This window comes from Silurus meridionalis, chromosome 8 (assembly GCF_014805685.1).
Source record: "Silurus meridionalis isolate SWU-2019-XX chromosome 8, ASM1480568v1, whole genome shotgun sequence".
Taxonomy (NCBI): Eukaryota; Metazoa; Chordata; class Actinopteri; order Siluriformes; family Siluridae; genus Silurus; species Silurus meridionalis.
Genome location: NC_060891.1, coordinates 11,004,773 through 11,063,097, shown reverse-complemented (window position 1 = coordinate 11,063,097; position 58,325 = coordinate 11,004,773). Strand labels below are relative to the sequence as shown.

At 37.1% G+C, this 58,325-nt stretch overlaps 1 protein-coding gene across 1 annotated transcript; it reads left to right on the top strand.

Moving 5' to 3' along the window:
• Positions 1 to 9,920: 9,920 nt before the first annotated feature.
• ldah (lipid droplet associated hydrolase) lies at positions 9,921 to 57,488 on the top strand. Its single transcript, XM_046855415.1, has 7 exons — positions 9,921 to 10,074; positions 11,237 to 11,407; positions 20,217 to 20,351; positions 30,027 to 30,196; positions 36,074 to 36,314; positions 54,374 to 54,456; positions 56,829 to 57,488. Exons 1-7 carry the CDS (start codon positions 9,981 to 9,983, stop codon positions 57,018 to 57,020), a joined length of 1,086 nt encoding a protein of 361 aa, XP_046711371.1. The 5' UTR covers positions 9,921 to 9,980; the 3' UTR covers positions 57,021 to 57,488.
• The last annotated feature ends 837 nt before the right edge of the window (positions 57,489 to 58,325 follow it).

The window sequence follows — 58,325 nt, the reverse complement described above, 5'->3', positions numbered from 1 at the left end:
CTTGAAATTTCATAACATTTATTATGTAATATTTATTTAACAATAAAAATATATGTATTATTAGGGGTTCAGGCATGTGCAGAAACCTATTGTTATTGTAGGGATTAATATTATTATTATTATTATTATTATTATTATTATTATTACACGCTAAAACTGATCGTGCAGACCAAACATAAAGCCTAGAGACTTGAAACTAGGCCAGATTGTAAAACTCAAATTGTGGAGATTTTGTCAAAGTATCAACCCCATTGGCCAAAGGGAATGCTACAGTCCAAAAAAACATTATTTCAGACATTTTTGGCATTAGACTGAAGTTTTATATCCTTGCAATCCTTAGGCCAAAACAAAGGAAATGCTTATTGCCGGATTCGCTTTATGAAGTCTTTTTTCTGCAAAATGTAGTTATGTGCAAAATCTACTTTTGCAAACTAGTCACTGTGCAGATATTGTGTTTTTCAAGTGTATAAATTATTGTATATTGTACAATTTTGGAAAAAATACACTCAACCTTAATATCATTTGATAGATCTCCTCATGCTGAGCAACGTTACTTCAAGGACCATTGCTGTCAATCAAATTGTTTATGAATTATTCCTAATTATGTTATAAACCTACTTTTGTAGACTAGTCTTAGGGTTTTCATCCAATCGGAACCCAACCGGTGCAGAAACGCTCTCCAGACAGTGAACAAAGAAAAAAATAATTACACTTTAGACTTACTGTCACAAATGTTCGAAGTAGGCGGGGCCACTTTACTAAAATGGCTATAACTACTTAATGGGAATGAAATATCTTCAAACATGGTAAATGTGTATGAGCTCAATCCTTGATCATAGCATGTTACTAGGCAGCCTTTGAATGTGTTTTTGTTTGTTTGTTTTTTACTTATTCATGTGTTCAGACAATAATACAAAATATAAAGTATTGTAGGGAATACTGTTAAGGTGTGTTAGATATGTTTGTATTGCTAACAGCCTGCTGCTGGAAGTTGGAATGATCTGCCAGTCCTCTTGTCCTTGCAGAGGTGGACAAAGTAAACTCTCCAGACAGAGCTGAAATTCTCCAGGAGCACAGACCTGATCAGGGAAAAGACTACAACTATAAAATGACACAATTTGGAAACTAGTACTGTTCATTTCGCATACAAAGTAAAAATTCAACTTTCACTGACAAAAAAAAATATATATACCCGACTGGACTGAAGACTGAAAATTTACGAAATAAGTAGCCTTCATTCTTTGCAGAAGAGATCTTCAAGGTTTTTTCAGATGGTTAAAGCCCTACCATTTGAATCTGACAAATTTTGAAATGTAAATTAACAATTACCCCATATCTGAAGAAAGTAGTGTTTAAACAATATGATAATAAGCTTATTTTGTTCAATTGGTTAGAAGTTTTAAAACAGAATTGTTAGATATTTACCTCTGGAATGCTGATTGTTGAACATGTGATGAGTTTTTCCCCTTCCCTAATAATAATAATAATAATAATAATAATAATAATAATAATAATAATAATAATAATAAAGGCATGGCTTCCTTAGCCTGAAGATAAAGTGAAATAAGAAAAAAACTTGGAACCTAAATTATTATCAGATGTATTATAATTGAACAAAAGTCATATATTATTATTGGTCATAGTTAATATCAAATCTGGATCCTTAAATTTCAATAAATGTAAAAGATGAGTATAAATTACACAAGGTTATGTGATTTGGCCATTGCGCTTTGTTTGAAAAGGTCATTGTAATGAATGCCTGGGCACTTATTTGTGAACCTTCTATGATGTGAATCCAGCTACTTTATGAATTGTTGTAAGTTCTGCTGCCCAAGGCCATGTGCAACACACACATATTGGCCTTTTTTTTATTTGACTGCATGTGATAGAGGATTTGTACAAAATGTTTGTATGAAGATGTTCAGAGATGCTGAAAGACAGTATTTTGAGTTTGGGAAAATAGATAACAGATTGCTTAATCTGAAACACTCTTAAAACACTCCAGCAGAACTAAAAGATTCTCAACGCACTGTGGGCTGATTTATAACTATTATGGACCATAAAACAACAGCTGGCCTTATTATTGACCTGGCATAACTTCTGCTGCTGTGGCAACATGTTTCTCTGAACTTTAGGGACAAACATTTCAAGCACATTATTCATATTATTATTTTATGCTTGTAAAACTATGATAAGTCTGAGAAGTACTGTCTGTTGCTTTTTCAGGAAGTAGCTTTTGTCTACATGCCCTTGTGTCATCATACGATTATTACCATATTAAAGGTCATAACCAGCTATTTCTCATATTCTCCACCCATAACCCCAGAACACACACCGTAGCATATTATACAAATATCGCAAATATAGACATCAGTATAAGCATCATTTGTGTATTAAAGTACTAAGAAAAAGGACTAAAAGGTTGTTGAAAAGAGAGAGAAGTGTATACAAATTTTGTAAATTTGTATACAAAGCATACAAATACAGTGTTATTTGAAGTGTTGTATTGCAATCAACCACTAGAGGGCACCAGAGATTTTACTTTACTTTCAAACACTTGTTCACTATCTTTAATTGTACACTGTATAGACAAAACTAGTGGGACACTTGACTTTTTTAACCATATGTGGTTCCTCTCCATACTGATACCACAAAGCTGGAGGTACACAATTGTATTAGATGTGTTTGGTTGTGGTAGCATTAAATTATCCATACACTTGAACTAGGAGACCCAAACCTGCCCCAGCATGACAATGCCCCTGTACACATATCCAGCTCCATTAAGATATAGTTTACATGGGTTGGAATGGAAGAGTTTGCATGGCCTGTTGTAGAGTTCTGATCTTAACACTATTGAACATCTTTTTTATAAATTGGAATGCTAATTGCATCCCAGGCCTCCTTATCCTACATCAGTATTTGACTTTACTAACACCCTTGTGGCTGAATGAGCTCAAATCCACATACAGTCCACACACAAATCTAATCTATTCGCAGAAGAGTGGAGGTTTGTATATAAGCAAATTGGGAAAAATGTGAAATGCTTGAAAATATGTCAAATATGTAGATTCGAGTAACGATATAAAACCATTTTTACAGCTGCACATGTTCCCAGGACAATAGTGGGCTCCATCATTGGAGTGAACCATTTTAGAACTACTCTATTAATCAGACAACATAGCACACATTGAAAAGACTCTGATAGTGTGAGGAAGATGTTAGAAGATGTTAATTGATATAATAAGACAAAAAATAATAAAAAATGAAAGGTTTTGGATGAACTCAAGCAGTACATCTGTCTGATAGCATCCATGATGTAAAGCATAGTAGATGGTAGTATTAAGTTATGAACGTAGAGCTCTATTGCAGTAAGACAGGTCAGAAAAGAGGACGGGGTAAATGGAGCCAAATACATAGAGATGCACAGAGTGCACACAATCTTAGACTAAAAATAGATTTTACCTCTCAGCACAACAAAAACATAAAGCATACAGTATAACCAAAACAATGTTTCCATACAGAAAATTGATATATAGCAATATATGCAAAGCACATATATAACATACATGTTCATGTTTGGATTTCACAGAAATATATGACAGGTACTTGTACATATATGCAACATATATTTGAAACTATTATAAAAATGGAAATTTTAAATCAAGTGGCAATCAAGGAAAAACATTTTTTTCCGAAGCTCTCTTTAAATCTTTGATTTACTCCTTTTTCTTAAAAAGAAAGCATGCATGTAGGCTGACGAAGTAAGTGTATGTGTGTGTGTGTGTGTGTGTGTGTGTGTGTGTGTGTGTGTGTGTGTGTGTGTGTGTGTGTGTGTGTGTGTGTGTCACCCATGATGGACTGGTACCCCATTCAAAGTTTATTCCCACCTCTAACCCGATAAATAGACAGGATCTATGTACCTTAAAATGTATATATTTTAATTATATTGTATATATTTTACATTTTAATAATAAGGAATGTGCATTCAACGTTTTTCATGTTCAACTGAAATTTGACATTACATGCCCAAGTATTGAAGGTGTGCCAAATAATCATTCCTACTCTTTTTGTTTAATACAGCTGACCAAGCTTTCATCCATCCAAGTATCCGAAACTCCCACAGCCTTTCAAGCTTCAGTTACTGAGATGCAACAGTTCTTAAAACTGTGCAATACACAATAATGCAGAAACTGTACAGAAAATATAGTGATTTATAAAGGTGAAAAAGAGGATGGCAAGACAAGGTCATTTTAATACAATACCATATAAACATTTAATGTATGTATGTAAATTAAAGGAGCCTGTGCACGTGCATTAGAGTAATAAGTGGCATGTGCAGAGGAGCTGCAGTAGGAATAATTCTGAGTTCTCCCCATAGGGGAGGAAGTTCTTCTTAGTTCATCTTCATATAATTAAAGCTTCCAGACTGTAGACATGGGAAAATCTGCTGTTGTGGTGTAAGAGATCCTTTGAGATCTTAACTGCTCTGGTCCTGGAGGCTTGGATCTGTCTGTGGCTACACTGTTGTGTGTGTATGGTGTGTACAACCCAGCTCAAAACATAGTCTTAGGGAGCTCTATTGTTTAGTGAGAATGATCTAGTTAGGGTGATAAGACACCAACTTCCAATACCTATGTATCTTCCAAGTAAAACATGCAGGACACTCAAAAGACCACAGGCCCAGTTCCCTATATATATATACTACTAAAAAGCCTGTGGGGAACTTAGGTATTAAAGGATTATCTTTAATTAGTTAAAAGCAGTGTCGCATAGTTCCCCCTTCTGATGCTGATCGAAAAGGATGTAAAAATAACTCGGATGGTCGGGATGGTCAAGGTCACTGAAAAATAATTGTTGAGATCAGGTGGAGTGAAAGCATGTGGGGACAACAGACTGTGTCAAGGACAGATTGATAATAGAAATAATCACAGTGGGTCTAGATTGTCAGCAAAGGTTTTCAGAACCCTTTCCATTGCCTTCCTGCCATTCAATCACTTCAAAATCTTCATCATGTCATGGCAGTAATGAGTGGACAAACCTCTCAGAAGTTTGAGCTCATTTCCACTGCATTAGCAAAAATATTAATATTAGCTGGGATTCTAAAATTAGTAATGCTAGCATGGAAGTGTGCACAGAAATGTTTTAGTTTGATAAAAAGGGAGTGGTCGGCACTCGCCATGGCATGCAAGCTGCCTTTGTAGTCTATGATGGACTGATTACTGATCACTCACAGCTGGAATCAATCCATACACATAAATACTGTAGCTGGGCTAGCAAACATAAATAGCCACACACTACAAAGTATTACTCCGAGTTCACAGACATTTACACAAAGCATTTATTTACTGTGCAATCTATTTGTTTTGACTCTTGTTCTGGTTCCTTGGGTTTTTTATTCTGTTTTTCTTGAAAGTCTATTTGTAGATTGCCTGAACCAAGCCTGCTTTTTTTTATTTCCGTTTTAAATTTGTCTGTTTGTTGCCTCAAAGTCTGCCTGCACTCGCAGCTATCTCTCCCGCCTGGAACACTGATCACTTTTTAGGAAATTTAGATATTATTTCATATAAAGCCACCTGTCACATTGCAAAAAATTTTTGTTTTCATTTATTAAAACATCCATGCTAACTATTTGAAAGTATTTACATTCATAAATCTTAGCAAATCCACAGAAATGGTTTGAAAGCTTTTTGAAAGTGTGTTCTTTTCTGAAATCTTCATATTTCTGGATTCAGGTTGATCGGGCAGGTTTTTGCTTTTGGCTTTAATACCTGCTTAGTTGTAAGTGAACAAAGATTACACTGCAAATTCCTTAAAATAATTTAAACCAAATGGAAATGTGCATTTGTGATAGTGTGCTGTTTAACATGCAAAACCTTGACAGCTGTGTAAATTTATTTTATTTGAAGTGATATTACATTTTACATCTGTTTATCAACGACTAAGAAATATTCATAATGTCACCCATCAACATATATGCAGGAAATACTTAACTTTTTTCATGTTCGAATGTTCAAAAAAGGTGCTTTTGATATTTTAATATGGTATTTACACAGGTGCCCTAAATGTTCTCCAGTATTCTTGAACAGATGTGCCAAAAAGAGTTTGACTGACTGTGGTCGGACTTCATGCATGTTTCCCGTAAAACTTTAGCATTATTGAAGAGACAGGGGCTTCTGGATGTCAGGCTTGAGTGCATGGAATTTTCAAAATATTTAATCAAGCCCTACAAAGTAAAGAAAAAAAAACGTGCATTCTTTCTTTTCTGTATTTAAATTGTCTTTTAAGTCTAGTTGTATATTGTCCTCCCTGTGAGCACTGATCTGCCTGAGATAACATATTAGTCTAATGAGTAATGTCAATTATGTGATATTTTACACTTTTCTGTATGGTTGGACTCATTCACAGAGGAAACCCAAGACAGCAGCTTGCAAAAGTGCCACAAAATATGAACCATTGCTCATCCAGTTTCACCAGGACCATTATGGCAATTGTAGATGACTCAATAGCTTAGCATCTATTATGGACTTGTTGACAACATAATGATCTACCGATGAGACTGATAATGGAAATTCAATGTTCATTACATGTGATTTTTAATTTTTTCCTTGATTGCTACTTGAATTTAAATTTCCATTTTTATAATAGTTTGAAAAGCATCAGAAAAAAATTATGTCTCTCTTTATCTACACAAAGGCTGTCAACTGGTGAACCATGGTCCAGATGGAGACTCAGCAAGGATTTCAGCAAAACAAACCTAATACTGTAGCAAATCCAATAAACGTATCAAAGAAAGCATTTATGTAAATCAGTTACCTGAAGCAACACATCTGACCGGACACAGAGCTTTAGACATTACACAGATGTTGCACAGATTTTTTTATTTTATTTACCCTTCCTGGTTTGATTATTCAAATTACAACATGGCTGTTAAAGAAAACGTTTATATATATATATATATATATATATATATATATATATATATATATATATATATATATAATTTAAGTGATTGATAAGTAATTTAATATGTCTAAGATGATTGAATGGAGAAGTCTATTTCTTCTTTTTGTAATAAATAAAGTCTTTATATAAATAAATCGCCATAATTTTTTCATTCAGTGTCCAGTCAGGCTCTTCATCCCTTTCTAAAATAAAGAGTAACTGGGAATCGGACCTTAATTATAATTTCACGGATGAGGAATGGTCCAAGGCCCTTGGTCGTGTACATACCTCGTCTATATGCACCCGTCATTCGTTAATACAATTTAAATTATTGCATAGAGTGTATTGGACAAAGACCAAACTATCTAAAATTAACCCTGGTTTGGATTCAACTTGTGACCAGTGTCGGCAGGCTTCGGCTACTCTTTATCATACTTTTTGGCTTTGCCCAGCCTTGACCTCTTTCTGGACATCAATTTTTAAATTTGAATACTTCATTTTAGATATTAAACCATGTCCCCTATAGCATTATTCGGACTCAACCCCACAAATCCCTCCTTGTCATCCTTACAATCAAACATGCTCGCCTTTTGTTTTATAGTAGCAAAGAGACTTATATTACTGAACTGGAAGAATCCTCACCCACCCAGTTATTCTCATTGGATACATGACCTGTCGCAATTTATGCAAATAGAAAAGATCAGATTTACATTACTTGGTATTACGGAAAAGTTTTACACCAACTGGCAACCATTCTTATCATATTTAAAAGAAAAATAAAATCCTGTTCTCTTTGTTTAGCCTTTTTGAGCTTTTCCCTTTGCCCCTGACTTCTTGGTAGATGTAGAAAGGAAAAGGGAAAACATATATCTTTGAGAGTGTTAATGTACTTACGTGCAAATCTTTTATTTTGTTTTATTATTATTATTTTTTCTTTCTTTCTCCTGTTCTTGATGCTCACATTCATGATTGTGATTGTATATATAACTAAGAAAGAGAGAGACCAATTTATTGTTGTTGGACTAGATTAACCACTGTTTCAGTGTCTTTCTGTTTAAAGTGCATCCTTTAAAAAGAGTTGGATTAAATACATCACCATATACCTAATGTCATATGGTTCGCTCATCCATATAAGCAAAGTCTATTGCCGAATTTTTGTAAATCATTGAAATGAGAATTAAAGTCTCTGTTATATAATATATAAAATAATTAAATTATTAAAAAAATAGATATGAATGTTTCAGTTGGCACATTTCCAAAATGAAGAATTGCACAGTTTTGCTCATCCATCATGGAGCTGATGTTTTTCTGAGTATAAAAAACCAACTAACAGCAAGCTAAAACATTGATGAAACCAGAAGGAAAATCATTTGGTTTATCACGATACCGGTTTATATTTTTTTTTCTAAAACCAGCATTAAACAGTGCATGAAAGAGTTTATGAATAAAGCAAAAATGATGAGACTAAAAAATGTGTAGCACAGCATGTGAGGCACTGTTTCTGTTGTTGTTATTTAACTCTGCACTGTATTTGTTATTGCATTATAAAGAATTTGAACTTTTGCAGATGAGCCAATCAAAGCATGACAGTAGGGAAGCAAATAAATATTTTTAGACTTTTTAGCTTTTTAGTGTTTTTCAGTCCTTACACATTACCAAAAATTTTTATCGTTGCAATTCCTTGGAATGCCACAGTCAACATATTAATGCTATTATAATGATACACTAGATAGACAAAATTGGGACACCCAATTTTTCCAGCCATATGTGATTTCTTGCCCAAACTGTTACCACAAAGATGGAGGTAGATAATTGTGTAGAACGTCTTTGGATGTGGTAGAATGAAATTTTCTCTACACTTGAACTAGGAGATGCAAACCTAATCAAACATGACAGTGCATGCCCCTGTGGACAATGCTCCAGCTCCATTTTGAGAGTGGAAGATCTCAAGTGGCCTTTAATAGAGCTTTAAACTTAATATTGAACACCTTTGGGATGATTTTGAACACCGCTGCACAAGAAAAAGTTACCTGCATTTGTGCATAAATATGATGCATTTTTTCTAATACTTCTGATTATTATTATTATTATTATCATTATTATTATTAATATTATTATTATTATTATTATTATTATTATTATTATTATTATTATTATTATTATTAATGCTCAAGAGGAAGCATTGCATGAACAAGGATAAACTATTAAAAACTTGCCAGCACGCCTGCTATCAACAGGTGCGATAACTGAAATGACTCTGGTGGAGTTCCCTTTTCTTTGTGAAGGGCAGACTCTACTCACTGCAAACTTTTGTTGCCGTTGATCGTAGTGGTTTTAATCCTGTGTTTAAGTCCCATGTCAGTCAACATCACACACAATATAAAATGTCAGCGGATTGGCATGGAAAATATGTCAAATCCGATTACATACCAGTCTGGTGTTATGAGAACATTTATCAGTCCTGATACCAGTACTCAGGATCAGATCCTTACATGACTTTTATCAAGAGTAAATATTAACATGTGGTGCATGTTTCAGTAGCATAGGAATATTATATAAATGTGACATATAATGAATATTACTTTCAAGTAATCAGTGATCAACCTAGGTTATGTGTATACATATTTTCCTCAAAAATGTTTATATTTAAGGTGGGTCACTAATATTTTTTTAGACTATCGTGGTAACACAGATAGTAGCTAAACCAAGAGAAAATAAATCACAAAACAGCTTTTATTTGTAATATTATCACATTTTATATAGTAATATAATAAATATTGAAGATTTCCAAAAGTATGAGGTTACATAAAAGGCTACAAAGGTCACAATATCAGTCATCAACAAAATATCAGACTAATAGGTCATTAGTTCACCCGAAAACCGCTTAAAACTGCCCAATTGAAAAAACAATTTTACTTTTACATCCAAACTATAGGTGGCAGTAGTGGAGACAAAGCATTCAATAAGCAGCTATTCGAAGGATTAGAAGAAGTTAAAAATACGGAAGCTTGTGTTTGATCGATTCATCACTTCTTGCTATGATATGTGGGGTCAGGAGGAGACTGGAAACTCTTATAATAAACAGTCTTATAAACTTATTTGGCATCCAAAACGAAGCAAAATTCTCTGTCGGTAAGGAGAACTGTGATTTATAATAAACCAATAAACAAAAGCCCAGCCTGTGTGATTAGATTTCAATTTGTAATAATACCAATATGTATAAATATTTATTAATATACATGAATTTACACTATTCAGTGTGAAATGGGTTATTGTGTTTTAAAATGTTCATACAATGTTTATTTAATTAATAATAAAAAAAGATTCAAAGAATAGAAATGCATTAGATATTGCCTGTAGAATTTAAATGCATATAATGCATTTGAAAAATTATATAATAAACAAATGGATGGTAATCGACTCGAGAGCCATTCTTTTGCATTTACAGTATTTTAATTAAAGATCCCAAACTGCTTTATGTTTGTTATTTAATGCATTGCAAAGCAAACAGCAGAGGAAAAACAGTCCTCATACCAAATGTGCTCAAAAGTCTTGGTAATAGTGATTCTGCGTATAAAATGAGCATTTTAGATACATTGTCATATTACTGTATTTCATGAAGAACGGGCTACAAAAACACTAATTGCACAAAATCAGTTTAACGACTATGTACTGCATATGTCATGGAGATATGAGCTGCTTATAGTCCTTGCCCTCTATAAAATAATATAAAGTACAGATTCTAACATTTATAGTAATTAGTGACTGGTCACATATAAAACTTAAAGGAGTAAAAAAACACCATGTTCATTAATATGTGAGTGCGTTTACATCTTGCATTTTTTTTACCTCACACAATACACTTGCATCCATGTAGGTTTTCACAGGTGTGAAAAAATTAAACTCTCTTGAACCCAAAAAAATCAAAATTTTAAATGTCAGTGCACAGCAATTAAAATGTAGAAATATAGCCACATTTAGAACAATGAAGCCTTACCTTTTTTTTTTTTTTCAATTAAATAGTCACAGACTGACTTGTTACATCCATATGAACCTGGAGAAGTTTGAAATACAGGACTGAATCCCCAAAGTCTACATTTTCCCTAATTTCATACTCATAGCACACCCTGTTAAAAACAAAATGGGTTTCCCAGAAAAAGAATACCTTCTCTAGGTAGTGTTACAATAGTGTTTGTGGATGTGCTGTGGAAAAGGCATGTGTACAGTTTTATCTGCTCTAATAAAAATAAGTACACGAATAGATAATAAAATATTTTTGCATGTGTGTGTTTAGGACCACTGCCTGGCTGTTCTGGTCCAATGGGCAGCCAGAAAGAGGATGCAGTGGTGGAGCATGTCTACTGCAGAGGTGCTGTCACTGAGTTACTTAAATTTGGGCACAAAGACCTGCATACAGTTACCAAAAACCTGAACTCACCCCAAGTCCTTTTCCTTATTATCCCAGGTATGCGAAACATTATCCAAGTTTTTAAACTGTACATCTACTTGTTTAAATTTAGATTTTAATTTGCCACTACTTTGTGTTTTGTGCATCTGTCCCACACTGTTTTGTGTTGTCTGTTTGCACTTGGTTGCACACGATGCACTTTATGTGGCGAGGACACTTACTTTAGTTCTGGGCTTTGTGTTCTGTTATGTGGCTTTATGTTGTGTGTTGTAGCTTTATGATGTTTAATGTAGCACCTGGGTTATGGATGAACGTTGTCTTATTTCACTGTGTAAAACATCAGCAATATATTTATGGTCGAAATGACAATAAAAGCTTCTTGACTAATGTAAACCTTTTGCAGCCCAGAAATTTTAGCAAAAGGTAATTGGGACAATAAATTGTAATTGATTAAATTGAAAGAAATGTAAATGTGAACATGAAACTTTTGAGTACTCGCTTAACAAAGCAGACATCGTTTTGTGACATTGTTACATTCCAGTTAATTGTCCCTGTGTTGTGTGATGTAGCTCTGTATTCTGTACGTAGCTTTGTGTCCCATTCCCCATTTATAAAGTCCACTTGTGTTGCTGTCTGACTCATAACAAAAAAAATCATATTAGATCAGAACATAACTATGGTCCATTGAAACATACAAAGGTATTTTGACATTGCATATAAAAAATAGATGCTAAATTCATCTCCTCCAAATGCATGGGTCTGCCCACAAAGTGTGTAAGTCCAAGCCAATTTGAAAAAGTTACTGTTTTTCAGTTGCTACAACAAACATAGGTAGAAGAGATACATGGTCTTAGCTAGATGCTTTCTTAGGACATTTCCCAATCCAGAAAGGATGTGTTCCACTCCTGATCTCAGAAGACTACATTTCCACGAAATGCAATTACCAATCAATCCAATGTGCATAGCAGATATAATACAAGCGGTGAACAAGCATGATTGATTGTAACCATTGATCAGAATGATCAGTTTGCACCTTTTGATTTTAGTGGGACACAGGAGATCGTTTGCACCTACAACTTCCGCTGTTGGTACAAGTTGCCCTAGAGCCCTTGCAATGGCAGGGCCTGTGTACTGTATGCTCTGGACGGTCAGTAATGACAGTCCCAGGGGTATGTGCCAGACAAAAGGCCTGATAATGCATGTTGATGTGCTTTGAATACAAGGGAATGTTAAATAGATTCCAGTGACTTCAAAACAAACTTCTCAGGCTTAAACTATCAATATAATATATTAAATATTCATAGCAAGTGGACACAGATTTTTTTTTATTTGGAACTCTACTACTGGAATGGGGTACACTGCTCCTCTTTATACTGTATATATGTTTCTATATCAGATAAATGTGCAATTCATCCAAACAAAGGCTGGTGTCACTTGTAGTTTTATTACAAAAGGTTTTTCAGAAGCTTCGGTTAAAGTAATCCAGTGTCTCTCCTCCTCCACCTATCCGTGGTACCAGCGTGGTTCATGAACAGTGCAGAGACAAAAGCTTAAGTTTTGTATGTGTAATATTTCCAGCTATAAAAATTTTCACTGCTGCAATACATGACACTGCAGGACATCCTACAAACTCTTTAACCTGTGTGAAGTATGAGCATGACCTAGGCAGGGCTTTTATACGCTGCTAATATCGAGTCCCTGCCCTGTGGTGACATAATGACTATGTTAATATTTGTCATTTAAGTCAGCAAAATAGGAAAAGTCTAAAGGGTTCATTATTCATATATATATATATATATATATATATATATATATATATATATATATATATATATATATATAATGTAAAAAATAAAACTATAAATGAAATGTCAAAATGAAACTATAAACTGAAATAAACTGAAACGTTTCAGTAAAGCAAAAGAGCTTTTGGAAATAAACAGCTGAGTTTATACTAAGAAAATATCAGAGGAAAATGTCTTTGGCAGTTTAAAGTAACTGAAGTGTTTTCAGACCCATTTGTACTCCTAAGAACTTTCCACAGACAGATATGAATTGGTCATGTTGGATATCCCACCATTGCATCTCATATGATTAATGTTCAAACCGCGTGTCATATGTTTCGGAATGAAATGAAACAGTTTGTTTCACTAGAGGTAAGTCTGCTTTATCTTTCTCCTTTCAGTCTTTTTTTTTTTATATTATTGTTTGTGAAGGTTCACTTGATTAGTTGTCTATAATGAATGCTGAGCATCAATATTTTATAAGGAAATTTCTGTTTGTGAGTGTGATGATTTTAGGAAGTTTCAAGTTTACGTTATATACCTAAATAGCTACCTTGCTTTTATAAAATGTATATTATTATTCTTCTTTTAAATAATCAAATTACTGTGATGTGATTTGCTTCATGCTTTTGTGTCCGACATTTAATTTTTTTTTAAAAGGGTTTCATTGTTTTTCTCAGTAACTCAAAATAGAAAGAGCACTGATGTAATCTCTCCTGTTTTCCAATTCCTTCTTGTATAACATTTCATACATGTCCATTTCTTGAGGCTCACTTTTTCTGCAGTAAGCCTCCAGCTACAGGTGTCACTAAGTGAAAACCCGCTCAGGCCCGATGACCTTAACGATGGCTGCATTGAGCTGCTGCTTTTCTTCGGCTCTGAATGTCACTGAGCATTGTGCTGAATGGACTCTTTATGGCCTTCCGAGAGCTTGTGTGAAGGGCCGTTATTGTAGAGCCCGTGCCCTTTTCCCTAGAGATAACAACAATAACCACCGTCGTATCACCAGAACCAACCCTCCTTGTCTTCCAGTGTTTTTATATCCGTCATGGCAGGAGCGCAGGTGGTGAGGTTTTACGCTTTTTACATAAGTCTTGGAGAGCCGAGATGAACATCATAGTTTAAGCTTGATAAAAGGCTACAGAAGACTTGTCATGCTTTGTCATTTTATGGCAGGGACGTTCTTACTTAGCCAAGATTTCGTAAACCACCACACATACACTTTCTCACTGACGTTACTGTGTATCTGTGGTGGTTGACGAAATCTCGGTCGACGAAATTCGAGGAACTCTCGACCTCAGTATTAAAGGTTCTATTATGTTTTAGTTTACCACATTTACCTAATCACCAGGTGATAGTTCAGTCTTTTGTGGTGTGAACACAGCATTGAATCACCTACCTATTAACACTCAGTTATATAACACATTCAGAAAGAAAAGAACATGCTCAATATTTCGAGCCAGTGCAGAACGCAGAATTGCTCGATATGTTCCACATATTCTTATTTAGAGTAATAAGAATTGGCATACAGAACATACAGCACACTTGGAAATTAGAAAGTACAGCAGGAAGCTAGTATCATGGCTTGGATTAGCAATAATCATTGTTGATTGTTGAAATTACGCTGGATGCGTAATAACATAAATTAAAGTTAAACCAGAAACTGAAGGTTCCTAATAGACTAGTAGATATATCACCTTTGTTATTGCTTGTGTGGTTGTCACAAAAATATATATATTAGTTAAATTATGTATTATATTTTATAATATTATATTATAACATTATTATAATAAATGATTATATTAATAATTCAAATAAAAAAATTAACTTTCTTTCGGCTTCTCCCATTAGGGGTCGCCACAGCGGACCATCCGCATGTTTGATTTGGCACGTTTTTACACTGGATGCCCTTCCTAACGCAACCCTCCCCATTTATACGGGCTTGGGACCGGCACTAAGGCTTGTGCAACTCTAATGGCTGGAGTTGGTTCCCTGACTGGGAATCGAACCCGGGCCGCAGCGGTGAGAGCGCCGCATCCTAACCACTAGACCACCAGGGAACCAGGGAAATAAATTATTCAAATAAATATTATATTATAAATGTACTATATTAGTACTTTATTAGGGACTCCATATTGATATTGGTTAAGCCAATATATTGGCCTTTTGCTCTCTCACCTTGTTCCGAGGTGTTGAAAACATTCATTCATGCTGTGACTCTCCTTTTCGGGCGAATCCCTAATGGTGCTAAAATGAATTTAATTCTGCGGACTGGCGAGACCAATGAAATACATAACCCACTTTGAGAAGACGTTGTAGCATTCTCAACCCAAAATCCCAGATCACTAGTTTCTGAAATATTTAAACCAACTAATTTAATATCAACAACCCCTGTCACTGTTGTTACAGAGAACAAATTTTATTTTTTTTTTTTTAACCCCATTTTGATGTATTATGTGAACAATCACTGAATCTCTTGAAATGTATTTGTATGATTTTATGAATTGTGCTGCTGTTACATGATTGGCTGATTAGATAACCGCATGAGTGTTCCTGATGAAGTGGAGATAGAGTATATATATCATAATGTGGGCTTAATAGACTTAAAATATCCTCCTCCTCTGTGTGCATTAGAATTCATTATTTATTAAATGTGATTAAGATAAATCATTTCTTCTTGGCTGTTCATTTCGATCATGTAAGGTCAAAGTAACCAAAATGTAGGCCTTGTTGAGCAGTAAATGTCAATGACACTACAGAAGAATATTTCTAGCCGGAACGTCAAACCTTTGATCAAACCTCATATCATAACTACTCTTTAGTCAGAGAGAACCTTGTAATACTTAGGTCATGAAATTGTAATAATATGTAGAATGACACGTACTCTATTCTCGTTAAATCATAGTCGTATAATGGCTTCCTGTAAGTGTTATGCTGTTTTTTTTTTTTTTTTATATTAATGAGCTGTTTATAGACAGCATACAGAGATTTACCCCTGCCAGAGTGATAAGTTTAATGACTTGTTTCATGCAGAATTTGGTGTTTCGTGCAGAGTATCTCCGCTTATCTCACGCCTTATCAGACCAAACATTGGGTTATTTCAGCCTTTTTAGATGTCAGGTATTTCCCCGATGGGATCAAATTCCAGTTAATCAGGAGAGCCTGAAAGTAGCGATAGGATCTGTGCCCAGATGACTTGACATTCCTTTGGGTTGCAGTTAACTTTAGATGCTTAACACCCGTGCTGATCTGTTGGATCAGTGAATAGCCACAGCTTATCCTAATTGTCTTGAGATATGTTTAGCTCTGCATGAGCACTACTGCGAGATAACCACTGCAGATTCTTTTACCACTGAGACACAGCTGCTTTTTGTAAAGAAAATTTTATAACATAAAAATATATTGTATTATAGTAAATGTGTTTTTGAGAAGAATTGAACTTTTGCTTTTAAGATTGTGCTGCCAAAATATGCTGTACATAGATGATTAGTGATTATTATTTTCCTTTTTTTTTTTAAGCGAAATACTACCATTACTTGAGAATTAAGCGGTTTTAAATATTGAAGTTTTGTTGAGCTATTCATAATTTGTTGCGGGGGTATGCGGTTGGGGGGGAGGGAGGTGAGAGAAGAGTAACTTGTTATAGCTCATATTAAAGCCATAAAGATGTACAGAGGGTTTGGAACGGCCTTTACAGATGGTTTACATTTATAAGAACCTGATGTGCAAGGCACTCTCCAAGCAGCTGCTTCCAATAACCTTCAGTATCACATTGTTTGATAATTCATAACGATCTTACAAAGATTCCTTCTAGTCTTTCCTCAGCTCCTCATATACTATCTATAAGGGGGCTGCTATGAGGTCTCCTTTCCGCTTTTCCAATCACTGGAAGACCTACAGATTGAGGGCTTGTTCAATCAATTTAATCTATTTAACAGTGATGTCTTTTAATAATGATTGAAGCATTCCTTTTTTCATTTTTTCCCCCCAGAATATGAAATCTATATGGAGTTACCTTGTCACTCCTCACAGTCTGTCCTCCCCTAATTCAGTCTGTCCTCCCCTAATTTCTTTCTTTCTTTCTTTGCTTAAGCCTCACACTTTTTTTTTGTTTCTGGTCTTTTTTTTTTTTTTTTGAGCAAAACCCTTACCATCCATCTTTTCCTGCTAATGAGGTGATGCGGTAAACTTAGCAATGATGACCACCTTGGATGATGAACAATATGTTATGTGGTACATAGAGGGTCATAGAGTTTCATGGCTAGCTTCTTGTTAATGAAATATGTATAATAAGCCATTGTCTGGCCACTTGTTCACTCAGTTTGCGCAAACTGCGGACAATATCATTATTAGCAAAAAATGATCGTATTTGATTTTTATATGGTAACGGTTTATGTTTCGGGTCCACTTTTTTGGGACGGGAGCCATTTTGTAAAAGACACATCAGGCACCTCTGAATCCATGTGCAGCCTCGCTCTCATCTGGAAGCACACGCAACTGTGAATTTAAAGACGAGCCCTTAGGAGATAAAGTTGTCTATCAGAAGATTTGGCCATCCTGACCCTTGTCTCTTTGTTTGCCAGGGTCAATCAATCATTTTCACTTCTTCCTCTTTCATAAGATGGATAGACATTTTGGCATGTTAAGAGCCAATCCATTAAAAAGGTACTCCACATAGTGTCTGCGCTGAAGAATTCCATCGCCTTCAGGGGTGATCTCGTCTAATATACGGGTTGGTTTTTTTTTTTTCGCGACCAAACCTGCGACTGCAATTCAGTATTGAAGATATCAATCAAAGTGTACAGTTTATGTTCAGCTGGTGAATTTGGGATTGTGTCCCAGACCAGAATGCATCTTATCCCCAGTTTGTAGTGCAAAATTTTTCACTTGTGCCAAACTTGACAACATATTTCATCCTACACAAACCTCAAGGGGCGCACATCACTGTTTGGCTAGCCTAACGGAGATTTAGGGGCGTGTGTGTGTGTGTGTCTGTGTGCGTAAAGAACGAAAGGTTGTCAGAGAGAGTGGGCTTTGCACCTGCAAGGCTACGTCAGTGGTGTGGTAGTCCATGCAGCCTTGGGGTCAGACACGGCAGGCAAGGTATCTGTTTAATGTTCTAGCGAACAGTGCTGAATTTATGAACCTTGTGAAAAGAGGGAAATGATAACGTTACAGAGAGGAGAAGAAAGCTCATGCCCTTTTTTTTTTTTTTAAATATAGGAATGCCTCCTTTACATTCTTTCTCCATGCACAGAATGGAAAAGATTTCTCTATACTGTTACTGTTTTAACAGAAAATCTTCCCTTTGATTCACATCCAGTGACGTGTATGATTGGAAAGCAAAAAGAAGTCCAACTTCCACTTGCTTTGATCTCATAAACACGCAATCACGTTTTATGGATGTTAAGAGCTTCCTGGTTATATAACCTACCTCTTACATCATGTAATCAAGTTCTTCGGGTTCCTCACCAGCGCCCTCACACTTTGCTCTTACAGTGGAGGGTTTAATGGTCCAATATTTGTGTGGAAGACTTTTTACGCTACATATTCTATACTGACTGCTCTTTTTGTAGCGACATGAAGCATAAATGATGAATATGACACTTGCAGTTGCCTGAAAGCAGTCAATGCTTACTCAGTATAAAAATGTATAGTATTGTGTGTGTGTGTGTGTGTGTGTGTGTGTGTGTGTGTGTGTGTGTGTGTGTGTTGTTTAGGCTATAAAAATATGTCTAGGAAAATCACACACAAAAAAACCCACAAACTTACACAAAACCACAATATTGTTAGACTGTGGCTTTCATCCCTAGCATCCATTACATTGATTTGTTTAATATTTGAGAGTTAAGCAGACATTTCCACTCAGAAGTTAATCTCATAATATCTCAAAATTCATATTTCCCATTGGGTTAATGAGAAGTTCCTTTTCAGTTGCTTCCTCTGCACGACCGGCAGACTGTTATGCATAATATGACACATAAAGACTTGCTTGCGCACATTATCAAGGCACTGAGCCATATGCAGCTGTTTTTTTTCGTCTTTTTTTTCCCAGATTAATGACTGAAGAAAAATGAATACAAATATGAAAAGGAAAAGAGTAAGTGCTCTGAGTTTCCTCGCGGAAAAAGAAGCTCAAGCATGATAATTTTCGGTCCGTGTGTGGACCACCTCTTGTACACCGCAGCTGTTTTTAAGGTCTTACCACTTTTTTCTCAGCCCTCACATGCTCTTGTTTAAAGGTTTTGTATTCAGTCATTAACAGTGTTAAGTGGCTTGTAAAGTGTTTCAGTTCGCTGTAAGGCATCGATTTGATAAGGCCTGATTACCAAAGCCAGCTGCTACGCTACTTCATAGGAAAAGAACTGCGTAAGCGTCGCTACCTTATTTATCCTGTGACTACACTGTTTTGTTTGGTTTTTCAGACACTGATTCACATACAGTTTGTCTTGGATTAAATTACACTGTGGATTTTTTTTTCATTGGTAATTTTTTTAGACTAATAGACTACAATGTCTTATATCCAATTTGTTTTTGTTTCCTCCTGTTATCCATGTGTGTTTCCTCACTTGAAGAGGACGCTGCATCTGGGACAGTTTTGCTCATTGCGCAGCCTCACTGCATTCTTAGCAGGCCAAATGACTCACTGTACTGAGATTTATCTGCTGCTTTAGTGGATGGCGGCGATGGAATTTACACCTCGAACATCCCACTCAGCGCCTTTACTTACTTAGTGACAGTATTTCCAAGTTGCTTCTTTCTCAGAAGTTGGAATTGACAGCAAAGTTTTTTCCCCCTCAAAAAATGATTTAAGACAGTGGTTTTATGAAACTTTTCTAGCCATGATGCACTGGTTACTTTTTTCCTCTTTTTTAGCACGTATACACACATACACACACAAACATAAACACACTGTATTAGCAAAAGTTTTCGGACAAAAGTTTAGCATCTCACAGCATCCCATTGATTTAACATTTCGTACTTTTACTTTCCTTCATTTAGTTTTCTTTTTTTCTGCATCTTTGAAGTAACGCAGGTAAGTATTCAGTGTGATTACAATTTTTTTTCTCTTCCCTCTGCAGGCAATCCTGGCATAGTGGGATTTTACAAGACCTTCATGTGGACACTGTATCAGGCATTTAACCAACGATACCCAGTCTGGGCTGTGAGTCATGCTGGACACTGTGCACCTCCAGACACAATGGATATGGTTGAAGGTTAGACACCAACATGTGCATGGTTCAGAAAATTACATAATTTGATGCAATTTGTTGTGGATGTCCTTTCATGTTAAGGGTGTTTTGCTCACAACTTTTGACTTGTTTTGTCTGTAACTATTTACCATCTTTTGCTTGATCTTCTTCTTCTTCTTTTGGCTTCTCCCATTAGGAGTCGCCACAGCGGATCATCCATTTTCATACCTCTCTGTCCTCTACATCTGCCTCTTTCAACCCAACTACCTGCATGTCTTCCCTCACCACATCCATAAACCTCATCCTTGGTCTTCCTCTTTTCCTCCTTCCTGGTGGCTCCATCCTCAGCATTCTCCTACTGATATACCCCATGTCCCTCCTTTGCACATGTCCAAACCATCTCAATCTCACCTCCCTTACCTTGACTCCAAAACGTCCTACATGCACTGTCCCTCTAATAAACTCATTTCTAATCCTGTCCATCCTTATCACTCCCAACGAAAACCTCAACATCTTCAGCTCTGCTCCCTCCAGCTCCACCTTCTGTCTTTTACTCAATGCCACTGTGTCTAAACCATACATCATCGCAGATCTCACCACAGTCCTATAAACAACCATATTTTGCTTGCTAGTACTCTGATAGACGCTGATCTGTCTGTAATGGCACTAGTATATATTTTTGATGGCAACCACAAAGGATATCTGTAACCAAATGCAAATCCACTTTGTAAATGTAATGATTCCCAATCACCTTCATAAAATTTCCAAGTTGACAAGATCACTATTCTCATTAAGACAGTAGGTGGCAGCAGACAATTAAACAGACTGCAGTTGTCCCACAAAATATGTGAGACATCAAGTAAGGACTGTCAGAACATCCACAGGGCAATAAGAAAAGTGGTCACTATTGCGAAATGAAAAGCTTAATTTAATTTGCAATTGCTCTTGATTAAATACGACTGTAGAAGATTTTTGTCTAAAACTGAGAATATATGGACTTCTTGCTGAGCCGTAGTTGTGTCATGGTGTGCAGTTGCCAGACCAATCCAAGGGAAAAGGATTCTCCCCACCACACAGTAGGGAGGAATGTTGAACGTGTACAACGCTGGCGAGCTGAACCAGGCAGCTTCTCGCTCTTCTTCTTCATGCCAGTGTATGAATGCTGTTCAATCATAAACCAGTGTGGACATTTTTATTGACGTTGGTACGTGGGAAAAACATTAGCCAAGCCCACCTGTAATAAGCCAAACCACATACAGATGGCTTGGATCGCTTGAAAGAGCACTTCCACTGGCTAGCTGGACGGATTAGACAGCAGAGGTGTAAGTTGGCCATATCAAGCCTGCCGACAGGCGAAAATATAATGCTTCAGAGACCATACCTGTCTTATTCGAATCATGATTATACAAATCATCATATCTATTTCATACAAATCTGATTACGCAACAACATCAAAATGTTATATTAAACAAATGTAGCCTTTGTTGAAATTAAAGGAATGACAGGAATTAGAAATTGATAGTTGTTATCATGGTATGTGCAATCAGACCTACATGATGTAATCTTCAAACAGTCCTCAAGCCCAACCAGATGAACTACAGTTTTTTTTTTTTTTGTTTAAATTGTGAACAAATGGTGAGCATTCACCTAATCACAAACATAATAACACTGTTAATCACAGACACACACATGCAGCATGGGTCTATGGCCAAACAAAAGGCTCTGACACCCATTACTCCTTGTATCCCATCACAGAGTCACTGGCAGAATGCAGAAAAAAACGTGTGCTGCGCAAAGTAATCCAACGTGCCAAAGGATTATACTAAGGGGCAAACTGTTGCCAAGCCATCACAGATAAAAGTGAAGTGAGTGACACCCCTGATCATCATCAATAGGAAGCTTAAGCACAGGAGTATCAAGTAAATAGGACACTTTTCCCTCAGGACCATTGACTTGTCCAACTTCATGATCCATCTTTCATCATATTCTGCCATTTGGTTCACAGATGCCCTGATCCATTAAAATAGCTGCTTATTTTACAACCTATTGCTAAAGTTATAGAATATCAGACTGGAGCCAGCTAAGATGTTTCAGGAGACCATATGATTCTATGTTATCCTGATCAGATTTTCTTCCACTCCATATGGTCAGAAATGATGAAATCACTTAATGTTGGGCGAAAATGTGTACAGGAATCATTGATCCCTTTGAAAACATAGTGCTGGGTTTATTAAAGTCTAAGTTAGACGTATATTCTGTAGTGGAATGATTCATTTTAATAAGTTAAATATGTTAAAGCTTGTGCATTGTTAGACCTGCAGTATGACCTGATGCGAGGACAGGTCAAATTAACCTGCAACTAAATATTATTTTTGTAATGGATTAATCGGACTCCCACACCTCCCCCAATTAATCGGTTAAAAAACGATTTTAATTCTATGTTTTGTATATAAACCCCAATTCTGGGTATTTATGTATAAAAGTGTATTTAAAAAAATGCAAAAGCCACAAATTGAGTTTAGCAATCTTTCATTTTGGCAATTAAAGCTTATAGTTGCTGCTTATTGAGGAGTGCATAAGGGATTTCACCTTTGAACAAATTCACTCGTGCTGGGTTTTGTAAAAAAAAAAAAAAAAAAAATACCTTTGAGTATGAAAAGTGAGGCGGTTTGTGTAAATCAACATTTGTATTGTATTTTGCAGATGGCAAGTTGACAACCATGCTTTATAAAATAATGTTTTGTCAATTTTTGTTTAAAAAAATACACAATTGTTCATTTGTGAAAATATAAGCATCTAGCATATAATTAATTTAATCTTGTATAATAATTGAATGATATATGCATAAATTAATTATACAAACATTAAAAATAAGAATTTGAATGCAGTAAAGCTTCAGTAAATCAAGTTACTGTTGCAGTAGACAAATGCTAAAAAAACTTATATGGAGAAATGCAGCGAGCCAGCAGACTTGATTTATAAAAGGAAAAAATATGTATTGGTGTACAAATGCATAAGCATTTGCTGAAAACCACAACAGTGACAAAAAATGTATAGTTTACTGCTGCTGTTATTTGCTGCTTTCAGATTTAGTGTTTGTTTGCATCAGAGCTGCAACAACTAATCGATAATCGATAATGAAATTCGTTGTCAATGAATGCCGTTATCGTTTAGTTAGGCTGCTCAAGTTATGGGTTTGCGTGACGGTAAGATAACACTGCTGCTTGGGAAAATGTGGGAGAGAACAGAGTCAACCGGCAGCACGAAAATGTGTGCGTCCCAAGTCCTCCAAGGCAAAGAGGATTTTATATTAGACACAACAAAGAAAACTGTACCTGGAAGTTGTGCAAAGAGGAGCCTTCGTGGAATGGAAGTACAACAGTGATGCACGAGCACATAAAAAAAAAAAAAAACTGGTGTCACGGATAAAGGCGAAACATCAGCACGGTGAGCAAAAACTGTATAATCCGTATCATGTGAAAATGGTGTAGTTTAACGAAGTGGTTGTTTGTAATTTAGGGACATTCGCACTGGATCTGTTCTGTCTTGACTGCTGAGCATCAGGTTGCGCAATCATCTCGCTCATGTCATAGTGATGGATTCAAATAAAACGGTGCAAACAAACACTACAGCTAAAATCAGCAAATAACAGCAGCAATAAACAATTACATTGTTTACTCACTGTTGTGTTTTTAGCGAACGGTTATGCATTTGTACTTTTTCAATTTGTACGCAGATTTGTTTTCTTTTTTTTTTTAAATCGAGCCTGTTAGCTTGCTGCGTTTCTCCATTCCATTCAGTTTTATTACATTCAAATGCTATAATTGCATTCAAATGCTTGTTTTTAATGTTTGTATATTTTATTGATGCTTATATCATTTAATTATTATACTAAATTAAATAATTATATATTCTAGATGCTTATATCTTTACAAGCGAACAAAATGTCTGTATTTTTTTTTTTAACAAAAATTGTCAAAACAATGTTGTATTATATTTTATATAGATTTTTTTTAAGCATAATTGTCAGTTTGCCATCTGCAAAATACGATACAAATGTTGATTTACACAAATTGCTTCACATTTAATATTAAAATGCTTTATTTATTTATTTATTTTTTATAAATGTTCTTACAAAAATAAACAACCGAGCATGAGTGAATTTGCATTTTTTTTTTTTAAGTACACTTTTATACATATATATACCCCTGAATTAGGGTTTTATATACCGTATTTTTCGGACTATAAGCCGCTACTTTTTTCCCACGTTTTGAACCCCGTGGCTTAAACAACGAAGCGGCTAATTTATGGATTTTTCCTGGGTTTTTCCCGGTTTCACAAATTTTAAGCCAAAAAACTGAACCCCATAACATTAGACCAATTAAATTTCCGAATGGAAACAAAAAAACGCACCTCACCTGTGTTCTGAGCTGCACGGCTTCAGGAGAAAAAACTTCCATTTTTTTTGGCAACAGCGTTATGGGTTAGTCAAAGAAACTTAGAAATGAGCATCAGAAAATAATAAGGACATATTCCTCAGTCTTACACACACGCAGTAATACCGGGAGAATGCAGTGGCAGGCTATTCTCAAAATACCGCTCTGCTCTTAAAGGAAGCGCAACATATTTCACCCGTTACACCGTGTGTAACGTGTCTTTTGTTAAAGCCTGTGTAAAGTACATTAGTGTAGACAGCGGCTTATAGACAGGTGCGGCTTATTTATGTTTAAAATAAAAATATTTGTAAAATTCGGTGGGTGCAGCTTATATATGGGTGCACTTTATAGTCCGGAAATTACTGTAGTTATAATAAGCAAAAATCAAAAAAAAATAAAAAAATTATATCCGATTATTTGAAGAAGAAGAAAACCGTCCGATTGATTGACTATTTAAATAATCGTTCGTTGCAGCCCTAGTTCGCACCGCTTTAATTAAATCCATCACTATGTCGCGAACAAGGTGATTACGCAACCTGATGCTCGAGAGTCACTGCAAAACAGATTCAGTGCGACTGTCCCGAAGTTATTAAACAAATAGTTTACACAATAGGACTTTATTAAACCTTATTATTTTCACATGATGAGGATTATACAGTTTTTGCTCACCGTGCTGATTTTTTTTGCATCGCTGTGATACTTCCATACCACACAAGCTCCGCTTTGCATAAGTTCCAGGGACAGTTTTCTTTGTTGCGTTTATTATTAAATGCTGCTATGCTTTGAATGACTTGGGACGCACACTTTTTCCTGATGCCGGTTAACTTAGATATATAGCTAGCCTAAACAAATAGTCATGTTAAGAAGCTTTTATTGTCATTTCAACCATATATAGCTGACGCAGTACACAGTGAAATAATAATAATTAACTTACCTACCATGGCTGTACAATGGTCCATCAAAGTTCACCAAAGGTTCACCAAAGTTGTATCTATCTATCTATCAAGTTCTATGTCAAGCCAACACATATACCTATATGTGCAACATGCCCCAGATAAAGATAGGTAAGGCACAGGTGGAATTTTCCGACAATGCAAAGACAGCTACTTACTGAATGGGCCACCCCCTCAGACAAGGTCTGACCCCCTGGAACATAGATTTGTGATTGCAACATAGCAATCCTTTTTTAATACACTATTTTAGCAAATGTATTTCCATAAATTACAAGCATTTTCATTAAATGTTATGCAGTTCCATGCAGGCTTTTAATTTTGTGTTTCCACTGTTATCGTTACGAGCCTTAAAAGCTATCGTTCACAGTTTTGTTTACTACTTTATCTGTAGTGTTAACTTTCTGTTTGGGAGGAAGCCCTTAACTCTTATCTCTCCCCACCTGGTCAGGATAACCCCTTGATGTAGTCAAGTTTTCCACATCCCTTATCTTGAGGCCAACTGATGTGTCTCTGGCTATGTGCTGCAAGCATGCTTGAGTGGTTTTGCAATTACCTTGCAGTTACCAAAAGTTCCCTGATTTCTCTCAGTAGCTTAGCAGGCTTACAAAATTACTAGGAATTTTAATGATTTGTGGGCCAACATGGCTCATCTTAAATCAACTAACCATTTAGGAGCTGAAATCTTACAAATCAGAGGCTTATGAATTAACAGTCCCTTCAGCAGTGTTTGAACGTGCAATTTCTACAGCCACATCTTGGAGGTTCTTCCAGACTCATAGCAGGTGAATAATCACGTATAAATCTTGTCTTTGCTGCATCCAAAGAAGTATCTCGATTAGCTGTTATGCTCTAAACTAGACATGGCAGCTTTATACATATAAAGGTAACCTGAATAGAATTGGATGATGCTAGACATCCCAAAGCACAGGATACACAGAATCCAGGTCAAATGTGTTGGTCTGTCTGACCCCTTGGACTAAAACACCAACTTAGGACTCTGAAATAGCAGTCTAGTAAACAATCCCAAACTCCAGTCTCTAGGCATTGTATGTCCCTAGTTGGAAGCTGTTCCTGTTCCATTGCAACAATATACTAGCATTTCCTAAGCCTTTTTTAATCTATGATAAACATATATGTGCTAGCCATTGTAGCGCATTATATTAATATGAATAGCATTTCCCATATCCTCAAGGGCCCATTTTCTGTAATTGCTAGAAATTGCCCTTGTGATAGTGATTGCTTCTGTTAAGTGTTAAGAAATCCTTGCATACATGGTTAGATAGGGTACATTTCAGTTGAGATGTAGATTTCAGAGCATGGCTTTTGGGATTTGCCCATTTAGTTAAAATTAGCCACTGGTGTTGCATGAGCTGACCTTATGCACAGCATCATTCCAAATTTTATTAGGATCTGAGAGGATATTCAATTTCCTCCATGCCAACCTTGGCAAACCATGTCCTTATGGGCCTGGTTTTGTACACAGGAGCATTGTCCCTCTGCAAGATATTTGGGCTAGCCCCTTTTGTTTTAGCGATGGAAAATTGGGTATTATGGTCTGGTATGCGCATACCTTTGGCTATAATAGTATTGCAAATGCAAAAGATGCTTCATGACTTTGTTCAAATGTTTTCGCAATCATGCACATGTGCACATGAAGGTGTCCAGATGATTCTCACTGATCCTGAAGGGTAGACACAGTTAGATGCATTTTCTTTTTTCTTTTTTCTATAGTTTTTATAAATATTTTTAATCTTTTCTTGCAATGGTTGCCAATGGGCAAGTTGGCCCTAAGTTAAGATGTGGGGAAAAAATATATGAAATATGAAATATATGAAGTAATAAATAAGGATGGGCTAGGAACCCACACACTTTAAAGAGTGACAATAGAACCTGTCACTGTATCTTAGTTTTAAGCAAATCTTAGGCACATATCGAAGTACTCGAGTTCTTGAGTACCCGGGAATACTGTTATTTTGTCTGAAGATTTTTTAGGAAACAAAACATGTCGTAAAAAATGTGTTGTCTTTAATTTTGCAAGAATATTTGAGGAATCACTGAATCACTTATTAAGATTTAAACTAGTTAGTTTGAAATGTATTAGTGTTACAGTCTGCATAACACAAAATGGTCTTGGAATCATTTACCAAATTCATGAATGAGTGGACATGCTCAAAAGTTTGTACGAAGTTAATGTGCAGTTATAGGGATTTTGTACATCTTGTTGTTCCTGCAATACATTAAAGACTAAATAGATTTCTATTTCCTTGTTTAACGATGCCATCATCGAGTGCCCAGATTGCTGTAAAGGTTTCACACTATCTGACACAGCATGATGTACCCATGCTTTACATTGAATACCCTAAACATACACACATAGGTAGTATTAGCGCTGCATAGTGTACAGAGAGTAAAGCTTCCGCCCTTAATACAGACTCTTGAGTAACCTCGCTGACTTGTTCCTTCTGTAATGTATACACTACTTTATCAGGCTTTTCATATAGAGTGATATTTTATGCTATAAAAATGATTTAATGTCCTGAACTCTTTGTATAGTTTGCAATGGTTTCTCTTATCAGTAGATTCTTTTTTTTTAATCCCTCACATTTTTTTCATGTCTTGCAGGTCACTCAGCCTCTTTATCTTCTTTCCTGGACTCCATTTTTATGTGTAGCTTGCATCTTCACCAGAAAGCTCTCTGATGCATAAGGGAACTACTTTAGATTAATAGAGATGGATAGGACCACTTCTTATCAGTATAGAGGCTTCTCAAGTTTGAACACAGGAGCTATGTTTCTGTCCAAATATTTTGCAAAAAAAAAAGAGCAAAAAGCAGGTCATAATTTCTTGTAGGAGTGCACTGATACACAGAGCTGAAATCTTAATACGTCTTGATATAAAAATGAATGAGCTTTAGGTTTCCATTTTCACTTTCTAATCTTCACTAGATTCAACATTATAATAGTATGGCAAGTAAACCTATCATGCAGACTGCTGTGCTTTACAATGTTAAAACATGGCTTATTACACATTAACTTTCTGGCCAAGAGAGATAATATGCGTACTGGTGTGCAGGGTTGGACAATTCAACCCAAACAAAGATTTAGACTACATTTTAAAAGCTGCACATGAAAAAAAAGGAAAAAGGATGTTGCATTTTGAGTCACCCTAGTGCACATGCATCTTTAATTTATTATTTCATCACTAGAACAATTTAGGGGGGAAAAACAGAACTTTTTTGTGTTTAGTTGTAAGACAGCTAAGGTTTGTAAAAGTGTGCATTTGGAAAAAGTGTGCAATAGGATTTGTTTTTTCATTTTCAGAGGAAAGAGTACTTTTTACGATGAATGGATATTAATGTCTTTTGCATTGTTGAGATGTACACTATGTGAAGTTTTGGGACACCTGACTTTTCAGCGATATGTGTTTTTTTCCCAAACTTGGAACAAAGTTGGAGGTGCACAATTATATGAGATTCCTTTGGATGCGGTAACATTCAATTTTCCTTTCACTAGAACTAGGAGAGCCAAACCTGTTCCAGCATGATAATGCTTCTGTGTACAACACAAGTTTAATGAAGATTATGGTTCAGATGGCCGGGGTTATTATAACTGCAAAAAGGGGTCTAAATTTGGAAAGGGGTATTCAAAAATCACATATGAATATTATGGTCAGGAGTCCACAAACTTTTGTCTATACAGTGTATGTATGTATCAAAGTCTTTTTTATATATATATAATTTCTAATTAATTTACATACTTTGCCTCATCTGTGTTTCAGTGTGAAGCTATGTAACCAATAAGTCATAGAAACTGACAAGCAAAACGGCCTACAGCTTATGACTTGCTACTTAAAATGGTCACATCAATTTTCCTTTTTTTCACATTTGCAACACCCATCCACTGTCCCGCAGTGCTTCCTCCCTTTTCTCGAGTTAACACTGCTTCATTTAGTGCTGCTTGGATGACATTAACATCGAAGCCTGCCAAGCATTGTCCAGGATTTCAAGTTACTGGAATTGTTGACGCGGTGTTATTTTACCTGTCCAAAGACATAATGAAGAACAGGATCAAGATGTTGAAAGAAAACTCCACACATGAAAAACCTGCCAATTAAAAGTGCCCCATAGATATTTAACAGTTTCTGACAGCTGTAGTCGGACTCATTCAGTCAGGAAACAGTTGTGTGTTTGATAAGGAAGATATCAGTGATTATGACGATATCATTGTTGCTTATTGTTACAATGGACAATGTTTTTCTGGCCTTCTATATAAAGCCTGGTTATTTCAATGTCCTGTTTTGTACTTTTTAAGATGCTTCGGCAGCCGAGTCAGAGGATGTGTTCGGATTGAATGGGCAGATTGAGCACAAACTGGGCTTCCTCTTAGAGCACATCCCCCAAGACACACGCCTCATTCTGATTGGTCACTCAATCGGCTGCTACATCATTTTGGAGATGATGAAAAGAGACCCAGCATTAAAGGTAAAAATTTGATATGCAGTTTTCTTTTTGTACAATGTGTATTAGACATACACTGAGATCCTATTCTTATTGTTTTGCTATGTAATGTGGTTTTGTTGTTTTATTTTTTATTTAAATTTTTGACTGATATTTACCTGTCTGGGCATTATTTTTTTAAATCTGATTATTAAAGCCCTGATTGTCTAAACCACAGAAGACAACCTGCTTTTACCATGATTAAATGGATTCTATTTTCTTTCTCTCTCTTTTAAAGCTGAAGCCAGAATAAGTCTACGCTGGAAGAGCAGATTTCGCTCAGTGACTCACAGCTGTCTCTAGAGGCTATTGTTTGCTCATTCGGCCTGCTTCTCTTTATTAAAGCATGTAAATAATGACTAGCTCTGCTTGAGATTTCTTGGCCCTGTCTGCTGAGTCTCCGTAGACTGCTTTACTAATGTGTGCGTCTGGCATGGTTTAAACTTTCAGCAAAACATGAGCAGGACTACGTACAGTACGGATTAGAAGTGGTCTGAGATGCCATTGGTGAACAAGATAATAAGAAAGTTCTGGTCTCTTGTGCCTGCTGTACAGAAGGTCGAATGATTAAATAAGGTGTAAAAGAACTGAATTAGTTTTTTCTACTGAGATGTGTACTTTGTGATTTTTATTTTCAAGGCTTTGCGTTTTATTTCCCCCTGTCTCTTACCTCGTTCTTAACTTCCTGTCTTTTTCAGTCCCCTGTTTTGTTGTTTAGAAATTTTTCATTCCACTCAAGGGCCTTATACAGATGTGCATATAACTGATAATAACGGACAAGAACAATATCATAATTCTCCACCGAACGTTTAAAGTCCCTACTCATTTCATAATATAATAACTTGTAAAGCATGTTTCAGAAATGTGTGCACTTCTATTCTTGGAAAACTTGATATAAGGAAATATATACTGTATCCATATCTAAAGTCCATCTAGTGCACATATTCCTAACATGCTTAATAGTGTAGCAAGCGATTGAATTCCTGTTTTGCTAGCGTTTATTATTTTTTGGAGTGTGCCCTATTGGCTGTTAGTTTCTTTTTTGGACCAGGTTATACCCAAACCATTCTGAAGCCGTGACATATAATGTCTACACAGGGATAAAAAAAAAAAGAGAATATAAAAAAGAACAAAAATACTTCCCTCACTGCTGGAGATTGTAGGCTGCCAAAAAATGCAACAGAGTGATTATGTATGATATGTGATAATCAGAAACTCCTGTTCTTTTAGGCTTTAACTATGTGGGCTAGAGTAAAGGGCTGTGCTGAGGTCTGGAGAGGCAATAGCAGGTCTTGAACCGCTTTTCTTCTGAAGTAGACAGGTGGCATAATTTTTCAGCTTGTACCTGGGAGCAGCGTGAGTATGGCTTCCGGCCCAGTCAGTGAAAAATGACCCGGCTAACGATATCAATACTGAGATTGCTCTGATACACCAAAGTCATGCACAAATTCATCAGTTCCTTCATACTGTTGATTGGCCCTTGTCTATAGACTGTGTTTCTGAAGGATTACTGTCATGCGGGTAATTTAAAATGGCAAGGTGACTGAACTGGTGTAAATACTCATCAGCACTTTGTCCAGTCACTTTGACTGACTGCTACTAGACATTGTTATGGACATGTTTGTCTTAGAAAGCTCGAGGTTAGTCGACAGAACGAATATCCTCTCTGGTCTGCTGCACATGTGTGCTTAAATTGTGTAACTCCAGCCTGCTCAGCATTGTTGGGATTTCTGCCCATTCTAAGACTCTGAGGTGAATGTTTAGACTCCAGCTGGTCTAATGAACAACTCGGAGCGCACAGCAGACGTTTCTCAGATAGACCGAGTGTTATGAGAAGAAAACCCAACAAGGAAATTTTTTTTTTTTTTTTTTTAACCGTGTCCCTGAGCATAGCAGCGATTTTTGCAGGGGGTCGGTGCGCAAGCTGAGAAATCATTCCATCATCTGTGTCTTGAATGACAGTTTATTTGATTTAAAAGTCTGAAGTAAAATGTACAGTTTAAGTTTCTTTAGACATTGATTTTCAGTTTATTATTACTTCTGGTGATGTTCTGTCAGCAGAATAATAACTTATTTTTTTATACTGTTTGGGTTCTTGTAAATCGGTTATCATTACATTTTGCACGAAGAAATATTTGAGAATTTTGAGGTTTCATGTATAAAATTGAGATTTAGCCACCTACAGAATGCAGGATAATTACCCACCATGTTCTTCATAGATAAATATAAACAGATGTGTACAAGCATCTACATTTGGTTTTCACTTTATTTATATGCGCGATCAAACCGTGTATCTTCCGCAGGCCTTGTATACGGCAAGTAAGGATGGGAAAATGGTGCATCGTTGGTTTTCATCATGCTAATTCAACCATTTTTGACGATGCGCACATTGAACTTGTGCCCGCATCGCTACGTGAACTCTCCCTTACACTTTAGCCTGCTTAATCAAAATATACAAACAATCCACTCAAGTAAAAAATGGTACTTTGAGCAGCCAAATTTGTTTTGCAGTCGGGTTTTGTTGATGTAGTAGGTCCTGGCTGTTTGCTTGCATGCTAAAGCACAGGAAAAGCATCATATATAGTTTATTTCCTATGGTAAAGGATCTTTATCTGGATGAGTATATAGCCAGACATAATTTCGAAACCGGAGATTGTTATTTTGACAGCAATTTGACTCGGGCTAAAAGGCTAAAAGAGGAAATTTTGATATTGTCTTGGAACATGGATTGTTTTTAAAGTGGTCTTGGACAATTGGTGTACTGAAGTCTGTTAAATAAAAGATAATAGTGTTTTAAATGTTTAAATGGAGTCGTTATCTGGGAGAGGTAATGGAAATCTTACAAATGTTTAAAGGAAAGAACTCAACAAGTTGTGTCATTAGCCTTAGTGGAACAATGGCACGTCCCCAAAAATTCCTCCGACACAAAAATGTGTCTGCCGCTTCCTGAGAGTGTGTGTATCTGTATCGCGGCACATTGGGTGGGCCTCCATTCATGGAGTAAAGGTTAGGGCAGACAGGGTTGAGGTCCAAAAGTGTTGGCATTACTTCATAATTCACTTAAATAAAACATCATTACAGTCAGTGTGTGTGCCAAGTAAAAGCATAAACATTACACTATATAGCTGGCTCGAGTTACTGCCCCAATACACTCCAGGTTTTAAAAACCCAAATAGTTCAATTTGCTTAACACGCTACAGACTGGTCAGACCTTTAGCCAATTTCAGTATACGAATGACCACTTGCACATTCCATGATTATTTCTGTCTGTTTTAAACATTCTTTTACCTTTCTTTTCAAATACGAGGGATAAATTAGGCAGAAAAGTGTTTAAAGGCTTTCCAAACTTTGAGTGAGTAAAACGTAAGGCGATTGGTTAAGGCACATTCGACATACTGATTTTAAATTATTTTATGGATTCGATTTTAAATTATTTTACGTCGTTCTGTGTAAAGAATTAGGGAAATTTTTAAGGTCTTAATGGCCCCCTGAAATACAGGGTACGTAGTCAGATGTGCACCTTAGATGTGAGCTGGAAAAGACTTTTATGTGGCAATGTAATGCCACTTATACACTACTTATTTAAATTACACCGACTGGATGTTTTGTCTTTATGGTACATAGGCTTGCATGCTTGCCCACAAACCGTGTAGTCCTTAGAGGTAGTGCAGTACCTCAGACGTGCCTCTCTCTGAAGATCTAGAAAGGAAACTACGTAATGCTGCACCGCCCAGATATTAGGCCATGTGGTCAGTGCTGAGTAAAAACGAGCCTGAACATTGTTCAGCTCGTCTCCTGCAGATGCTGGTGGTGACAAATAAAGCAAGCATTTGTTTATCTGTTGAGAAGAGTGAGTGGGTAAGAAAGTGTGTCGTTTTTCAACGTTAGTCTGAGGCATGTGTGTGTGAGAGACAGAGAAAGGGAGCGGGTGACTGGCTGTCTGTTTTGCTGATTAAAGAACCCCTCCCAGAGTTCCATTCCTGTGACCTGCATAAAAAGGAGCTGGTTTTCATCAAACCCAGTACTACACATCAAATATCACCTGTTCATATGTACTCTCTCTCTCTCTCTCTCTCTCTCTATCTCTCTTTTTCTCTGTGAATCTCTCTTTTTCTCTCCATTTCTCTGCATAACTTAAACATCCAGTTTGGTTATAAGAAATCGTTGTAGATTACAAAAAATAAGAAAATTAAATAAAAATAGGAGGCTCACAGCAAGAGGGAGAGTCTGCTGACACCTTTACTAAGAAGTGTAGTGAACAGGATGCAGGTGTGAACATTCACTTGCATCACCGTGGGACTTCAGGAAGTCGAGCGTCATTCATGTTTAGTCTGTGGTGTTTTTTTATTTATTAATTTACTACATTCAGTTTATTTTCCAATAGAAAAAAGGCTTGATTTTAATAATAGATGGATTATTGCTCTAGATATATCATGCTGTTACAAGTGCGTAATGCTGGTAATTGCACCACATGATTTACTTTATCCTATAGTTTATTTGCCTTAGGACAGTAAAACAGTTGGTAATAAATGTCCACAAAAAGGATGTATTTAATAATTTTGATTTCACCAGGTTTTTTCATCTTCCCACAGAGGATAGATATATGGATCAGTAGAAACAGATCCTAAATCAACAGTTTTACTGGGACATGCATTGGGGGCCTGAGCGTTCTATTGTTTGTATCAGACAGCTAACAGATGTTGTGCTATAAGTCAAATCCGATGTCTGTTCCGACTAGCAGCAGTATCTGCGCTTGAAATTGGTTTGACAATGAATAAATTACATCTGGCGTTACATGTGGCTGGCTATTTGATATTTTGCTCAAGGGAATGGATATTGCACTGTATAGTTTCATTGAAAAAATACTTGGCCCGACTGCAAAAGCTTTGCGAAGGCAGACGAAGCACGTTCACTTTGTCTTACTGAATGAGTTGAGCTGCTTTTTAGTCAATGGCCAAACAGAGACAGGTGCTTCCTGTTTCTGGAAGTCCCTCTCTTTCTTTCGCTCGTTCTCGCTCCCTTTCTCTCACACTCTCATCCTCTGTGGTTCTGACTCTTATCAGTTTCATATTAAACAAATCACGGTAGATGCATATTTTGCTCACTAAACGGGCAGCTTTAAAATGACTTTATCTGTCGGGTGCAAGGTAATGGCATCATAATGACATTATAATGTGTAAGAAACCACCTGTAGCATCTTTTGCAGCACAAGTCAATCTATTGCTCTACTTTTTTTCCCTGCTGAAGTACATGTGGTTCAGTTAATGTGGAGAGCAAGAGCAAATGAATCCCAGGAATGTAAACTGATATTATTGCTACAGAGAGACCTTTTTTTAGGCCCAAAACCTGTTTTAATAATCTGTTTTTGTGATTCAATAGACTAGTGCTCTTTACTCATAGTTTTGTCGAGCCACTGATATTTTTTTTTTCCCTCTCTAGAATTCAGCTAATCTATCTTGCCTTCATAAGGGCAGCTGTATTAGAGCACGTCTTTGCGCTGCTAAAAACTTTTTGGACATAAAGCAAGAAACACGGGCTATGAATTTTGGACAAATCTGCTTTTGGCATACTATGATAAAGCCTCTAAGTTCTCTTATTTCATTCCCAAGGCATTATAAGAAGTTTTATTAAAAAAGAAAAAAATAACAGGGATTAAACAGTTGCCAGATAATATATATATAAAAAATATACTACTAATAGTTTAAAACACAGTAGTGTGATATAATAGTAGATCACAATAAAATTCCTATGATTATTTCATAACATGTCTAAATGGAATCCAAAATGAATGATGGACCCTTGAAATATCAAAAATAATCTGCAATGTGTCTAACATAAACTTACACTCTGTCCCGTTGTCAGGTGATGAAGTCCGTGCTGCTGTTCCCCACAATTGAGCGCATGTCCTCTAGTCCACAAGGCAAGGTCATGACTCCTGTGCTGTGCCATCTGCGCTACATCGCCTACTTGCCCATCTTCCTGCTCTCTCTCCTGCCTGAGAAGTTAAAGGCTGGCATGGTGCAGCTGGTACTGAGGAACATGCGCTCTCTAGACACCTCCTGCGTCTCCGCCACCCTCAGCTTGATCAACGTAGACTGTGCTGGTGAGTCAGTCCTTTCCACCTCTTACCACTGAATGATTGATGTTTTTTTTGGTTGTCATTGCAGTATCACTCAAGCAAGAGTCTTGCCAAGTAAGAGCACTTGGGAAATCTGTTTTTTAAATTCTATACAGTTGTTCCTGACATAGATATCCTTTATACGTTGACCCTGTTTTATTTATTAGCGAACGTTGGAGGGACATTCTCCAACCATCTGCGGCGATAAAGTTTTTTACGGTGGTGAAATGTAGTATCGTTATTTGGATGCTGTAGCTCATCTATCTTGTGATTACTCAGGGACAACAGTATTAAAGACAGCTAGGCATTTACTCATGAACAGACCCCAGTAAAGTCTAATAACCATGTTTCAGCATTGCTTTTAATAGTAACACAAATTCTTTTCTTTACACATTTTTTTTATCCCTTATTACTACAGTTGATGCTGATTCATAGGATAGTCTACATAAATGAAATCAGCATTTGAGTGACAGCCAAGTGAGCAGTATTTCCAACTCCCAAAGTGCATGGTTTTATTTATTTGAAGTCTTATCTCCAGAGCTTTCCATATTTGCTCAGGTAATGACACAGATATATTGTTGTGAGGAGGGGTAATTATAAACCTACTCTTTTAAGGGAAGCAGATCTGCATGGCTCTTATTTCTTTTTGTCTCTGCGAAAGTCAGAGTGTTTTCCCTGTCTGTCCAGGGAGGTGGATGATTGATACTGTGATGGATTGAGAGGCTGTGCCAAAGGGGCCTCGGTGGACCCTATAAGCGTCTCTCTCTTTCTTTTTCTCACTCATTTATTCTTTTTCTCTCGCTCTCTTTCATTGTCCTCCTCTCTATGTTTCTAGTGAGAGACTTTGCAACCAAATGCAATAAGATGCATGCTTTTAATCATTAGCACTATATATACGTACAGTGTACCAATTGTGCAAGATCTCCCACTTACAAAGATTAGAGAAGCCTGTAATTTTTATCATAGGTAGACTTCAACTATGAGAGACAAAATGAGAAAAAAAAATCCCGAAAATTACATTGTCTGATTTTTAAAGAATTTATTTGCAAATTATGGTGGAAAATAAGTGTTTGGTCACCTACAAAAAAGCAAGATTTCTGCCTCTCACAGACCTGTAACTTCTTCTTTAAGAGTCTCCTCTGTCCTCCACTTGTTAGCTGTATTAATGACACCTGTTTGAACTCGTTATCAGTATTAAAGACACCTGTCCACAACCTCAAACAGTCAGACTCCAAACTCCACTATGTCCAAGACCAAAGAGCTGTCAAAGGACACCAGAAACAAAATTGTAGACCTGCACCAGGCTGGGAAGACCGAATCTGCAATAGGTAAGTAGTTTGGTGTTTAGAAACCAACTGTGGGAGCAATTATTAGAAAATGGAAAACATACAAGACCACTGATAATCTCCCTCGATCTGGGGCTCCACGCAAGATCTCACCCCGTGGGGTCAAAATGATCACAAGAACGGCGAGCAAAAATCCCAGAACCACACGGGGGACCTAGTGAATGACCTGCAGAGAGCTGGGACCAAAGTAACAAAGGCTACCATCAGTAACACACTACGCCGCCAGGGACTCAAATCCCCCCTGCTTAAGCCAGTACATGTCCAGGTCTGAAGTTTGCTAGAGAGCATTTGGATTATCCAGAAGAGGATTGGGGAATTTCATATGGTCAGATGAAACCAAAATAAAACTTCTTGGTAAAAACTCAACTTGTCATGTTTGGAGGAGAAAGAATGCTGAGTTGCATCCAAAGAACACCATACCAACTGTAAAGCATGGGGGTGGAAACATTATGCTTTGGGGCTGTTTTTCTGCAACGGGACCAGGACGACTGATCTGTGTAAAGGAAAGAATAAATGGGGCCATGTATCGTGAGATTTTTGAAAACCTCCTTTCATCAGCAAGGGCATTGAAGATGAAACGTGGCTGGGTCTTTCAGTATGACAATGATTCCAAACACACCGCCCCGGCAACGAAGAAGTGGCTTCGTAAAAAGCATTTCAATATCCTGAAATGGCCTAGCCAGTCTCCAGATCTCAACCCCATAGAAAATCTTTGGAGGGAGTTGAAAATCCGTGTTGCCCAGCGACAGCCCCAAAACATCACTGCTCTAGAGGAGATCTGCATGGAGGAATGGGCCAAACTACCAGCAACAGTGTGTAAAAACCTTGTGGAGACGTACAGGAAACATTTGATCCCTGTCATTGCCAACAAAGGGTAAATAACAAAGTATTGAGATGAACTTTTGTTATTGACCAAATACTAATTTTCCACCATAATTTGCAAATAAATACTTTAAAAATCAGACAATGTGATTTTCGGGATTTTTCTTTTCTCATTTTGTCTCTCATAGTTGAAGAAATGAGAGACAAATGATGAAAATTACAGGCCCCCTCATCTTTTTAAGTGGGAGAACTTGCAATTGGTGGCTGACTAAATACTTTTTTGTCCCACTGTACATGCAGTCTTGCTCATTGAGAAAATTGACTGCAAAATACACGTGTGTATATATAGTGCTAATGATTAATAGCATGTGTATGCGTATGTGTGTATGTATATATATATATATATATATATATATATATATATATATATATATATATATATATGTGTGTGTATGTATGCAGCTTGTATATATATAGATGCATCTTGTGTAACCATGTAGATTTACCGATCTCTGAAAAATAATTCAACATACAGACATTTTTGTCAGTATTCTGTGTAGGCACCATATCTAGCACTGCCTTAATCCTGCTGGGCATGGAACTCACCAGAGCTGCACAGGTTGTTGCTGGGATCCTCTTCCCTCCTTCATAATGACATAACGTAGCTGCTGGATGTTAGGCACGTGGGGCTTTTACACATGGAGACATATTTAGCCACACCATCACATTCATCTTAAGCTTCCTCAGCAAGGCAGTTGTCATCTTGGCGGGGTGTTTGTGAGCCTTTTTATGTTGGAAAACTGCCATTCGGCCCAGTTTCTAAAAGGAGAGCATCATGTTTGGCTTCAGATAGCACAGTACATGTTGGAACCACAGCTGCCCAGTACCAGCAGCACTCACGCAGCCCTAGACCATGATGCTACCACCACCATGCATGACTGTAGGCAAGACACAATTTTCTTAGTACTTCTCACCAGGGCGTTGCCACAATCAGAGCCAAACAAGTTTATCTGTCTCATCAGACCACAGAATATGGTTCCAGTAATTCATGCTCATGTACAGGTTGTCTTCAGTAAACTGTTTGTAGACTTTGCAAACCGACTTGTTTCAGTGTGCAGCGTATGGTCTGAGCACTGACAATCGGCCCCTCTGAGCACTGACAATCGGCCCCTCCACTTCTGTGACCTCTAAAGCACGTATCAGATTCAAAACAATGATGCTTGCCTACAAGGCCAAAAATGGACCAGCACCATCTTACCTCAGTGACCTCATCACATCTCGCACTGCACCACGCTGTCTGAGATCCTCCAGCACTGCTCGACTGGTACCACCTTCTCTCAGAATGAGAGGTAAGTACACTTCAAGGCTCTTCTCTGTTTTGGCACCGAGGTGGTGGAATGAACTTCCCCTAGATGTCCGTACAGCAGAGTCCCTGATTATCTTCAAGCGACGACTGAAGACCTACCTCTTTGTTAAATACCTAAATTAGCACTTTCCAAGTTTGTAGAATTCGAGTTATATTGATATTAAGTTTGTAATCTTGCGTACCAGTGTAGATTTATTCATTACTAGAGATTTAAAGCACTTTTGTGCGTTGCTCTGGATAAGGGCGTCTGATAAATGCCGCAAATGTAAATGTAAATGTTAAACATCCAGTGGTCAGTATGAGAGAATTGTAGTCATTAAAAGCCTAAAAAATATTAATTTAAGGTATATTTAGATTAGATAAAAATGTGCAGATACGTTTTATATATATAACTATAACTATATATATATATATATATATATATATATATATATATATATATATATATATATATATATATATATATATATATAATTTTTTTATTATTATTTATTTATTTTATTTTTTTCCTCCTTTTTTTTCGGCTGCTTCCTTTAGGGGTTGCCACAGCGGATCATCCGTCTCCATACTACTCTGTCCTCTACATCTGCCTCTTTCAAACCAACTACCTGCATGTCTTCCTTCACCATATCCATTAACCTCCTCCTTGGCCTTCCTCTTTTTCTCCTTCCTGGCGGCTCCATCCTCTGTATTCTCCTGCCGATATACACCATGTCCTCCTCTGCTCATGTCCAAACCATCTCAATCGGGACTCTCTCACTTTGTCCCCAAAATGTCCTACCTGCACTGTCCCTCTAATAAACTTTTATTATTATTTTATTTTTTAAAGAATACAGATATTAAATTATTTTATTATATTGTTATTATTATTACAAAATTTCTAATCCTGTCCATCGTCGTCACTCCCAACAAAAACCTCAACATCTTTAGTTCTGCTCCCTCCAGCTCCACCTCCTGTCTTTTACTCAATGCCACTGTGTCTAAACCATACAATATCGCAGGTCTCACCACAGTCCTATAAACTTTCCTTTCACTCTTGCAGATACTCTTCTATCACAAATCACTTTTGCCACTCTTCTGCACCCACTTCACCCTGCCTGCACTCTTTTCTTCACTTCCCTAACACTTTTCTTTACTTATCTACCTGGTAACCCCAGGTACCTGAACTCCTCCACCCTCACCACCTCTTCTCCCTACAACTGCACCACTCCACTGCCCTCCCTCTCATTCACACACATGTACTCTGTTTACTCCTACTGACTTTCATTCCCCTTCTCTCCAGCGTGTACCTCCACCTCTCCAGGCTCTTCTCAACCTGCTCCCTACTTTCACCACAAATCACAATATAATTCGCAAACATCATAGTCCATGGAGACTCCTGTCTGACCTCGTCCATCAACCTGTCCATCACCACTGCAAACAAGACAGGGCTCAGAGCCGATTATTGATGCAATCCAACCTCCACCTTAAACCAGTCTGTTGTTAGTACTGCACACTTCACTGCTGTCACACTGTCCTCATACATGTTCTGCACCACCCTCACATACTTCTCTGACAATCCAGACTTCCTCATACAATACCACAACTTCTCTCTCGGCACTCTGTTGTACGCTTTCTCTAAATCCACAAACACACAATGCAATTCCTTCTGACCTTCTCTTTACTTCTATCAACATTCTTAAGGCAAATAAAATAAAAATGTCTGTGGTGCTCTTCGTCAGCATGAAACCATACTGTTACTCGCAGATGGTCACCTCTTCTCTCAGCCTGGCTTCCACTACTCGTTCCCATAACTTCATGGTGTGACTGATCAACTTTATCCCCCTGTAGTTACTGCAGGTTTACACATCTTCTTTATTCTTAAAAATTGGTACCAGCACACTCCTACTCCATTCCACAGGCATCCTCTCACCTTCCAAAATCTTGTTAAACAATCTTGTTAAAAACTCTACTTCCATCTCTCCTAAACATCTCCATGCTTCTAATGGTATGTCATCTGGTTCTACCAACTTTCCACTCTTTATCCTCTTAATCACTACTCTTACTCCTTACTAATCCTATCTACTTCCTGCTTCACCATCTCCACACCATCCAACATTGTCTCGCTCTCTCTATCTCTTTAATTTTCTTCATTCATTAGCTGTTCAAAATAATCCTTCCATCTTCTTAACACACTCTCCTCACTAGTCAACACATTTCCATCTCCATCCTTTATTACTCTAACTTGCAGCACATCCTTTCCAGCTCGGCCCTTTTTCTGGCCAATTGGTACAAATCGTTTTTTCCTACCTTAGTGTCCAACTTCTCATACAGCGCCTCATATGCCTTTTCTTTAGCTTTCACCACATCCCTCTTCACCTGCTTCCGCATCTACTTGTACTCCTGCCTACTTTTCCTACCCAATCTTTCAGCACCTCTTCACCACCACCGAGCCCCTGTCTGACCTCTTTCCTGAATCTCACACTACAGTCTTGTTCCTTCAGTTTCCACCATCTTTATTCTTCTTTTATACCTCACACTCCTCCTTTTCGTCTTCACCTCCAAAGCCATCCTACAGACCACCAACTGATGGCCAATATCTTTCAGGTTGCATCTCCTACATAGAACATAGTCCACCTGTGTGCACCTTCCTCCACATCACCCTATGATTCTCCTTCTTCTTAAAATAAGTATTTACCACTGCAATTTCCATCCTTTTAGCAAAATCTACCATCATCTGCCCTTCCAGATCCCTCTCCTTAAGGCTATACCTAGCCATCACCCCTTCATCACCTTTGTTCCCTTCACCTACATTAATTCAACAATCGTTCTTTCCTAGGTACACCTTCTACCACTTTATCTAACAAGCCCACCTCCAATGTTCCTGGCCCAACTCCCTTTCCACTTGGTCTTCTGAACACACAACATATCTACCATTCTCCTCAACTGTGCAACCATAATGGCTGGGTTTTGGGTTTTATATATATAACTATTCCATTGCTTTCCCCCGGACTAGTGTTCGATGTTTTGATGTTGTATTGTCCCAATTAGATAACTGCATGAATGAACAGGTGTACAGGTTTTTTTTTTAGGCTTAAAGGTTAAAAAAGCAGGCTATCCTTCAAAAGCTCTATAGGTTTTAAATAATATTTTAACCTGTGTGTTTGTGTGCACACGTATCATAGCTGAAAACTAAGCGCTGGTCTTCATTTGCAAATGAAAAGCTGCTCTTTCTCTCATTCTGTTTTGCATTACACACATAATTAATGGCAAGTTGACAGACTTAATTAAGAAAGCATGTTGCGATTAAATGGAACTTCCTGGGTACTTTTCAGAATTTATTTGTTCGAAAATCCCTTTCCTTAGAGACTTGGGATTGTCGATGGTCTCATATTAACTGCAAGTGAAACATGCACACAGTACATGCCAAGCAGACATCAGGGCCTGACATGAATTAATGAGAGCAGCCTCTCTAAAGAATACAGATATTAAGATGTCTCTATCATCAAGTAGATCAACTAATACTATTACCCCTTTTTAGCTTTTTTACTCCTTTATTTCTTTTCACACTCTGTTGAATTATCATGGGGATACAAACTCTTTCACATTTTCTCTCACCTTTCGGCCTTGCATTTTTTGGGAATGCGAGAGTATGAAATCCGAGTACGATTGCTAAACATTCGTTTCCCATCACCAGAGAGAAACATAGTTAACATTGGCCTGACCTGCAGTCCGGTCATGAAGGCTATACACTTCCTATTTGGCATTTTCAACAGACTGGCTGCAGATTATTTCCTTTTCCTTTTCCAGACACCTGGAAACCAGGGAAAGAACACTTTCTTGTTACATTAAAATAAAGACATATTAGCCTTCCATTGAAAGATTTTTATGATTATTATCCATTTTTTTTACTTATGTTTTAGTGCACAAAAATATTTTATACAGTTGTTATATTTGTGTGTGTGTATGTATGTGTATATATATATATATATATATATATATATATATATATATATATATATATATATACACAACTATAATTCCAACTACTATATCTATTTATTTATTTATTTATTTTAACTTATTACATTTACTTAAATAACTCTAAATAAATCTGGCCACTGCTAATTTTGGTTTGCTAGCCACCTTAAGTTGAAGTATAATACTGTTGTCTCTTATGAGAGTGGCTCAAAAGAGTCATTTAATTCAGTAGAAGGAAACCAAATCTTGTCTGGTGGAGCATATATCTATTGCTTAACAAGATTTGAGCAGAATGCAACAAAACATCAGAGCAAAATGTAAGATTTATTTTTATGTAAGATAAGCTTAGATTTTTTTTTTTTTACTTTACACAACACAGTGCATATTATATTAACTTCATATGTGAACTTCACCTGATAATAGTGGCCAAGTTTGTAAGGAAGGAATATAGGCACATTACCGAATGTAGGTGTCACCTTAGCGAGAGTTCAGGCATGTAACTGTTTAAAGATGAAACCTTTCTTGGTTGAAAAGCATTGAATAGAAAGCCGAGGGCAATAAAATGATCAAAAAAATGAAAGTCATACAGAGGCTGAAATATGTTAGCTGTTTTGAAGTAACTCTAGAACATCATATCGTAGCTGACCAGATTCCTGATTTTCCATGCTGTGGATTGGTTTATGAACGGTTTTATTGAATGATATTGAGGTTTTGCTTCAATCCCTAGTCAAGACATTAATGTTGAAATGTAAGAAATATCCACTCTGAAGAGACCAGTCCAACATTCCTCCAGTGTTGTTTTTCATTTGTTGTGTTATTCGTGGTAGTAGTAATATCTTTTTGTAATATCTTTATGTAACTTTATTTCTTAAATATAAATGCATTTTGCTCATCAGGGACAAACGTACTTGCAAAGAACATATTTACTTTTAATCACCACATTATCTGTGTAAAGCTGCTTTGAGACAATGTTCATTGTTAAAAGCGCTATACAAATAAAAATTAATTGAATTGAATTGAATTGAATTTTGTAACAAGCATTAAAAATGATCTAGCACCGATCAGAGGCCAGGTATATTCTAGCTAAATGAAGGATGTGGTTGCAGTATTGTGTAGCCAGGTCACTATGGATTTCTTGACCACAGGTGTTATTTCTCATGGAGAAAAACCACAAACCTTTCCCCCAGCACTCGCAAATTAGATTTAATCCACAATTAAAATGCGATGATGGATAAATCCCTCAAATTCGACGTAATGAAAGTCATGTTTATTTCTGTTTTTTCATGCAGTTGCTTTTCTCTAAACGGCAGTATAATTCTGTATGAGGTACTGCAGAGTTTGCCCACCCACCTTGGGTTCTGTCTGGTGGAAGAAAAATCTGCACTGTGTTGCACCAGTTTTCTGGTTTTCTTTCAAGACATGTGTTATTGAACTAAAAAAAGGAGGGTAAAACTGTCTGGTTCATCAAGTTCATTTTTATTTTATCGAAGCAAAATGAGGAAGAACAGCGACATAAAACAGTCAATGTGGTTCACAAAAGCAGACAGACAGCTGTCTGAAATTCTTCTCTTACAAGTACTACTACTACTACTACAAAATACTGTTATTTCTACTTCCACTACCACCACCATTTCTACTATTACTACTAATACTATTACTTCTACTAATACTACTTGCACTTCAACTATTACTACTACTATTATTACTACTACTGTTGTTGTGTAGTGTCTTAATGGGCATCAAATGTCCCCACATGGTTAGGAATACTTGAGAGTTTTGACTTTGTGGGACATCTGACTGGTCCCCACCAGTCAAAAAATAAAAAAATCAACAAAGCAATATCCATTTTTTTTTATTTTCATTGAGCAGGTTTTGGATCTGTTACAATCCAATGTTTTGGAAATCACTACTACGCTTTTTTTTTTAATTAAAAACTAAATTAATACATTATTATCCCCGTATTTTAGGGTTTCCTTCAGATACTCTCATTTCCTTCTCATGACTTGTAGACTAATCGCCATTTGTCTGTAGTTTGTTTGTTATTTTGCCCTGTGATGGGTTGGCACCCTGACCTGGAGGGCTCCAGATTTATGCCCTAAATTCCCTGGCATGGGTTAAGGAGATGGTTAGACCCAAAGGTTGATACAACATGCTTTATCTAGATTATTAGATTTGTTAGTGAAATTACTTCAAAAGGTGTGTGTGTGTGCATTAGTGCATGCATGCGGGTGTTTGCGTGTGCATGTGCGAGTGTGTGCGTGTATGAGCTTGAAAATATTAATGTACCATGTAAGTGGCACACAGAACATTGAAAGGTTTACATTCTTTTTAGGTTTAATGTGTATTTATTTACATGTTTCTGCAGTATGAGTAAAGTGAAGTGTAATAGTTACTGATCATTAGATTCCAGTCCTGTTTTTGGGTAAAGGTGCAGCACAGAAATTCAATGAATTTTTCAGTTTGTCACTACATTGGTGTGCCCTAGCTGAATTCTCTAGATGAGTCAGTGCATATGCATTTGTGTCTCCTTTGCGTCTTCTTTCTGATCTTAACTGGGTGCATGTGTGAGGACGTGTAAATTGGGCTGGAATGCTATGTCCTGCCAAACCCCCGAGTCCAGACACCCCCCTAGAGATAAGTGAGATAGACCAGGGGATGTCTCGCTCATCACTGCCCCAAGACTGGCACACACATCTCCCTACCCAAATCTCCTTTTTTGCCTTTTTCTCTTTCTGTCTGTCTCAGTCTCACTCACCCCCTCTCTCTCTCTCTCTCTCCCTCCTGTTCTCTCTCTCTCTCTCTCTCTCTCTATTCCTCTCTGTCTTTTTTTTTTTTTTGCTTAAAAATAATTTCTGTTTCCCAATTTGCCCATTATTTTGAATTAGAAAATTTGTAAAATCTATGTAATATGTAAAATAAGTCCAGTCTTTAAAGATACAGGATTATTACTTTCTTTAGTAAACAATGAAAGTTTATTCTTTCCAACCTATGTCTTAACTTGTCTTTAATTTTCAACCTGGGACCCAACCGATTAAAAAAAAAAAAAAAACCTAATATGAAACAAGGTCAGAGAGGTTTTTTTTTTTCTTAAACCATCGCAAACTCTAGTGTCTGTTCATCCCATTTATTAACAATGATCCACATCCAAGCTTACTCTTTTTAACGTAACACAATTAAAAGTTCCAGGTCATAGTCCATAGCTGGAGAGAGAAAGACAATTTGCTTATACTGAAAAAAGCATAGCTGTTTTTTATTCCACAAATAGCAATCAGCCCACATCTATCTGGCAGTTTTGGGGACATTTCTGGGAAATGAGTTATATTGTATAAACAGTAGTGTTTTGTACCATGTACATGCAGTTTACACTCGAGCATTGAAATATATTGTTTGTAAGGTGGTACTGCAATATTGGGCTTTGATATCTCAGAACACTGCACTTCTAACTAAGAAATTGCTAAATGTTTTTTTTTTTTTTTTTAGGGGGTTGTTTTGTTTTGGTTTTATTGTGAGAATCTTGAACAATCTCAGATGTTGCAGATGAATGTGTCCCTGTGGCTGTTTTGATGAATCACATTTACATGATCCGACAAACGTAAATAATACTGATCAAAATAATGCAGGCCAGTCTTCCGCCATTGCACGTCAAGTTCAGTACCAATGTGTTTTTAATACATATCACAGCATATCACCAATGCCATACATTGTGCTACATATCATAAGGTCTTGTAGATACTGTGCAATGATTGAGACCAGAGATGCCCCATTTTGTAGCAGTGGGTCATTAAGTATCTCTGTCATACTTAGTACCATACGTTTTCACTGGTGTAGTATGGAAATGTTGCACTATAACATTTATAGGCATAATGATAGCATGTGTGTTTGAGGAATGTGAAATCAGACTGAGTATACCAATCACACACTACAGCAATAATGCACAGAAGCTATACAACTACATTATACTATTTATATTATATATACATTTTTATCTTTAGGCATCCTGTCCAAGAGCATGAATTGTATGGTGACGCCCTGGTGAGGAGAACCAAGAAAATGGTGCCTTTCCTATAGTCAAGTCAATCATGTTCTGGGGCTCCATGAGTGCTGCTGGTTAACTGCGGTTCATTCCAAAATGTACTGTGGCATTCTGAGCAGAACATGATGTCCTCCCTTCAGAAACCGGACCGAAAGGCAGTTTTCCGACATGATAGGGTGTACTCTCTTTTGTTGCCAGCTATTTAGACATTAATGGCTGTATATTGAGTTATGTTCAGAGGACAGTAAATCTGTACTGCTATACAAACTGCACATTGACTACTCCAAAATATTTCCAAGTTTCTATAGTTTTTATAGTATTGTCCCTTTGAGAACATAATAAAATGGTTGCTGAAATGTGAGGGGTGTACTCACTTTTGTTAGATACTGTATATGCTAGATAGATAGATAGATAGATAGATAGATAGATAGATAGATAGATAGATAGATAGATAGATAGATAGATAGATAGATAGATAGAGTTCATAACACTAAGTCTTTACACAAGGTTTATGTCTACCTTTTTTCTTGTTCCATAAATCATCTACTGTACTGTTGCATCAGTACTGTCGATGCTTAACTGGGCTCTCAGACATTAGCAGTGTGCCTCTAAGGATTAACTTTGTACTGAAGTATTGCTGTTTATTTTGATCTATATAGGCACCATTTGTGGTTTGAGGAGGATTAACAGTTATTATTACTTTTATAATTATAATTATTATTATTATTTGGAGAGCTGTTGTATAAATGGCTGATCAAACCCTTCTGACAGAACAGACCTTTCATTCATGCACACAGATACACAGAATTGTGCCCCACAGACTACATGTGTACAGTTCTCTGGAAAGTTCTCTAGCCACAGCACATGCTGACAGGAAAGTCCCAGTGATGCAAAATATGAATGTTGTCTCCTATACATTTGGCCAGCTATACACGCACAAGCGCACGCACGCACGCACGCACGCACACACACACACACACACACACACACACACACACACACACACACACAAAAACATGTATAGGGTGATAGGATCACCCTTGCTGATCGCTTGCCAGGTCATCATGTCAGGCAATGCACATTAGCTCATAACTAGTGTGTTTGGGTGTGTGTGAAAGTCCTCTATAATATGTTCAAGGGAGGTGAAACAAAATACCAGCGCCAGTATGCTTTTTATGGAGGCCCAAAAATTACTGTACATTGCCTAATGCTTTTAATCAAGTGTCCTCACTAGTGGAGTGGAAGATACGATTAAAGAGCTGAGGTACACTTTACTCCAAACATCTTTGCTTGTTTCCTCTTTCGTCTTTTCCTGCACATATTGCTCAGATTTCTTTAATAATCACCTTTAAATAGCCAGCAGGCCTTTTCAAAGGACAGAGTGTTTATTCCTCTGATGTTAAGGTGCAGGATGTTTCATTAATGAGAACATGTAACAACATAAATGGTCATTGATCATCAGGGTATGAATGTTCTGTTTTGGACCACCGGCTGTTTTTGTGTGAGAGCGATTTAGTGCTACATTCTCCATTTTGGAGAATACATAAGGTAAGCTTTTGTCTCTTTTCCATGCTTCCCTGTTTCTTGTGCGTTCACACAGTAAATTTACTTCACGTCACAGCTTATGTAGCAGATGATTGTACATGGGTGAAAATCTCATTACATTTTTAAGGATGCTCTTTTTCAAGAGTATTTCTTTTAGGAGAATATCAAATGTCCTGCTGTAGCAAACATGGTTGTCTATTAACAGCACAGTAATTACTACTACATAACAATAAAATATACCTTTCTCTTTTCACAGTCTGGAAATTCCACTTATGTTCATGCATATTTGGGAAGTCAAGAAATGTACAGAAGGAACCCACTTTCCTTTAAAACTGTGTGAATTATCTGACATTAATATATATATGGACAAAAGTATTGGGACATGTGGCTTTTCTAGCTGAATTTTCCATTCACTAGAACTAGAAGAGCTAAATCTGCAATAAAGCTCTGACCACAACACTATTGAACACCTTTTGGGATGAATTAGAACTGCACCCCACCCCAGACAAAGTTTGTGGACATTTTACCACAAGGTTCTCGTGTGCAATATGTTTTGAACATCTTATACATGAGAACCTTGTGGTGAGATGTCCACAAACTTTGTCCAAATAGTGTACCTTTTAAATCAACACTTCACAAAGTGCAATCGGACATATTTTTTTATTTTCTTTATCTACAATTGGATTGTAACCACATCTGTACCAGATCTACAACCAGATACTGTATATGCTAGATAGATAGATAGATAGATAGATAGATAGATAGATAGATAGATAGATAGATAGATAGATAGATAGATAGATAGATAGATAGACAGACAGACAGACAGACAGACAGACAGACAGACAGACAGACAGACAGACAGATAGATAGATAGATAAAACTTTATTGCCATTGCATAGTACAGGTACACAGCAACGAAATGCAGTTTAGCATCTACCAGAGGTGCAAATGTGCAAATTGACAAGTGCAGATAAATATGTAAGTATATGTACAGCATATGTACAGCATGTGTGTGTGTGTGTGTGTGTGTGTGTGTGTGTGTGCATGTGTGTAAACAAATGTACAGTGAATAAATATAAAGTCTATAGCAGTAAAGAGATGTGTAAATAGTGTTGAAAAGTACAAGTAAATAGTTATAAGTCTATGACAGTAAACAATGTGCAGACACTGTTGTAAAGGTACAACAAGTAGAAGGTTATAGGGCTATGGCATTGAAAGAAATGTGCAAAAGCTAATTCACTAAATATATGTATATGTAAATGTGAAATATCAAGCAGGATGTACAGTAAGGTATATTGCTGTATGCTTTAGCTCTATCTTGAATCTATTCTTTACTGGTAAGGTGGGATTCTGACTTTTGTATATCTTTTTAACTCTTATTAGTTCTTTCAGGTGATTAATCAAGGCTAGTTTCGTCTCACTTGAGGTGTAAATTGTGGGCAGGGCTTACTTATTTATATTGAAGGTGCTCATACATTGATCTCAAATTGGCAGATCAGTCATGTCTTAAACCCATCTCTGTAGTCACCTCTTACAGACACAGACATTCTCATCCACAGAACAGATCTACACTACATTGCCAGTAACATCATCTACCCTCCTCTAATGTCTCAATCTCACACAGAGGTGGTAGGTGGGCTCCTGAATTGCCAATCTGCTGTAAGGGTTAGGGTTACTCATTCACTGAGACCTGGATATCCCCACAGAACACAGCTACACCAGATGCTCTGTCTTCTGCCTCTGCTTTCTCTCACTCGCTAAGAGAAACCGTTGGCGGTGGTGGTACGTGTTTCCTGTTGTCACAGAGCTGGTGTTTCACACCTCTCTCTTTGTCTCATCAAACCATGTCTTTTTTTGAATTCCATGCAGTTTCAGTTACCTCCTCCAATCAACCTCTTCATCATTGTCATCTACCGCCCTCCTGGTTGCCTTGGACACTCACTAGAAGAGATGGACACACTCCTCAATACTTTCCCTTCTGACAGCACTCCTCTGACAGTTCTTGATGACTTCAACCTCCCATCTGACAAACTTCAGTCATCTTGCCTTCTGATTTTTTAAAATACCTTCTCCTTGACATTTAACAGCTGCTCTCCCACACACAAGGGAGGAAATGTCCTGGACCTGGTTTTAACTTGCCCTACCCCAGTTACAGACATGACTGCTACCCCAATTCAAATTTCTTATCATCACCTGGTTTCCTTTACAAGCACTCTTCCCATCCTACCTAAAAACATTTTCCAACATCTCTCTCTTATCTGTCCTAACCTCCACTTCATTTCTCCCTGCTCTGTAGCTTTCTGTACTCTATTCTTGAATTCTTGAAGAATCTATTCTGACAGGAATCCTTTTCCTCTTTACCCTTGCCATTGTCTCTTTCCTCTCCTCTCTCTCCTCAACCATGGACCTCCTCTGCCCCCGACCACTAAACCCAAGAAGACTTCTTGTCCCACCCCCTGGCTGTTAGAATTCTTGTGCAGCAATCGGCGAGAACTCAGATCAGCAGAGAGAAAGTGGAAAAAATGGCAACTTGACGCTGACCTCAAATTTTCTTCGGATGTGACTTCTTCTAAGACTGGCTACTACAAGAAAAAGCTTGAGGCATCTGCACAAGATGCTTGTAAGCTCCACAACATCTCTTCACTACTTAACCCTGCTGCTCCATCCTCCCTGACAGCTGAGGACTTTGCCTCCTTCTATGATAAGAAGATTAAGAATAACTGCCAGACCTTCACTTCCTCCCCAACAATGACTACACTACACAGCCAGGAATCCTCTATTCATTTGTTGTCAAGCTTCTCAACCAAAGCAGAATATCAGATACTGCAAGGCATTCAATCTTGCAATCCCACCACCTGCCCTATGGATCCAATCCCTTTAACTACGCTTTAGACCATCTCACAAATCCTCCTGCTGTTCATCTCCATGATCATCAGCGGGTCCTTAACATCTGGCCAGGTGCCAACTACCTTCAAACAAGCGAGGGTTATTTCCATCTTGAAGAAACCTGCTCTGGATCCATCAGACATCAACAACTACAGAACAGTATCACTTGACCTTTCAGTAGCATTCAAACACAGTCAACCACAAGACTCTCTTGTCTACTTTTAGGAGCCTCGGTAGCATCTGTGAAGTAGCATGGAAATGGTTTGCTTTCTACCTAAATGGACGGTCATACTAGATAACATGAAGGGGGTCCACATCTGCCCCACGCAGACTCTCTACTGGTATCCCACAAGGCCCAGTACTTGGTCCCCTCCTTTTCTCCCTCAATACCCACTCTATTGGTGATATAATTTCCTCACATGGGTTTTCTTACCGATGGTAAGCTGACAAAACTCAACTCATTTTTATTTCCTCCTTCAGATACCACAGCTTCCGCTTGTGTCTCAGCATGTTTGACAGACATATCTTCATGGATAAGTGCTCATCAACTAAAACTAAACCCCAGCAAAACAGAACTGCCGGTCATCCCAAGTGATTCATCTCCAGGTCAAGGTCTCTGAATAACTCTTCAAAACTCTCTGCTCTCCCCTTCAGCTACTGCTCGCAACCTTGGGGTGACCATGGTCAAATCAACTGTCCTTCTTCTCACATGTTGCTCTCTGCTGGCAGGTCTACCTCTGAACGCTATTCATCCACTGCAAATTATCCAAATATATTGTGCTCAACCTGCCCAAGTTCTCCCACACCACCCCACTGCTGCACTCCCTCCACTGGCTTCCAGTAGACAAAAATGGACCAGCACCTTCTTACCTCAGAGACCCCATCACACCTCGCACTGCACCACGCTGTCCGAGATCCTCCAGCACTGCTCGACTGGTACCACCTTCTCTCAGGATAAGAGGTAAGTATACTTCAAGGCGGAATGAGCTTCTCCTAGATGTCCGAACAGTGGAGTCTCTGGCTATCTTCCAGTGATGGGTGAAGACCTTTCTTATCCTGAAACACTTAAACTAACACTTTTCAAGTTTGCTTTGTTAAAAAAAAAAAGAAGAAAAAAAACCCTCAACAGAGTTGTAGGTTGATTTATTTTAAGATTTAATTAAGTGTACCAGTGTAGATTTATTTATTGCAAGAGACTTAAAGCACTTTTGTACGTGGCTCTGGACAAGGGCATCTGCTAAATGGTGCAAATATAAATGTATATATAGATACACATAAATAAAATAGTAGTACAGATGCATTTAAGGCACAATATGTGTAGAAAAAGAGGGGTATGAAAATTGCAATATGTACATTGTATGTACAACTGTACAGAAGTTATATATAGTATTTATACAGTGATCTAACGGTGTAGTGTGGAGTTCAATAGGGTGAATGGAAAAAAGCTGACTGTAAACCTGCTGGTTCTGGTGCATATGTTCCTGTATATCCTTCTTGATGGAAGGAGGTTAAACAGTTTGTGACTGGGATGTGAGAAGTCTGGTAGTAAGTATGCAGAAATGAATGTGTGAGCGTAATATAATAAAAAATGAAAAAAATTCCTGCACCTTTTTGATCTTGACAAGGGTTAAAGAACTCCAGAATTCACAGACCATGCTGACAGTGATGGCATTTCTGTATTTCTGTTTTCCTCTTTTTCCAGGGACAGTGTGTCAGGGTTCATATTCAATTACTAAAAAAGTCTAGTTTAAGCCAACTTTAGGCTTAAATCCAGATATATGCATGGATACTTGGATCATGGCTTTTAGAGGGAAAATAATTCATGGTGGAGAATTGATTATGTTCAACATGTCCTGAAGTGTTTTATTCGTATAATTTCAAGGAGTTCTGAGTTATTTATTTAATACAAAAACTTTAGATAGATAGATTTATAGACACTTGTAAAAGACAGATGGAAGAGTGTTTATTTTTCTGATACATTTAAGTGACTTCAAGGTGCAAGTTTTATTAAGCATCCTAATCCTTATTATTTTTTTTTTACCTAAGGACTATTGCTTTCTGATTTTTTTCTTTTCTTTTACAGCCAACGCTATGTACATGGGAAGTCAAGAAATGAGGATGGTTCTAGATCGAGATAACATGACCATACAGCAGCAGCTTGACAAGGTACTACAGCTATTTAACATTCAGAGAAGAAAATGGTGAAATCCAACAAACCGAGAAGCTGATATTTTACAGGCAATTAATGAACGTATTTTAAGAGTTTAATGAATATTAGTATTTTAGTGATGCTTAAGGCAAATTTTTTTTTACAGATTTCAGACGTTCCCAAGTGGCCAAAAGGGTTAAATGATCTAACAATCATCCGTAGTTTATTGCGAAAAACTTTAAAGAATGTGAGATCAGAGTGAGCGCTCATGCCGCCTCGTTCTGTCTGGAGGCACAGAGAACGTATCGAGCATGTGTCTCAGCGTGTGTGTCTGTGTGGTTTCGATGCGTTTGCTCTGATGCTAACCAGAGGCCTTGTGCATGCAGAGAGGTGGGACATGACTGGCTGGGATGTCAATGACTGGTGCTCTTTATCTGTCATCAGTTAAAAAGGTGATATCATTGCGGCTCTCACTCTGCTTCTCGTACACACCACATACTTTAACCCTAAGTGTCACAAGACATACAGCACCTTCCTGTTATGTCCTGTTAAAAAGACAGAGCTCAAAGATGGCACGAAGATGGAGTCACAGTAGAGGCGCACTTGAAAAAAAATCATTATTATTATGTTGTTGTTATTGTTGTTGTTGCTGTTTTTGTCACAACTTTGTGTCTACTTCAAAGTTTGACATGGACTGCATGACAAAAGGAATCTCCTGCCCCCCACCCCCTTTGTTCTGCAGCGCTGGCTCTGTATATGCGTGTGTTCCTATTTTGCTTTCATGCACTCGGTTATAGCCTGCATTGTGGAAACTATCGAGCCTCGCTGGCTCAACGCTTGCCAGCAACCCTGCCAGACTAATTCTTTTTTGAAAGAGCTGTAGGTGAAGACAAGAGGTCGTATGCTTGAACCCCTCTTCAGTCTTAAACCACATGCATGTGACTTCTTTATTAGATTTATAGGCTGTGGAGAAATCAATCAGGCAGACATCTGTAGAAACTGCCACGATCAACTAGCGCAGGGAAGAGAAGGCCTGGCGTTTTGCAATTGGTCAGGAGAGTGATGTAAAACAGTTGACAAGTAAATGGGATCTTTCAATTTTGCACAACACGAGGAGTCAATAGCGGAGATTCCTTCTTTTCTCTGAATGTTATCGGTTCAGAATCACTGCTGAGCCATTACTAACCATGAGAAACGATGTTTCATTACGTTTTATTGACAGTCATTCTTGACCTGGTTTGCTCTGAGTCTTGAGACTATGCGGTTGCTGAGACTGACACCGGTTTCTTGTGAAGACATTTTCTATGGTGGGATTATGTCTGAGATCTTATCAGGGATGTATCAGAGAATAAACACAAAAATGTTTATATACATAGTATGGAACATGATGCACTGGGGTTTTTTGGTACACCCTTTTTAATGTGGGTTTAATGCATTGTTGTGGGGGGAAAAATGTAATAGCATTAAATGTCAAGCATCTTGAATCCATTGTGCTTTTCATTTGTGGAAAGGCAAAAGATTTGAGATTAGGTTGACCTTTTGAATTCTAAATAAATGCCTGTAAAATATATGCATATGTACACTGGGCATGTTGGACAAATAATTAATGATGAGAGTTGAATTATTTGTCAATAACAGCACGTCCCAAAGAGTTTTCAACCACAGCAAATGTAAAGAAAAATATTTTTTTTTAGAAAAAACACATCCATTTCATTGCCATTTATAAGTATATTCAATACATTTGGAAATCATGTTATACGATGCTTAAAAGTTTTAATAAAAATGCATAGTTTTTCCATGTCTCCTGATGGACAAATTTACTGTATTCATTATTTAAAAAAAATTTGTATTTTATTTGAGCATTGAATATATGTCTCAGTGATAACATAGAATGATTGCATTATGGAAGCTTTTTGCCTTGTAGCCAAAATAATGTGAATATATCAGCATAGCAAAAAGTATAAGGGTAGATTTAGACTGTAATTAATATCAACACTGCAACAATGGCTTAGGACCAACAGTTCTGCATTTAAGTGCCCATTACTGAACAGTTCACCTCAACAATGATGAAACTATAATAAATGGTCATTTGGTTGTCCCCAGATGAGGATAGGTTCCTTTTGGAGTCTGATTCCATCTCAAGTAGCCTTCTCATTAGGGATAAACTGATAAGGAACAAACGTATTGCCACTAAACTTATACATTCCAACTTTATATCTTCTCTATCTGTGCTAAGCTACATTTTTACGACAGTGTCCACTGTTAAACGCACTATACAAAAAAAAAAGTTAGTTAAATTAGCATTAATCACATTCGAGAATGGAATAGGAGTGTTTACAGTTTTTTATATATTGCATATAGAACTAAACTCCTTTTTTCACTTCCTTAGCTTGTTTTTTACTACGGAGCCACGGACCACTGGTGCCCTGTGCAGTACTACCAGGATATACGAAGAGACTTTCCTGATGGAGACATTCGTTTGTGTGAGCAAGGTCTACGCCACGCATTTGTCCTGGATGCAGGTGAACAGATGGCCAACATGATCACAGAGTGGATCCATGATGACCTAAAGGGATTATAGAACTAATATCAAAGCAAACCTTACCACTGACCTACACCGGCTGTACCTATAAATGGGAACCTATATTAAGTAAGTCGGTAAGAATAGAGAATTTAGTTATGTGAGTTCTGATTAACTTTATTTTGTTCCCAACTCCATAGCCTCAATTTTATGTTTTTTTCATTTAGTGGCTTGATTTCATCTTTAATAGTGTCCAACAGGTTTTAGTTCATTCAGAAGCACACATTTGAGGCCAAAGTCTGTTATTCTGTCATTGCAACAACACGTGTGACTATGTGTCCTCCCCCCGCAAGTCTTTCCATCCCAGTACACCAAAACCACCTCCGCTATGAAAAGAAATTATAAATAATGTATTGCATGTATGTATGTATTTATGTATGTATCACTGTTATTCAGCAAAAAGGTAATTTGATATCAATGGTTGTCTATGTGGGTTACCATTAATCTATAATAAATTATTGTCAAATATCCAAGCTTGTTCAACATTTGTCATGGTATTCAGTATATAAATACATCTAAGATATTTTGAAGGATTGGTATAAAACACCTGTCTAAAATGTTATGGAAAGTTTTTATGAAATAATGCTGACACTTACAGTGATTTATTCAACTATAAATATTTTGCATGCATGTGTTTTTGATTTCTAGTGAAATACTTAGGTCTTAAGAAGACCTCAAATGGGGTTTGATTTGGTTTTTGGTTAAAAAAATATTGCATTTTGGCAGAACAAGTTCTTACTGGCAGGAGTCAAATACTACAAGCCTTACAACAGCAAACTAGAGCTTTTGGGAACTGTCGTGGATTTTCAGTGCACTCAATTTCCATTCATTGTATTTGCAACTGTCACCATATGGATGGTGTTTAAAGATATCAGGCCTGTCACGTTGCCTTGGTAATATTTTCCCGCACTGTATAACAAGTGAAACAGTGCTGAACCTGAAATTATGTATTTCTTGTAGCTTGATAAAAATGCTCACCAAACAAGGCTTTCTTTTAAAGAAAATTTTAAGTTCTTGGGTTTGTTGCTGAGGTTTGACTGATTGAACACAGGCTGAAGTCTCCCTCTGTAACCCACAAATCCAGAACAGTAGGTAGTCCCATAAACCAGTCATTCAGTATGCACTTACTGAGAACTTTATTAGGAACCACTATAGCTTTTCATTAATGCAGTTATTAAATCAGACAATTGTAAAAAAAAATATATATATATATTTAATAATAATCATCATGCAAATATGGACCAGCAGGTTCAGGCAATGTTCACATCAGCCATCAAAATGGGGAAAATATATATCAGTGATTTT

Excerpts from the sequence above, each read along its gene's own strand:
- ldah (XM_046855415.1), top strand. The coding sequence starts at position 9,981 with ATGATATGTGGGGTCAGGAGGAGACTGGAAACTCTTATAATAAACAGT. Across the intron at positions 10,075-11,236 it reads CGAAGCAAAATTCTCTGTCG|GACCACTGCCTGGCTGTTCT; the intron begins GTAAGGAGAACT and ends GTGTGTGTTTAG. Across the intron at positions 30,197-36,073 it reads AAAGAGACCCAGCATTAAAG|GTGATGAAGTCCGTGCTGCT; the intron begins GTAAAAATTTGA and ends TCCCGTTGTCAG.